The 72,089-nt window shown below is 36.9% G+C and overlaps 1 protein-coding gene across 2 annotated transcripts; it reads left to right on the top strand.

Annotated features, from left to right (window-relative positions):
* The first annotated feature begins 38,612 nt into the window (after nt 1-38,612).
* Nucleotides 38,613-64,660, top strand: RLIM (ring finger protein, LIM domain interacting). 2 transcript variants are annotated; one of them, XM_049644680.1, is made up of 5 exons: nt 38,613-38,819; nt 40,622-40,685; nt 54,785-54,977; nt 56,278-56,361; nt 57,652-64,660. In XM_049644680.1, exons 3-5 carry the CDS (start codon nt 54,809-54,811, stop codon nt 59,262-59,264), a joined length of 1,866 nt encoding a protein of 621 aa, XP_049500637.1. In that variant the 5' UTR covers nt 38,613-38,819; nt 40,622-40,685; nt 54,785-54,808; the 3' UTR covers nt 59,265-64,660. The 2 variants fall into 2 exon arrangements, with proteins under 2 accessions (XP_049500637.1, XP_049500636.1); XM_049644679.1 differs by lacking the exon at nt 40,622-40,685.
* Nucleotides 64,661-72,089: the final 7,429 nt, after the last annotated feature.

Raw genomic sequence — 72,089 nt, 5'->3', positions numbered from 1 at the left:
TTAAGTTTGAATGCATTCTCTTCCCTCCCAAGTTTTATGCTTTTAATGTCATATTTTTCATCTTTTTATTTTCTGTATCCCTTAACTAATTATCGTAGATATAATTGATTTTACTACTTTTATCTTTTAATTTTTATACTAGCTTTAGAGAAGTGGTTGATCCACTACCTTACTAACTGCTTACATTTACCACTGATATTTTTTCATATATTTTCTTACTTCTAGTTATGGAAATAACTTTTGCACTTAGAAAAGTCCTTCAATATATCTTATAAGGGCAGTTTGGTGGCGATGAACTATTTTAGTTTTTGCTTCTCTGGAAAACTCTTTATCTCCCTTTCAATTCTGAATGATAACCTTGATAAATAGCAAACCCTCAGTTGTAAGTTTTTCCCTTCAGCACTTTTTATATATCAAGCCACTCCCTTCTGGCCTGCAAAGTTTTGCTGAAACAATCAGCTGAATGTCTTATGTGGGTTCCCATATATGTAACTAATTTCTTTTGTTGCTTTTAAGATTCACTCTTTTCTAAATTTTAGACATTTCAATTATAATGTGTCTTAATGTGGATTTCCTGGGGTTCATCTTGCTTGGGACTCTCTGGGATTCCTGGACCTGGGTGCCTGTTTCTTTCCCCAAGATTAAGGAAATTTTCAGCTATTATTTCTTCAAATAAATTTTATGCCCCTTTTCTCTCTTCTACTTGGACCCCTTTCATGCATATGTTTTATGCTTGATATTGTCCTAGAGGTCCTTTAAACTATACTTTTTAATAAAAATTATTTTTTCTTTTTATTGTTCAGTTTGGGTGATTTTCACTACCCTGCCTCCTACATTGCTGATCTGTTCTGCATCATCTAATCTGCTATTTATGCCCTCTGGTGTATTTTTCATTTCTGTTGTATTCTTCAGCTCTGATTGGTACTTTTTTATATTTCTAATCTTTTTGTTAAAGTTCTCACTGTATTCATCCATTTTTCTCCTAAGTTTGATAAGTATCTTTATGAACATTGCTTTGAACTCTTTATTGGGTAGATTGTTTATCTCCATTTTCATTTAGCTCTTTTTCTGAGATTTTTCCTTGTTCTTTCATTTAGAACATATTTCTCTGTTTCCTCATTTTGTCTAACTCTCTATGTTTGTATCTATCTGTTAGGTAGTTCAACTACATCTCATGGTCTTTAAGGAATGAGCTTATATAGGAGATGTACTGTGAGTCCCAGAAGCACAATCTCCCTTGGTTCCCAGAGTCAGGTGTTCCAGGGTTGTCCCCTGTGTGGATTTGATGTGTCCTACTGCTGTGGTGGGTCCATGACTGCTGTGGGCACACTGATGGGTGGGAGTGACCCACAGTCTGTCTGGTTGCAAGGCCTGGTTGCAACTTCTGTGGATGCTTTGGTGGGCAGAGTTATCACCATGTTCACTGCAAGCAAGGCTCAGATGAGGTGCAGGATTGTGTGGGACTCTCACTGGTTCATATCAACTCATGTTAGCAGCCTAGAGGGAGAATTCCAAAATGTTGCCCACCAGCACCAAGATCTACATGGGAGAACAAGACAGCAAAGATGGCTGTCACCAGTCTCAATCCCTGAGGCAAGGCCCAGCTGCCTCCTGCTTTGGAGGTGCTCCAAGATTAGTAAGTGAGTCTCCTTCACCTATGCATGAGTCTATTTACTTTTTCATATGGTATTTTGGGGCTGGTTTCCAGGTTGAGTGAGCCTGCACATGAGCCTTTTAAGAGAATGTTTTCCTTTTCCTACAGCCAGAGTTTTCCTGAATGCCTTCCCTGTTGTTTTTCAAAGCCAGGTATCTCCTCCAGGGCTTGTCTCTCCTGTACGGGATATAAGGGTTGGGGTTACTAGAGAAAAATTTTTGCCGATTGGGGACATCTTAACCAAGGGTTCAAACATTGCAGTACTATTATTAGGACAAGCTGACATTATAATGTGCCTCCTGATGAGATACAACATAAAGTACACACTAGGACCTATGAAGTATTCTTGCCAAAAATGTTTATCCTAATCTATTTTCTATCTGAGAATTATCCCATGTAATAAAATACCACAATTTGTTTATCTGTTCCTCTATTAACAGTTAAACATTAACAGTTTCTAGTGTTTGATTGTTATGAATAAATATTCTTTTTTGGACATATCCTTTTTCTTTAATACAGTAGCATAATTTGGAAACCATAGCTTATTTCCTGATTTTTTCATTCTGCTCCTTTTATGGCTGAAGACTGAGCTTTGGTGGGTGAGGATTAAGTGTTAGTAGGTGGTACATTATGTTGTTCTTTACCTTATCCTGAATTATATTCAATGTAAAAGGTAGTGTAATGTGACTCACTTATAGATATATGTGGCTTGTGTGCCATGCTTCTAAGGCCTTCGTTCCCCTACAAGTTCCTGAATTTGTTCTGGTAATCCCTTAGGCAGACCCTAATCCTGGTTTTAGATTTCAAAGACCCGAAGGGTGATAGACTTTATTGTAAACCAGATCAAAAAGTGTGACAGCTATAAACTCATGGGGACTATGGCTACTTGTAAGATTGGGGTAGCAGAAAAAGACAATGAAATAAATTATCACAAATCCAAAAGAGAAAATATAACAAAAAAAAATAGTGTACTAAAAAAGGACTGTGGCAGTATTGCTTGGCCTTAAGAATCCACTTGGCACAGCAACAGCTTTAGGACTTTGGCAGCAGACAGAGAAACTACAGTATGTTTTAAATGAACACGGAACCACAGCCCAAGAGACCATTTTGACTTTAGAAATGTCATAAAGCAGGGGTGCCTGGGTGGCTAAGTCGGTTAGGCTTCCCACTTCAGTTCAGGTCATGATCTCATGGTTCGTGAGTTCGAGCCCCATGAGTTCGAGTCCCGTGAGCTTGAGCCCCGTGAGCTTGAGCCCCGTGAGCTTGAGCCCTGTGAGTTGGAGCCCCGTATTGGGTTCTGTACTGACAGCTCAGAGCCTGGAACCTGTTTTGGATTCTGTCTCCCTCTCTCTCTACCCCTCCCCTGCTCATGCTCTGTCTCTCTCTGTCTCTCAAAAATAAATAAATGTTAATTTTTTTAATTTAAAGAAATGTCAGAAGGAAAACCAGAGGATTATCAAGAAATAAAGGTAGAGAAGGCTTAATATCTTAGAGGTCAAATTCAGCTTACATTAAAAGGAAAAGAAGAAGGAGCCACCAAAAGATGTCCCTAGGCCTAAAAACTGTTTGATATGAGACTAGGAAAAGAAGGATATATTTTCCGTTATTAAGCCAAGGAAGATAACTCAGATCTAAGAGATTCAACAGAAAAGGAAAAATACGAGAGTAAACTAGAATGACCTCCCATCACCCCACCCCCTCCTGCCAGGGAACCCAGATCCAGAAAACTATTTAGGTGCCCTCTGAAAACTGCAAAGTGTAATCAACAAGAGCAGATTACAATCTTTTTGATGACTGATTATAAAATATTCAGAAAAAATTCAAGAGAACAAGATCATGATGAGCAGTGTAGGATACTTCAAGAATTATTTAGTGTGTTTCAGGTGACACAGTACTTGTCATTGGAGAATCAGGAATGGCCTGGACCTGGAGGGAAGATGCTCATGGCACTTAGGGAGTTAGGATTCCAAGGAAAGGGGAGAAAATATTAAATCACCAAAGTAGGATCTCAATATATATGGGTCTGGTCTGCATTAGATAATTGAATGATGCGAAGATACCTCCTGGAAGAAATTCCCTTATTCTTCACAGGGATGTAAAAGTGGGTAAGGAGGTTTTATTTGACCAGCAGATACTTTCTGTAGACCTATAACTTTTTTTTTTTACAGTTTTCACCATGGGAGGGATCCCATAAGGCAAAACCTAAAGAAGTATGTTTGGAAAACAAAGAGAAAGGAAAAAGGACAAAAGACACTATGATCCAACAAATAGTATGACCTTACACATGCTAGAGAGGACACAGGAACTTAAGAAATAAATAAGGGAAAAACAGAAGGAAATTGAAGAACTGGAGGGAAAGCAAGGTTTCAGGAAAGAAGACATGGCTGAAGACATACTGGTGCTCACTGAGGGGCACAACTTTTGGGAGCATCAACAGCAGCTTCAGTTCAGGGATTTGTTGAGGGTGCTTTACTTGTTGAGTCATTTGTGAGGACAAGGGGTGAACCTTTTCTAAAAGGCAGGTTTTTGTAGTCATAAGGAACCTAGAGTGGACAGCAACAACAGCATCAACTGTGGCACAAAACAAAACCCTTAAGAGTGGTTGTTAAGCCAAGTGAGAATGGAAAAAAAAAAAAAGATTACAACTGCCTCACCTCCACTCCCTCCCTCAAAGAGGACCTCGTAATATGATTGGCTCAGATCCTTTGAGCCATGTTTGCTAGTGTATTTGGGTTGGTCACTATGGGTTAAAAGATTATATACTGCAGATGGCTTTCTCTTTCGTGTTTTTCTGCCATTTGAGAAATTAAACCACTAAGCCAGAGTCTCCTGCATGACCAGCCATTTTGTTTTCTTGCCTCCTTCACTTGATATTTCAGGTACTTAATAGTTCTTACCAATTCAGTGGTCAATTACTAATAAGATTGGGGCTTGGCAGGAAAAGGTGAAGCCAATTTTGGACCTTCAGCCTAAGTTATATACTAAAAGCCAGCTTTTAATTTTTTTTTTAATTTTTAATTCCAGTAATCATAAAGTAGTGTTTTAATTCCTATCTATCCTTGTCCCTTACATGTATGACTCTTTTGTGGCTCTTATCATAGGAGAGGTAATGAGGTTAAGTCAAAATATGACTATTCCTGAGTCTCTGTCCATAACACCAAATTACTATGATCAAAAACCTTACCCCAGCTTTTAACAGTCAGGACTTGTGGGATCAGGGCTTACAGGACTAGCCATATCCATTAGGATATGATCAAGTAACAGACTATAAATGAGGCAAAATGTGGCTAGTCCCTGGAAACACTGTCACTGATAAACTATTTTCTGATTTCTAATTAAAACGTTCTGTAGAACCTATTTCATCCTTAGTGCATTCATTTTATGACCATTTAGTATCTACCTCGAAAAGTCCCCACATCAGTGAAATATCCCTGTGGAAATGAAGTTAGCTTCTTATTGCTAAGCTGATCAATAGGGGATGGAGGAACAGAGTTGATTTCTCAGTAATGAAATAGCCTCTCTTTGCTATGTCTACTGTTTCTTGTGTCCTCTTCCTGGGGATATGATAGGTGATTTATTTCTTTATATAGGCTTTCTGTATTCCCAAATATTCTATAATGTCTCAAGAATCAGGAAATTAAAAAAAAAAACAGAAAATCCTATAAATTGAAGGGATTTAATTAAGAGAGAAAAAGATCTTTACCCATAATTCCAGTCTGATCTTAGAAATCAAAGCCATAGCTCTTGAGGGAGAGTTGTCAATATTGAAATGCTATAATTAAGAATGATACCCATCATAATAAATGACAAATAATACACTATTTGCATATTTCACATTTTTAGATCACCGTATTCCTAAATTGTTTTTTTATTTTTTGTAAAACAGTCAGTTGCTATCTCAACTATCTCTGAAAGAAAAAACTAATTATTAGATTTTTATCTTAGTATCCCTCAGTCTTGGTTGCCCTTTCCACAGGTGATGGGATTTAAAAAAAAGTTATCTTCAATTATCCTGTGTGCTCCTAAGGCAAAACATGGTCGTTAAAAGGTTGATGAAAGATCCCAGATACTGGTAGGGTAGAAGGCCCTGATAATGTCAGGGTGTAAAATAGGAATAATATCTTCCCATAACAGAGCAAGACTAAGTCATACTCTAAAAAGAGTTTTGACATCCAGGAGTAAAAGTTGAATTTGTTATTATCTGTTCTTATGAACATGGAGCAGACTACATCTTTAGCTGATATCAGAAAGAACAATGCTTAATCTAAGTTTGGAGGTCCTCGTTAATGTGGATAAAGAATCTGTTAGCCTTCATTGCATCCCTAGAAGATAGAGTCTCTGGGTGTATTCAGAATTCTTACACTGAGCTTTTGTTTTTCACCAAGGAAAGATGAAGCAGCCCTCACTCTCATCATTGAAGGTAAGAAGATCTCTCTGGTTTGCATGAGGGCCTGTGATATGGTCTTCCCTGTTTTTTTTAATTAACTTAACCAAATTTTTATGTCTATAGTTCAATGAGAATTGAGAAATATATACATACATCCATGTAACTTTCACCCCAATCAAGAAATAGAATATTTCTATCACTCTAAAATATTCCTTCATGCTTCTTATCCAACTCCCAGCCCCAGGAAGCCACCAATCTGTTTTCAGTCATAATTGGTTAGTTTTTTCTTTTCTAGAATTCTGATAAGTGCAATCATGCAGTATTTACTGTTTTGTGTCTGGATTTTTAAACTAAGCATGATTGTTTCAGATTCATCCATGTGGTGTTGTTTTTTTTTTCCATCCAAGTTGTTATATGTATCAATATTTGTGCTTTGTAAGAAAAGGTTTGTTAGAGTATTATTTATATACGATGAAATAGATTAACTGTGATACATTCATTTGTTGGAATACCGTACAACAATAAAAAGGAATGAACTAGGAAGAGAGAGGATTTGCCAAGTTCCTCACTCCACCATTCTGAAATTCTAACTCTTTCCATTTCATTATTTTATATTGCTGTATATTTCATTTTTGTATGTGTATGGTGTGAGGTAGAGGTCATGGTTTGCTTTTTCCCCATACAGATATCCAGTTGTCCAGCACTATTTATTGAAAACACTATCAGCTCTCCATTAAATTTCCTTTGTATTTTTGTGAAAAATCAAATGAAAAAAAAATTTGCAAATCACATATTTAATAAAGAATATGTAGATAACTTTTAAAACTCAACAGTGAGAAAACAAAGAACCCTATATTCTAATGTACAAGAGATTTAAATAGATACTTCACCAAAAAAGATATACAGTTGGCAAACACAAATGTAATGCCCCCGATTTCAAATCCGAGAGACCACCAAGGAGCTGATACCGATGCAAACGCACGAGGGTTTATTTGCAAGCTCAAGCTTGGGCCCAAGTATACCCAACACAGCGGAGCAGGGACTTGGATCCCTAGGATAAGAGGCGTAGCAGTTTTATAGGGGGCAGTGGCCAATGAGATTGTAACACACACAGAAAGTTGCAGTCATGTCAGTCCACACGCAGGTGGCCAATTGAATTACAATTTACCTTATAGTAACTGTTTGAACTAGCCTAGCACTCTGGTCAGAATTGGCGCACAAGTTTGGCGGCCAAAAGGCGGGGTTTAAGAATTGGCAAGCAAGTTTGGCGGGCAAAAGGCAGGGTTTACATTCTTTGGCAGTTAGGGGTTCCGCATTCCTATATGAGCGGGTTTCCAGTAAGGGTGTGCTCAGCGGCTTGACTAGGGTGGGGGAGTGTCTTAAGCAATAAGTAGGTCATGTGGGGGTTATACATGAGATGGTGGGTGTAGCACAAAATGGAGTTAGTCTTGCTCTGCTTGTCCAGGGGTAGGGGATTTTTGTTAAATACCTTGGGTCCCACACAAGAAAAGATGTTCTACATTACAAGCCATTAGTAAAATCTAAATTAAGACCACAGAGGGGCACCTAGGTGGCTTAGACGGCTAAGTGTCCAACTCTTGATTTTGGCTCCAGTCATGATGTCACAGTTTGTGAGTTTGAGCCCCACATCGGGCTCTGGGCTGACAGTGCATGAAGCCTGCTTGGTATTCTGTCTCCCTCTCTCTCTCTGCCCCTCCCCAGCTTATTCTGTCTATCTCTGTCAAAATAAATAAAAATAAACTTAAAAATGATTACATAAAATGTACAAATGACTATAAGGCACATGTAAACATTAATCAGTTATCAGAGATACAAATAAAATTCACTACATATATACCAGGTGGCTAAAATAAAAAAAAAAATATTTATAATGTTGAATGTTGGTAAGAATGCAGAGAATATTGATAAATGTTAAATGCTGGTGAGGATGCATCAACTTAACATCTCTCCTATATTGGTGATGGGAATGTAAAATGGTACAGCCACTTTGGAAAATATTCTGAAAGTTTTGTAAAGTATTAAACAGAGATTACTTCCAGAATGGAAGCATGAAATTTTACATGATCCCTCTTCTCAGCAAAACAACCATAACTGGTGAAAATTACTTAAAAAAACCAACCATTTAAAGTCTCTGGAAATTTTTCTAAGGGTATAGCAAATGAAGAGAGATTTATTCGAGAAAACTTACTAAATCTTGGTAAAAGCAGTGAGAATCTAAGCTCAGTGACATAAACTCCATTGTGGGCAAGTAAATCCAAGAATATGGGTTTTCTTCCCAAGAGGGGAAGGTAACTAGCATTTCTCATTTCCCCCATATTCATATTGCAGCTCTATTACAACCAAACATGGTTGAGAGGATGGGGCTTCTTTCCCGCAACAAGACTTAACTAATAGTAGAAGCTCTAACCTAGGTGTGGCAGGCCAAAAACACTTGTCCCCTATCACCCTCACCCCAGCTGACTTATAGGATATTTTCCAAAGCAAGAGAGGCAAGGCACTCTCTACTTATAAAGCAAGTGTGCCACTCTGATACAGGCCACTGTTCCCAACCTTAGCTCTGGGGCAGTGACACAGAGAATTTGTTCAAGGAAAGCCATAAGAATAGCGAACTCTGAAACTCTCCCAAAGGGAACTGCCTTTATTTGGAACACAGTGTGGTTAAGTTCAAGCCAACGGGTGCTCTTGAAACACTTGAGATTTTTGTAGTAAGCAACTAAGAGGCTAGCAGCTTCATAAGAACATACTAAACTAACTATAGGCCAATTTATTAGAGAGACTGAGGGAAAGTGACAGCTAAGAAAAGCCCTCTTGGAGTCAGAGCAAAACTCAAAAGCTGGCCTCAAAAACTACCTCTGCAAAGGGGTCCAAGTTTAATTGGATCAGACTGAAGAGCAATTTATGCCACAGGGCATTGTTGAAAAGAGTAGAGCAATTAGCCAGCAATTATGGTGCCTAACAGTTCTCAGTGCTACCAACAAAGACAGACAGCTTAACAGAGAAATCAGGGAAAGAGACAAAAGGAGCTCTTCAAAAACCACTGTCATTTCAGAGTGAATGCTTACATGCCTAAAACTGTGCCTTCTGAGGAATGACATGAGGTCTGCACATTACAGGGGAAATAGACTTTACTAAAATATAGTGCATTTATATCACTAAACAAACAAAAAAAAACAGACAAAAAATACTAACAATAAACCCTGGGAGATGGAGGATCAGTAGAGTTGCTATACTATCTAAAATATCCAGCTTAAAATATAATTATATATTATAAATTTAAAAAGCAGGCAAGTTTAACTTATACACAAGAAAAGAAGCAGAAACCAAAACTGCCAGTGAGAGGGGCTTGGTGTTAGATTTGGGACACAAAGATTGCAGATTTACTATTATTTATTGTCAAATTTGTTTCTATACAACACCCAGTGCTCATCCCAACAGGTGCCCTCCTTAATACCCAACACCCACCCTCCCCTCCTTCCCACCCCCCATCAACCCTCAGATTGTTCTCAGTTTTTAAGAGTCTCTTATGTTTTGGCTCCCTCCCTAGCCTTTTTTTTTCCTTCCCCTCCCCCATGGGTTTCTGTTAAGTTTCTCAGGATCCACATAAGAATGAAAACATGGTATCTGTCTTTCTCTGTATGAGTTATTTCACTTAGCATAACACTCTCCAGTTCCATCCATGTTGCTACAAAAGGCCATATTTCATTCTTTCTCATTGCAAAGTAGTATTCCATTGTGTATATAAACCACAATTTCTTTATCCATTCATCAGTTGATGGACATTTAGGCTCTTTCTATTTAGGCTATTGTTGAAAGTGCTGCCATAAACATTGGGGTACAAGTGCCCCTATGCATCAGCACTCCTATATCCATTGGGTAAATTCCTAGCAGTGCTATTGCTGGGTCATAGGGTAGGTCTATTTTTAATTTTTTGAGGAATCTCCACACTGTTTTCCAGAGTGGCAGCACCAGTTTGCATCCCCACCAACAGTGCAAGAGGGTTCCTGTTTCTCCACATCCTCTCCAGCATCTATAGTCTCCTGATTTGTTCATTTTAGCCACTCTGACTGGCGTGAAGTGGTATCTGAGTGTGGTTGCAGATTTACTATTACAATAAATATGTTCCAAGAACTAGAGGAATTAGTATCCAAAATATATAAAGAACTTATAAAACTCGACACCCAAAAACTGAATAATCCAATTTAAAAATGGGCAGAGGACATGAATAAATATTTTTTCCAAAGAAGACATCCAGATGGCCAACAGACACAGGAAAAGATGTGCAATATCACTCATCATCAGGGAAATACAAATCAAAACTATAATGAGATATCACCTCACACCTGTCAGAATGGCTAAAATGTACAACACAAGAAACAACAGGTGTTTGTGAGGATGCAGAGAAAGGGGAACCCTTCTGCACTGTTGGTAGGAATGTAAACTTGTGTGTAGCCACTATGGAAAACAGTATGGAGAACAGTATGGAGGTTCCTCGAAAAGTTAAAAATAGAACTACCCTATGATCCAGTAATTGCACTAATAGGTATGTGCCCAAAGAATACAAAAATACTAATTTGAAGGAATACATGTGCCCTGATGTTTATGCAGCATTATCAACAATAGCCAAATTATGGAAAGATCCCAAATATCCATGGATTGCTATGTAGATAAAGATGTGTGTGTGTATATGTACATATATACATACATACATATATACATACATATACATACATGCATATATATGTATGTATATGTGTGTGTGTATGTATATATATATATATATATATATGTGTGTGTGTGTGTGTGTGTTACATACAGTGAAATATTACACAGCCATCAAAAGAATGAAACCTTGCCATTTGCAATGACATGGCTGGAGTTAGAAGAGTATTATGCTAAGTGAAATAAGTCAGTCAAAGAAAGACAAATATCATATGATTTCACTCATATGTGGAATTTAAGAAACAAAACAAATGAGCAAAGAGACAAAAAAAGAGATAGATGCAAATCAAGAAACAGACTCTTAAATATAGAGAGCAAACAGAGGGTTACAGGAAGGGAGGTGTGTGGGAGGATGAGCAAAATAGGTGATGGGGATTAAGGAGTGCACTTGTGATGAGCACCAGGTGCTGTATAGAAGTGTTGAATCACTAAATTGTACACCTAAAATTGATATTACCCTGTATGTGAACTAACTGGACTTCAAATAAAATTTTTTTTAAAAAGCTAGACAAAACCTCGCTTAATGAATTAAAGGAAAGAATGATGACAATGTCTCAATAAAAAGAAAAATCAATACAAAGAGAAATCATTTTTAAAAATCAAAATTCTGGATTTTAAAAGTACAATAATAAAAATGAAAAATTCACTAGAGAGGCTCTAGTAGATTTGAAAGAGAATATATTTAACTGGCAGAGGAAAGAATTTGTGAACTTGAAGATAGATTAATAGAGATTATGCAATCTTAAGAATAAAGAGAGAAAAGAATACAGAAATGTAAATACAGCTTCAGGGACGTGTACAACAACATTAAGTGTGCCAACATATGAATGAGAGAGAAAAGCAGCATAAAAAATATTCAAAAATAATGGAGAACAGAGGGATGATATATTCAAAATGCTGAAAGAAAAAAAATCCTGTCAATCAAAAATTGTATATCCAGCAAATCTATCTTGTAAGAATGAGGCAAAATGAAGACATTTCCAAATAAGCAGAAACAAAGAATAAGTAGTTAGCAGATCTGCTGTACAAGAAATATTAAAGGAAGATCTTCAGGTTGGCAGCAAGTGACCTCAGACAAAACTAACTGGTCTAAAATCTCCTGTGAATATATATACAGATATCCTCAACCAAAAACTAGCAATCTGAATCCAGCAATATATAGAAAGGGTTATATACCACAACCAAACAGGATTTAGCCCAAGAATGCAAGTTTGTTTTATTTACTTTTAAATAATTTACATTTATTTATTTTTGAGAGACAGAGAGAGAGCACAAGTGGGGGAGGGGTAGAGAGAGAATGAGATACAGAATTCGAAGCAGGCTCCAGGCTCTGAGCTGTCAGCACAGAACCTGATGCGGGGCTTGAACTCACAAACCATGAGATCTCGACCTGAGCTGAAGTTGGATGCTTAACTGACCGACCCACCCAGGTGCCCCAAGTTTGTTTTAAATATAAAAATTAGTTGGGGCACCTGGGTGTTTTGGTCAGTTGAGTATCTGACTCTTGATTTCAGCTCAGGTTATGATCCCAGGGTTGTTGGATTGAACCCCACACTGGGCTCTGTGATGAGTGTGGACCCTACTTGAGATTCATTCTCTCTCTCTCTCCCTCTCTCTCTCTCTCTCTCTGTCTCTCTCTCTCTCTCTCCCTCTGCCCCTCTCCACCACTCATGCTCTCTCTAAAAAAAATTGAAAATTATATATAAAAATTAGTCAATGTAATACACCATATTAATATATTAATTTATTAATAGAAAAAGGACAAAAACTACATGATCCATTCAAGGCATGTTGAAGGGTGCCCGGGTGGCTCAGTCGGTTGGGCATCTGACTTCGGCTCAGGTCATGACAGCTCAGAGCCTGGAGCTCAGGTCTATGCTGACAGCTTAGAGCCTGGAGCCTGCTTTGGATACTGTGCCTCCCTCTCTGCCCCTCCCCCGCTCGTTCCCTCTCTCTCTCTCTCTCTCAGAAATAAATTAACATTAAAAACTTTAAAAAGAGAGATGTTGAAAAGCATTTGACAAAATCTAATACCCTTTCATGATAAAAACACTCAACTCATTAAAAATGGAAGGGAGATTCCTCAGTATGATAGAGAATATCTACAAAAAAACCCCATAAGTATCATCATATGTAATAGTGAAAAAATGAAAGCTGTCCTCCTAAGGTCAAGAACAAGACAAGGATGTCCCTCTCATCACCTCTATACAGCACTACAAAGTTCTATCCAGGGCTATTTGGCAAGAAAATGAAATAAAAGACACGTAGATTTAAAAGGAAGAAGTAAAACTAATCCTGTTTGCAAATGACACAATTTGTATATAGTAAATACTAAAGAATTTTCAAAAAACTACTAGAGCTAATAAATGTGTTTAGCAGCATTATAGGATTCAAGATTAATATACAAAAACCATTGTACTTGTCTACATATAAAACAAACAATCTGAAAATGAAATTAAGAAAATTCCTATTACAATAGTATTAAAATGAATAAAATACTTAGGAATAAATTTATACAAAAAATGCAAGATTTATATAATGAAAACTACAAAATGTTGTGGAAAGAAATTAAAGAAGATCTAAATGTAGAAAGATGTCCAATGTTCCTGGATGAAAACACTTAAAAATATTAAGATGGCAATGCTTCCCAAGTTGAACTACATATTCAACACAATCCCCATCAAAATCCCAGACTGTTTCTTTGCAGAAATTTACAGCTTGATCCTAAAATGCATGTAGATAGTCAAGAGATTCAGAACACCCAAATTAATCTTGAAAAAAAGAACAAAACAGAAAGACTCACACTTCCTAATTTCAAAACTTGCTACAAAGCTACAGTAGTGTAATCAAGATAGTGTGGTCCTAGCATACAGGTAAACATATAGATCAATGGCATAGAATTGAATATCCACATAAAAACCTTCAAATTTATGGTCAGTTGATTTTTGACAAGAGGAGCGGTAGAATTCAATGGGGAAAATATGTCTTTTCAACAAATAAACTGGGACCATTAGATGTCCACATGCAAAAGAATAAAGTTACATCCTTTCCTCAGATCATACACAGAATAAACGCAAAATGTATGAAATACCTAGATTTAAGAACTAAAATCATAAAGCCCTTAGAAGAAAATATAGAAGTAAATCTTTATGGCCTTGAGTTTGACAAAAGTTTCTTAGGTATGATACCAAAAACACAGACAACAAAAGACAGAATAGATAAGTGGCACTTCAAAATGAAAAAGTTTTGTGCTTCAGGGATGCCTGGGTGGCTCAGTCAGTTGAGCAGCTGACTGTGGCTCAGGTCATGATCTCACGGTTCCCGAATTCAAGCCCCATATCAGTCTCTCTGCTGTCAGCACAGAGCCTGCTTCAGAACCTCTGCCCCCCTCCTCTACCCACCCCTGCTTGGGCTCTCTTCTCCCTCTGAAAAATAAATAAACATTTTTAAAAAACTTGTGCTTCCAAGGACACTTTTTAGAATATGAAAAAACAACCCAGGTAATGGGATAAAATATTTGCAAATCATATATCTGATGAGGAGCTGTACCCAGAATGTATAAAGGAACTCATAAATCAACAATAAAATGATAAGTAACTCAGTTAAAAAACAGGAAAATAATCTGAATAGATATTTCCTCAAAGAATATAAATACCTAATAAGCATGTGAAAAGATGTTCAACATCTTAGTTTTCAGGGAACTGCTAATGAAAACCACAAAGATACCACTTCCTACTGGAATGACTGTAATAAAAAAGATGAACAATTACATGTGTTGGTGAGGATGTATAGAAATGTGAAACCTCAGGGGTGCCTGGGTGGCTCAGTTGGTTAAGCATCTGACTTCAGCTCAGGTCATGATCTCACGGTCTGTGGGTTCGAGGCCCACGTCAGACTCTGTGCTGACAGCTCAGAGCCTGCTTCAGAGTCTGTGTGTCTCTCTCTCTGCCCTTCCCCTGCTCACGCTCTATCTCTGTCTCTGTCTCTGTCTCTCTCAAAAATAAATAAACATTTAAAAAATTTTTAATAAAAAAAAGAAATGTGAAACTTCACAACATTGCTGGTGGGAATGTAAAATGATGTGGCCACTTGGAAAAACAAGTTGTTAGTTCCTCAAAAAGTAAAACATAGAAGTACCATATGACCCAGCAATTCCAAGAGAAACTAAAACATATGCCTACACAAAAATCTGTAGACAATGTATCTGGCAGCATTATTGACAATTGCGAAAAAAGTGAAAACAAGTAAATTGTCTATCAGTTGATGCATGGATATAAAATATGTAGTATCGCTATACCATAGACTATTGTTCAGCCATAAAAATGAATAAAGTGCTGATATACACTACAAAATGGATGGACCTCCAAAACATTATGCTAAGTGAGAGAATTCAGTCACAAAAGACCACATTTGATTCCACTTATATTAAATGAAAGAGCAAATCCATGAAGACAGAAAGCAGATTAATGATTGCCTTGGGCCGGTGAAAGAGAATGGTGAACAAGTAGGATGGAACATGCTAATTAGTATGGTGTTTCTTATTAGGGTGAAGGAAAATGTTCTAAAATTAGTGTTGATGGCTCTACAACTTTGTGAATATACTAAAAACTAGTGAATATTTTAAAAGGGATTATTTTAGGGTATGTGAATTGTATTTTAAGCTGTTATAAACACCCATACACAATGAGATATCAATTATGGTAGGCTAAATAATGCACCCTGCCCCCAAGATGCCTACTTTCTAAACCTTGAAACTTGAGAATATATTACCTTACCTTGTAAAAGGGGCTTTTCAAATGTGATCAAGTTAAGGACCTTGAGTTCAGGAGATGATCCTGGATTATTTGTAAGGGTTCAACATAATCACCATGCTCTTTTAAAGAGAGATGCTTAAGTATTGGAGTTGAAAAAAAAATATGTGACAACAGAAGCAAAAGATGTGCTTTGAAGATGGAGGAAGAAGAGGCTATGCATGACTCAAGGAATGTAAGTGGCCTCCAGAAGATGGAAAAAGCAAGGGAATGGAGTTCCCTTGCAGCCTCCAGAAGGAATACAATCTTGCTGACACATTGATTTTAGTCCCATAAGACTCATTTCAACCTTCTGACTTCCAAAACTATAAGATAATAAATTTGTGTTGTTTCGATCTATTAAATTCATGGTAATTTGTACAGCAGCAATACAAAACTAATATACCATCTCACATCCAATAGATAAGTAAATGGCCAAACAAAATTGTTAACCATACTAAATGTTGGTGAGAATGTGGAACAACTAGAAATTTCATATGTTTCTGATGGGGATGTAAACTGGTATAATCACTTTGGAAACAGTGGTAATTTCTTATAAAACATAAAACACATCTACCATATGATCCAGCCATTTCACTCCTACGTGTTTTACCTAACAGAACTGAAAACATAATTCCATACAAAGAATATACATGAATATTCATAGCAGTGTTATTAACAACAGCTAAAAATTAAAGACAACCCAAATGTCCATTAACAGATATGTGGGTAAACAAAATGTGCTATATCTATACAATGGAATACTATTTAGGAATGAAAAGGAACAAACTATTTATAAACACTACCACATGGATAAATCTCAGAATAATTCTGCTAAGTAAACAAGCCAGGAAAAAGTGGCACTTGGTGTTTGATTACATAAAACTCTCAAAGAAAGAGAAATGCCATATGATTTCACTCATATGTTGAATTTAAGAAACAAAACAAATGAACAAAAAAGGAAAAAAAGACAAAAAAACACCCCAGACTCTTAAATGCAGAGAACAATCTGGTGGTTTCCAGAGGGGAGGTAGGTGGGTAGAGGGGCAAAATAAAGGGGATCAAGAGTACACTTATCTTGATGAGCACTGGATGATGTATGGAATTGTTAGATCATTATACTGTATATCTGAAACTAATAGACCACTGTATGTTAATTATACTTCAATATTAAAAAGTACTATAAAGAAACTCTTAAAAATATAAAATAATGTAAAATTGTGACAGTGGTTACCTATAGACAGGGGATGGGAGTGGGGTTTCAGAAGTGGTGAGGATTGGGAGGGAGGAATTAAAATGTGCAATGTGGAAATTTTGAGGGGATGGATATATTCATCATCTTGATTTTGGGACTTCACGGTGATATACATATGTCAAAACTTATAAAAATTTACATATGTGTACTAATCATTGGGTTCATCATTTCTCAACAAAGTACTTTTTCAAAAACTACATAAAGTAAAATGATAAATATAACATAGCTCTGTCTCTTAACCATTTCGGGTATTGTGAGAATAATCTGTTTTTTATCTTGTGCCCAATGAGCAATTAGACATATCACAGTAACTGCTTCTCTGTGTGTTACCTCTTTCTCTTCCTCTTAATATTTAGTTCTGTTTTAAGTTCAGCCTTATGTTTCTCATGTTGGGCTCCAGTTTCCCTAGGAAGAATTCTTTGTTTTTCTGAATTCAGTGTGGAAATGAGTGTTGCGAAAAGCTTCTCAGTAATACTCTATTGACTTAATAATTCATTACTTTAACGCCCCCCTTTTTATTTCTTTGTTTTAAACTTTTAATTTTGGTAAAATACACATAACATAAAATTTCCCATATTAACCATTTTAGAATGTAGAGGTCAGTGACATTAACTACATTTACATTGTCATGCAACCATCACCACCATCCACCTCCAGAACTTTTTCATCTTGCAAAACTGAAACACTATACCCATTTTTTTAACCATTATTTGAAAGGTTATATTTTTAAATTGTAAATAAGACATTTTTAAAATATAATTTATTGTCAAATTGAACACTATACCCATTGAACAGCAACTCCATTTCTCTTCCCCACAGCTCATTCTACTCTAGATATCTCAAATAAGTGGAATCATACAGGATTTGTCTTTTTGTGACTTAGCACAAGGTTTCACTTATCACAACGTTTTCAAAGTTCTTCTATGTTGTGATGTATATCAGAATTTCCTTCCTTTTTAAGGTTGAATAACATTCCATTGTACATATATACCACGTTTTGTAATGGCACTTTAAAAATTCCAATCATTTCAAATAATGGAGCTATGAATTTTTAGATGTTTTGACCCTGGACCCCAACACAGTGCCAAAAAATAAAGTAGTTCTATCTCACTTAGAGATGGTTGAAATCGAGCCCCAGTTTAGAGATGGCTAAAACATTAGTTAGACAAGGAGAAGGTGGGTTTCCAAATTGGTCTAGGAATCTTCCATTTTTCCTAAAAATTAGTGGAAAATACTATTTGATGAGACTAACTTGCCACTTGAACAGAAAGTACACAGTTAATCAGGCTTCTTCTTGGCTAGGAATGATACCAACAACTGACCAGAAAGTATGTTCTCCTTGGCAATGCACACAGCTCAAGAGGGATGCCCAAGGATGAAACACCTGCTAAGTCAGCTAGCTCAGCCAACTCAATCCTGGGGACAAATGGAGTGACTGATCATACAGCAAGATCATCCTCACTGCTATTTGGGTTCCAGTCATCGTGGAGTTATTTCTAGAGAGTGTATTGTAATCCCTGGGAAAGTGAATGGGTTAACTGCTGAAATGTCAGCAATGTTTTGGTCTCAAGGCAGTCGAACACGATAGCGCTATGAGATCCAGAGCCCCATGATCTCCCTGGAGCCAGTTAAGGAACAGATAGACCCACTGTAATTGCCTAGCAGTCCTTGAAACTGCACATCTTCCTGCATGCTTTCATGTAAACACTAGATGTGTGTTTGGTCTGTCTGGAGGCTCTTTGTGTATTCCTCACATGCTTTAACAATCTTTGATGCTTATACCTGGCGAACATGAAATAAAGACTATGTGCAGTTTGCTGCTGCTGCTGTTTCACTGGCAGACGCAGCCCTGCATGTCCACTCAGTCTAAGTGTCTGAGAACTTTTTCTTCAGTGCGTGGCTACAAGTCATAGTACACCTGTAGCATGGATAATACCATTACAAAGCTCATGTCCATTGCCACCGGGATCTTTAACTCCAGGTCTACTTGGAAGTTGCAGCCAGGAAACCATGGTAGGAGACATAATAGCAGACATTAGAGGATATAGGGAACATGGGTGCTAGAATTGAATGCAAGAGAAGCTTTAGTCTTTCTAGTTCATGCAGAGTCCTATCTCTTTTGCTTCTGCTTGGAAAAATTGTACTTTTAGGAGAAGCCTAGAACTCTGAATGTCATTAGTACCTGGGTTGATAGAGCCTAGTCCTGTCATGATTTAGGATTCACCAAACAAATGCTTTTCCTTTTTCATTTCCCCATAATTGCCATTGTCCCCAGGACATGCCTTTAATGCATATACAGCAGCCTAATGAATGCTTCTAAAATTGTTTTGTATCATATGAATAAAAATAAAACTAAGTCCCTAAATAAGGTTATATTAAAAAGTGGACAATAGATGGATTAGGGAACTAAAAGTGAATGGTAACACTACAGCTTTAATAGAGGAAAATATTTTCAAAATACATTTGTGACCTGGAGATAGAGGATGGAATGGGGAAAGAACTCCTTAAACAAAATTCTAGAAGTCAAACCATAAAGCAAATCTTTGATGAATTCAAATATTTTAATATTACAGACTTCTATTTGACATAAAACACCATGGGCAAAACTAATAGGAAGATGATAAAATTAGAGAAAATATTTTCAATGTCTGAAACCAACGAAGAATGCCTAAACTCTGGCAAATCAACAACAAAAAAATCAGCAACTCCAGTCGAAAAATAGGCAAATGCTATTTAAAAGCAATGTGCATACAAGCAAACCCAAAAGATTAATAAGCATATGTAGAGATGCTCAAACTGATCCATAATCAGAGAAATGTAAATTTGGAAAATCAATGAAATATCACTTTGTACTTATTAAACTAATAAAAATTAGGGAGCAGGGTCATGCCAAGTGCTGGTAGAATGTAGATTTATATATGCAGGTGAATGTAGATTTGTGGGGCACCTGGATGGCTCAGTTGGTTGAGCATTTGCCTTCAGCTTGGGTCATGATCTTGCAATTCGTGAGTTTGAGCCCCATGTCGTGCTCTGCGCTGACAGCTCAGAGCCTGCTTGGGGTTCTCTCTCTCTCTCTCTCTCTCTCTGCCCCTCCCTCACTCGTGCTCTCTCTCTCAAAAATAAAGAAACATTAAAAAAAGGAATGTAGATTTGTGCCATCATTCTGAACTAACTGGAAGCAATTAATTGCTCATACCTCAGCAATTTTTTCTTGAACCAATATCCCCTCAAAATTCCTACATGGGTTCAGGCAGGGCTACTTATAGCAGCATGATTTGTGGTGGGGGGAGTTGGAGATGCTAGGAGAGTAATGCAGCAGGAACAAAAACCAATGGGGTAGATATGCACATAACAACATGGATGGAGCTTTTAAATACAGTGCTGAGGGGGAAATGAGATATATGACATAATTCCATTTACATACAGGTAAAAATATGTATATAAGATAATAGATGTTTTACAAGAATACCTATAAGTTAAAAGATACACACAAATCATGTTAGCACAGTTACATATGGAGAATGGAGAAGTGAAATGGGAGTCCTATACAGGAATGAAAAACAATAAAACAAGAAATGGGCATTACCCAGGCCAATGATATAAAAATGAAACACCAGAATATAAAATTATTCAGTTAGGGGGCAATAAAAGCAGCCAGTGTGCAGATTTCAGGAACTACAAAGGCCATATTTCTGACTCTTCAAAAACTTGTAGGATAAGGAACAAAAAGAGGTGAAGTGAGTGGCTCAGCCTAGAAGCTGAGCTGCTAAAGAAAAATATCTAGAACTGATGCTTAGTGGTCACTTTTAGACAACCTCTCTTTTTCAAGGGTCCACTCTCTATAGTTCACCACACATTTTATGATGGACTGTATTTTGAGAGCTTACTTATACTCAATTTAACACTAGTAGACACTGAAAAATACCACCTCCTAGATTCATTTATCCATTTATCTACCAAATATGTATTTAAGGCCTAGTATGCAAGGGTGAGACTGAGTATAGTCACTAGATTAGAGGTTGTTAGTATATTCTATAAGGTACAGATTTTGCCAGTGGTATAGAAGGTTCACAGTACAAGGATGTAGGTGGAGCCATAGTCTTTTATACAAGGAAAATTATTTTTTAGTAAATGTATTGCTTAGAAACCCTGTAATTCTCATTGACTCTCATGTCAGTGCTGAAGTGTTCTCTTTATCATGAGGATACCCCCTCTGTCTCCCCAAAAAATGCATAGTATAGGTTTTTTAGCAGATATCACTTCCAATGTAAAATCTGATGTGGTTGAGGGGCCCCAAATGGGTTATGGTTTTAATTATTTACAAATAACACTTCCTGGTTAATTTGAAAAAAGAGTAAAACTGGATCACATGAGACCTCACTAGCACTTTCTTCTGTTAAATCTCTGCTGAGAGTAGGGATCCTGCTGTCAGGACTTCGGTATGGGAAACTTACAGGGTTCGCTGATGAGCAGAGGAAATAGTAAGCCAAGGTCTGCTACATAATACTTTGGATTTTAGTAGTGACACTTTATAACTTGACAGTCCAATAAATATGTAAGAAGACAGTGGCATTAGTGTATCCCCCAAATACATACACCAACAGGTTAACATAATGAGGCAGTATAAACTCACAATTAGTCAATCTGCCTAGATTTCCAAAATCCCACTTCTCCAATTCCTACCTCATTGTGTAAAAACATCCTATGGGAGATTTTAGAATTAGTAATTTTCTATCAGGGGCTTTGACAAAGCAGAAGCCCAGCCTAATTATCTAAGGTGTCTCTGAGGGTAAACCTGAGTCATGATTAGGCCCCAACCTTTGTCATCAGCTCAACTAAAGTTATAATTAAATATAAACCATTATCTGCCTTTAAAATGCCCTGCACTTTCTATGCCTTCTTTGCACAGTCATAACTATTATTAAAAAAATCAAATCATCAAGGGCTCAAATTGGGTCTTTATCCTGTCCTCCCATTTCTGATATCAAATGTATAAATTCTTGAGCTCTGCTGTCTGATTCTGAAGAGCGTGTTAGAAGTTTTTAAAATAATTTAATGGCTTGAGAGATTTTGATACTCATTCCCTCTTGGGCACCTGCTGATATCCTGAAGTACAAGTTTTTTACTCATACAAGTTTTGATGCGGAGAATGGAGATTTGGAGATGAGAAATGAAATATGACTAAAGACCTGCAAACCTGTCCTTCTGGCCAGCTTCCCAATAGAAAGAGGCCCTTGCCACTTCAGCTGATTTAACACTGGCTTGTAAGAAGGAACCCAGATTGGGTACAGGTAGCCCATTTACCAGTTGCAGTGGTATGTGGCTTTTTAGTTAAAATTTTCCAGTAAAGGTGGGGCACCTGGGTGGCCCAGTCAGTTAAGTGTCCAACTCTTGATTTCGGCTCAGGTCACAATCTCATGGTTTGTGAGTTTGAGCCCTGCATCAGGCTCCACACTTACAGCTCAGAGGCTGCTTGGATTCTTTCTTCCCCTTCCCCATTCTCTCTTTCTCTTTCTCTCTCTCTCTTTCTCAAAATAAATAAATAAACTTAAAAAAATTTCCAGTAAAGTACCCAGACAAGACAAGCTAATTAGTAGAACCACAAAAGATTTGGATGAGACTCAAGATTATCCAAACAGAGATAGTATAAGAAAATAATTGCTTGGACTGAAATTGACAAACTTGACTGGTATGACTCACAAATCTTTAATGGTCACTTTGTACTCTCAGCCTTGACAAGTGCTTTCCTTTCCCAATATATGGCAAAAGGCCTGTAGGCCTATAGCGCTTTTCAAAAAACTCTTTCACTTTTTTTCTCACTACTAGTGAGAAAGAGATTTGCATATTTAAATATGCATGCCCACATAGGTACATATGCACAAATTCAGTTAGTCAACATTTATTGAATGCAAAACACTATGTCCCAGGGAGTACCAGGAGAAATTTTTTTTAAACCTGATCTCTGCGCACATGATAGTTACAGTCTAATGGACAATTTGCAATGCATAAGAAGATGAGAAAACCTGATTACTCTAGAGATAAAAATCTCTTTTTCTTTCTTTAATATTTATTTTTCTTCTGAGTACAAAAGTAATGTGTGCATCTTTCAGACACTTTGGGAAATAATGACCTGTAAGGCCAGTACCCAGAAATATATATTAACATTTCAATACATATCCTTCCAGATTTATTTTTCCTATATTTATAAAATATATCTTTAAACTTTTCCAAAGAAGACATCCATATGGCTAACAGACACATGAAAAGATGCTCAACACCACTTTTCATCAGGGAAATACAAATCAAAACCATGATGAGATACCACCTCATTCTGGTCAGAATAGCTAAAATTAACAACACAAGAAACAACAGGTGTTGGTGAGGATGCAGAGAAAGGGTAACCCTCTTGCAATGCTGGTGGGAATGCACATGGGTGCAGCCACTGTGGAAAATAGTATGGAGTTTCCTCAAAAAGTTAAAAATAGAACTACCCTATGATCCAGCAATTGCACTTCTAGGTATGTACCCAAAGCATACAAAAACACAGAGTTGAAGGGGTACATGCACCCTGATGTTTATAGCAGCATTATCAACAATAGCCAAACTATGGAGAGAGCCCAAATGTCCATCGGCTGATGAATGGATAAAGAAGATGTGGTATATATATATATATATATATATATATATATATATATAAACACAGTAGAACATTACTCAGCTGTCAAAAAGAATGAAATCTTGCCATTTGTAATGACATGGATGGAGCTAGAGAGTATTATACTGAACAAAATAAGATAGTCAGAGAAAGACAAATACCATATGATTTCACTCATACATGAAATTTAAGAAACAAAACAGATGAATATATGGGAAAGGGGAAAAGGGGAGAGGGAAACAAACTATGAAAGATTCTTAAAGATAGAGAACAAACTGAGGGTTGATGGAGGAAGGTGGTTGGGAGATGAGCTATACGGGTGCTGGGTATTAAGGAGGCCACTTTTTGGAATGAGCATTGGGTGTTGTATGTAAGTGATGAGTCACTGAATTCTACTCCTGAAACCAATATTGTACTGTATTATAACTAACCGGAATTTAAAGAAAAATTTGAAAAAGAAAAAAGTTAACAGAAAACCATGAGGGAGGGGAAGGGGGAAAAAAGTTACAGAGAGGGAGCAAGGCAAACCATAAGAGACTTAAATACTGAGAACAAACTAAGGGTTGATGGTGGGGGTGGGGGAGAGGGGAAAGTGGGTGATGGGCATTGAGGAGGCCACCTGTTGGGATGAGCACTGGGTGTTGTATGGAAACCAATCCGACAATAAATTATATTTAATATAAAAAATAAAATAAAAAATAAAAGTACCAGCTAGAAAAAAAGAAAAAAGTTAACATATTTAAAAATATGTCTTTAACTTCTCTAAAGAAGACATCCGGATGGCCAACAGGCACATGAAAAGATGCTCAACGTTGCTCCTCATCAGGGAAATACAAATCAAATCCACACTCAGATATCACCTCACGCCAGTCAGAGTGGCTAAAATGAATAATCAGGAGACTATAGATGCTGGAGAGGATGTGGAGAAACAGGAACCCTCTTGCACTGTTGGTGGGAATGAAAATTGGTGCAGCCACTCTGGAAAACAGTTTGAAGGTTCCTCAAAAAATTAAAAATAGACCTACCCTATGACCCAGCAGTAGCACTGCTAGGAATTTGCCCAAGGGATACAGGAGTACTGATGCATAGGGGCACTTGTACCCCAGTGTTTATAGCAGCACTCTCAACAATAGCCAAATTATGGAAAGAGCCTAAATGTCCATCAACGGATGAATGGATAAAGAAATTGTGGTTTAGATACACAATGGAGTACTACGTGGCAATGAGAAAGAATGAAATATGGCCCTTTGTAGCAACGTGGACAGAACTGGAGAGTGTTATGCTAAGTGAAATAAGCCATACAGAGAAAGACAGATACCATACGTTTTCACTCTTATGTGGATCCTGAGAAACTTAACAGAAACCCATGGGGGAGGGGAAGGAAAAAAAAAAAAGAGGTTAGAGTGGGAGAGAGCCAAAGCATAAGAGACTCTTAAAAACTGAGAACAAACTGAGGGTTGATGGGGGGTGGGAGGGAGGGGAGGGTGGGTGATGGGCATTGAGGAGGGCACCTTTTGGGATAAGCACTGGGTGTTGTATGGAAACCAATTTGACAATAAATTTCATATATTGAAAAAAAATAAAATAAATAAATAAAAATATGTCTTTAAAACAAAATTAGAATCATACCATGCATATGTGATAAACTGATTTTTCTTACTTGACAATATGTCGTAAACATTTCCCATGTCATTAAACTAAAATAAACCATTTAATGGTGCTATAATATCCCTTCATAAAGTGTGCCATAATTTATTAACAAATACTCTAGTTCACTACAAAGCTATACGCTTAAAAATGGCTAAGATGATTTTAAACATTTTTAAAAACACCCTAATTATTGAAGAGAGGGCATTTTAATATTTTGCATTATAAATAATTTAATGATGAACAATCTTTGGGTGTTATTTTTGTGCATGTGTATATATCTCTGATTCTTTAGGAAAAATTCCTAGAATTAGATATGCTAAGCTAAAAGGTATCAGCAAAAATAGAAATATCTTTATTGCTTTTCCTTATTTTAAAAATAATTCGTGTTTATACATTTTTTTAAGAAAATGTCAAAAGATACAAACAACAAAATAAAAGCTACCTGGAAACCTACCATCTACTAGATAAACACCATTAATATTTTGGTGACTTATCCAGACTTTTTTTTCTTTGTATATATTATTATACATATTTGAAAAGGAGGATACTATATTTGGTAACCTGCATTTTCATATTATAACATAAGTATCTTTCCATACCAATAAATATGGAAAGACATAATTATATTTCATTCCTGAAATACATTTCACTGTACAAGTGTGCCATATGTTATGTAACGAATACTGTATTTCTGAATATTTTTACTGTATCTAGCTTTACATTATTAACAACATTTAATGAACAGTCTTATATATACAGCTTTGTGCACTTATGTGATTATTTCCTCAAGATAAATTCCTAAATGCAGAATTGCTAAGTAAAAGGCCATGCAGATTTTTAAGCCTTTTGGGATATAATGCCAAATCTTACTTAAAAAGAGTGGACCAATATACACTTTTTTTTAATTTTTTATATATATAAAATGGTTTTATCCAGATGGATGTTATTTTTTGTAACTTTTTTGTTCAAAGTTAATAAATTGTCTCAACATCATTGGTTAAAAAGTAATCTATCATACAGTTGATTTGAAATGCCATCTTTATCAGATATTTACATGGAATATTTGTGTATGATTTGAGCTTTTTATTCCCCCAAATCAATCAATACTGGCACTACTTCTTTGAAATTCTCTTAAAATAATAATAATTATAGGGGCGCCTGGGTGGCACAGGTGGTTAAGCATCCCAACTTCAGCTCAGGTCATGATCTCAAGGCTCCTGAGTTCACCCCGTGTTGGGTGCTGTGCTGACAGCTCAGAGCCTGGACCCTGCTTTGGATTCTGTGTCTCCCTTTCTCTCTGCCCCTCTCCTGCTCTCTCTCTCTCTCTCTCAAATAAATAGTAAACATTAAAAGAAAATTAAAAAATAAAAATATACCTCATTTGCTCCCAATTAAATTCTTCTTTAGGTAATCAAGTCTACAGAATTAACCTTGCCTGTAGTAACTGCCTAAGTGTGATTTGACCAGTGTCAACAAGCACTGTCACCTGAAAATATGTTCCCCAACAATCTGCTATGGCTCCCCCAAAAGACCTCTCCACATTCAAATTAGTTGGGGAGGTTTGTTTGTTTGCTTGTTTGTTTTAGTTTTTAAATTTCAATTCCAGTATATTTAATATATTCGTTTCAGGTGTACAACATAGTGGTTCAACAATTCCATACATCACCCAGTGCTCATCACAACAAGTGCACTCCTTGAATACAGATATGTGGACCCTACCTCAGTCTTACCAAATCGGAGTTACCAGGGTGAGCTCTGGCACCCGTGATTTGGAGGTTTGGAGATCACTGGTTTCATGAAAAAAGGCAGCAATTACCTCAAGAACGCAAAAGTTGAAACCCATATTTATTATGTGGAAAGAATCTCTTCCAATACCTTTTCCTAAGCTGGGAATTGGCTTATTCAATTTGAGCTAATTATCACTTTGAAATAGGCCACCAAGGAGGTTTGAGTCCTAAGAGGAAAAACTATAGAACTGGCTTAATTGGGAAGAGAGGGAAGCAATATAATGAGATATTCTGGACACTATTGGGTTTCATGCCAGGAAGACCAATCCATAAATAAGGTTTCCTTTGTTTATGTTAGTCAACATGTTAAATGTAATCAGCCTTATCACAAGTGACATTCAAACAAACATCCTGTATTTTACTAATTATGTATTAATTTTTCTGGTTATCTTCCATCTATGGCAAATGATATGGTTTTCCATTTATAATACTAATAAAATATCCTTTTAAATAAATATATTTACATTTTAAAAGGTGAGTCAATTTAGAGGAAAAAAATCACTAACAGTAAGGAATATAACAAAACTTCTGAATATGGTTAGAAATAACTGAAGTTGGCTAAGCACTGACAACTTGATGCTTGGAAGTCTAGTTGGGGGAGCAATGCTGAAGGGACAACCACAATAGCTTTGCTATTTGATAGCTCTGCTATCTGGCAGCTTTGCTCAGGATCAGAGATAACACCAATTACATTAGTGTCTTTTAGCTTCCTCACCTAATCTTGTTTTGGCTTTTACTGCATTTATTCAACTGGCATCATGAGTCAAACTGTAAAATTTCAACTTTACCCTAATGGAAAGTGACCAGTCCAGCTACACTGCTATCAAAGACTGATGCTCTATTTATGACTGAAGGCTTCTTGTTGAATCAAGTTCTGGACCAGAGAAGAGAGTAGGAAATCTAGTTTTGTGTGTTAGTATGATGATATCTGCATTACTCTATATCTTTTTGTAAAATATTTTCTTCAAAAATGGATGGTAATTCAAGACTCCGGCATTCAGGATCAGAGAAATGAAGGTTCCTTACTCTGCTCTTAAAGAAACAGGCTTGCCTCTGTCAAGAAGAGTTTACAGGCATTCATAATCAGGCAGATTTAAGCAATAATCCTTCCTTTGAAAGTTAATGCTTCTTTTCCAGTATGGGAATAACTGAGAGACCACGATGGAGAAGATAGTACACTGAGTGAAAAGAAACACGGGGTATTTTCTCTTCTCTGCTCAGTACTCAAACCAGTGCAAGTCAGCTACCACTCAACATGAAGGGGCTCTAAGGGGGATAGGCACTTCACATGTGAGAAATGGATGCATCTGTTGCTCCAGTGCTCCATGGAGAAAATAAAAGCATCCAAAATAAAAATACGCCCTTTCACTCCTTATTCTGAATTATGTGACCGCATCTTTAGTACCTGACATGGACTCTACAGTCTCACAGGCTTGGTTCGCATCCCTGGCTTCTCCACTTACTAGCTGTATTGCTTGATAGTTACTTCAAACTTTAATTTCCCCAGCTTTAATATAGGTATAATAAAACATACATCACAGGTTTCTGGTGAACCTTAAATAAAAGGACTGCTTAGTGTTAGTATAGAGCCTGACACTTTTTAACTACACAATAAATATTTTATTATTTATATGTGTAAGTAGTGTGGCATATTTTTAAACACCATTTTATTTCTCCTTGAAATATAGAGTTATGAAGATTGATAGCAATTTTCTCACAGCTGGATTACCTTGAGTGTTTAGACGCACATGAGCACTGACCAGGTTTTCCTGAAGTCAGAGATTTCAACCTTTTTCTAGGTATTTCCAAGTGCTTTTGTCCTGTCAAAAAGAAAAAAAAAAGAAATTAACCTAGCCAAAAAAATAAGTGACTTTAGCATATTTCTGCAATATATACATAGAGAAAGGTGGGTAAAACGGGAGGAGAGGGAACTTTTATTTGACACACACAAAAAAATACCCATTCAAGATCTTTAGTATTATAAGATATATAGAACTTTTTAAGAATAACATTTCTAGCAGAGCTGGGCAATACCTTTTAAATCACCTTTAATGAAAATACTTTTTAAGGGGTGTCTGCGTGGCTCAGTCAGTTAGGCAACAGACTCTTGATTTTGGCTCGGGTCATGATTTCACAGTGGTGAGATTGAGTCCTGTGTCAGGTCCCTGTGGAGCCTGCTTGGGATTCTTTCTCTTCCACTCTCTGCCCCTCTTCCACTTATTCATTCTCTCTCTCTCTCTCTCTCTCTCTCAAAAACAGAAAAACAAACATTTTTTTTTAAAATAAAATACTTTTTAAAATTTATTATTCACTTTAACCCTGGTTTAGGAGCTAGGAGATATGGGTTGTTAGAAGCAGCATGCACTTAGAGATGCAAACCTATCTCCATTATTTACAGTTGTATGATCTTATGCAAATTTCAGTTTTGCTTCTTTGAGCTTCATTTTCCTTAACTATTAAATGCTCATAACATCTTTCAAGGTTTTTTTGTGTGTATGAGAGAGTTAAATGAGGTAATATGCATAATGTTCTTGGCACATAGTAGGGACACAGTGAAGGATAACTATTATTGTTTTAAATAAGTCCATCTTCTAAGCACTTGTCTGCAGATAACCTGCATCTGAATCTTCTGGAAAGTCTATATGAAATGAGGAAGATTCCTGAGTTGCACCCTAAAACGTCTGAGTCAAAATCCTAGGGTGAGGCCTGGGAATCTACATTTTAATTAGGTGCCCCTCCCATCTCTCCTTCTGGATTTGAGATTTGAAGACTTTTCTAGGAAAAACAGTCTGCACTTGGGTTTTTTCTCAGTGAATCTTGGGGGAGGGGAGGTCTTTTGGAAACTGGTACTTCTCAGTCAAAGTGCTAAGGATAGACCTTTCTACAAAGAGACTGGGAAAACAGGGGTATCTGCTAGTATTGAATGCATGGTTTCAGAGGGTTCAGTGGAAAGTGTTGAGGGGGTGCAAAACGGTGGAGATGGAGATGGAAATGGATTTACAGCTGACCTCTATGGAGATGAAAGTTTGGGTGGGTGAGGGACCAGAGGGGCTTGAGGCTTTTATGGTGATTGAGGAGGATGGAGATAAGAAGCAGGGACAGAATCATCCTGTCTCCGCAGAGAAGTTGTTTGATGCTAAAGACAGTGCATAGTCAACCTAGTCTACTTTAAACAATTTATTCTTCACAGTTTAAATAATTAAACGACGATGCATTCATTAAAATAGATTACTAATTGGGAGACAAGATGGGTATTTCTTCTCTAATCCAAGCTTTCTTTTACCTGCTATATTGCACTTGATTTGTTAAAGAAAAATTGCATTCTGGTTGTTTTGGTATGATTTAGAAAACTGCTCTGGGGCGCCTGGGTGGCTCAGTCGGTTAAGCATCCGACTTTGGCTCAGGTCATGATCTCACAGTTCGTGGGTTCGAGCCCTGCGTCGGGCTCTGTGCTGACAACTCAGAGCCTGGAGCCTGCTTTGGATTCTGTGTCTTCCTCTCTCTCTGTCCCTCCCCCACTCGCTATCTCTCTCTCTCTCTCTCTCTCTCTCGAAAAATATGTAAACATTAAAAAAATTAAAAAAAAAAAGGAAAACTGCTCTGTGCTTTCTATATCAGAGCATCTGAAACCTTCATGCTTGATACATAAGGTGCTTGATATTGCTTCCTTAGGCAGGTTGTTTTTATATTCCCAGAAAGCATAAAATGTAGAAAGATCTTTTCACTGCTGCTGTATTAGATGGGGAAAAAAAGGCACTACAGTAAATTTACTGAATTCCCCTACTAGTAACGTAATAACCAGGCATCAGTACATATTTTATTTCTACTGTGTTTGAATATTTGCAATAATACTTCCTATTTCTAGAGTATATTTTGTTGGAGAACAACTCCAGTTAGTTCATTACAAAGCATTGTAGGAGAAACAATATCCATCACCTTTTTCAAAGAGAGAAACTGAGAGAGCAACTAGGTTTTCAATAGCAATACTAGTATAAACATGGCATTGTGCTGCTAGGAATGAAAACAATTGTAATCTTTCCTACTAGCCTAAGGTGAATATACAAGATGCCATTCTTAAGTCTTTCAGGTTAATAATAACTTCTACAGATGGCAAGGAATAAAAGGGCTTTACTCTTACACTTTCTGTGCTTCACTCCCTAATCTTTCATTTATTTTTAAGTCCTCTAACATTCTGTGAATACAAATTTGTGGGTGACTTTCTAGAAAGTGTTGTCTGGGCCGCTACAGTGAAACCAACACATCAGCTTTAATTTCTACATATTTTTACAAATTGACTGTAGATGAAACTAGATCCTGCCTCTTTTCTTCTGGACTGTAAATTTTCTCAGGACTGTGACTATATCTTTTTTTTAATTTTTAATTTTATTTATTTTTTAAATTTACATCCAAATTAGTTAGCATATAGTGCCACAATGGTTTCACGAGTAGATTCCTTAGTGCCCCTTACCCATTTGGCCCATCCCCCATCCCACAACCCCTCCAGTAACCCTCAGTTTGTTCTCCATATTTACGAGTCTCTTCTGTTTTGTCCCCCTCCCTGTTTTTATATTATATTTGTTTCCCTTCCCTTATGTTCATCTGCTTTGTCTCTTAAAGTCTTCATATAAGTGAAGTCATATAATATTTGTCTTTCTCTGACTGTCTAATTTCACTTAGGATAATACCCTCCAGTTCCATCCACATAGGTGCAAATGGCAAGATTTCATTCTTTTTGACTGCCGAGTGATACTCCATTGTATATATACACCACATCTTCTTTATCCATTCATCCACCAATGGACATATGGACTCTTTCCATACTTTGGCTATTGTTGATAGTGCTGCTATAAACATTGGGGTGCATGTGTCCCTTCGAAACAGCACACCTGTATCCTTGGATAAATACCTAGTAGTGCAATTGCTGGGTCGTACGATAGTTCTATTTTTAGTTTTTCAAGGAACCTCCATACTATTTTCCAGAGTGGCTGCACCAGCTTTCATTCCCACCAACAATGCAAAAGAGACCCTCTTTCTCCGCATCCTCGCCAACATCTGTTGTTGCCTGAGTTGTTAATGTTAGCCATTCTGACAGGTGTAAGGTGGTATCTCATTGTGGTTTTGATTTGTATTTCCCTGATGATGAGTGAAGTTGAGCATTTTATCATGTGTCAGTTGGCCATCTGGATGTCTTCTTTGGAGAAGGGTCTATTCATGTCTTTTGCCCATTTCTTCACTGGATTATTTGCTTTTTGGGTGTTGAGTTTGATATGTTCTTTATAGATTTTGGGTACTAACCCTTTATCTGATATGTCATTTGCAAATATCTTCTCCCATTCTGTCGGTTGCCTTTTAGTTTTGCTGATTGTTTCCTTTGCTGTATAGAAGCTTTTTATTTTGATGAGGTCCCAGTAATTCATTTTTGCTTTTGTTTCTCTTGCCTCTGGAGATGTGTTGAGGAAGAAGTTGCTGCGGCCAAGGTCAAAAAGGTTTTTGCCTGCTTTCTCCTCGAGGATTTTGATGGCTTCCTGTCTTACATTGAGGTGTTTTATCCATTTTGAGTTTGTTTTTGTGTACGGTGTAAGAAAGTGGTCCAGGTTCATTCTTTGGCACGTCGCTGTCCAGTTTTCCCAGCATCACTTGCTGAAGAGACTGTCTTTATTCCATTGGCTATTCTTTCCTGCTTTGTCGAAGCCGTACGTTTGTGGGTCCATTTCTGGGTTCTCTATTCTGTCCCATTGATCTGAGTGTCCATTCTTGTGCCAGTATCATACTGTCTTGATGATTACAGATTTGTAGTATAGCTTGAAGGCTGGGATTGTGATGCCTCCTGCTTTGGTTTTCTTTTTCAAGATCGCTTTGGCAATTTGGGGTCTTTTCTGGTTCCATACAAATTTTAGGATTATTTGTTCTAGCTCTGTGAAGAATGCTGGTGTTACTATGATAGGGATTGCATTGAATATGTAGATGGGTTTTGGTGGTATCACCATTTTAACAATATTTGTTCTTCCTATCCAGGAGCATGGAATCTTTTTCCATTTTTTTGTGTCTTCTTCAATTTCTTTCATAAGCTTTCTATAGTTTATATCTTTTATATCTATAGCCCCAAGGCGTAGGACAGTGCCACAGCACACAATAAATATTGTTGAATGAATGACTTAACTGAATGAATGGATAAATTACTAATTACCTGTCACTTATCCCTTCCCATCTTGTTATTCTCATCATCAGGGCAAATTGAAGAAAACATTTTGAATTCATTTATATCTTGAATATTATTGTGAACCCCTGGAATCACTAAGAAGCAGACATTGGTTTTCTGATTAAATTAATTTTGGCCAGTAGTTCTTATTCAAAAGATTTTTTTTACATTTTATTTACTTTTGAGGGAGAAAGAGAGACAGAGCACAAGTGGGGGAGAGGCAGAGAGAGAGGGAGACACAGAATCCGAAGCAGGCTCCAGGCTCCGAGCTGTCAGCACAGAGCCAGACGTAGGGCTTGAACCCACGAACTGTGAGACCATGACCTGAGCCAAAGTCAGTTGCTTAGCTGAGTGAGCCACCCAGGCTCCCCTTATTCCAAAGGTGTTTTAAAAAATCTCCTTAGACACTACAGGTAGTATGTAAACTAAATAAATAGATATTTTGTGGGTGTCATTTGCTTTTTAAAACAAAACCTGTCAAGTTTCTTAAAGGAGATTGGAATCTTCTTTTTTTTTTTTTTAATTTTTTTTTTTTAATATATGAAATTTACTGTCAAATTGGTTTCCATACAACACCCAGTGCTCATCCCAAAAGGTGCCCTCCTCAATACCCATCACCCACCCTGCCCTCCCTCCCACCCCCCATCAACCCTCAGTTTGTTCTCAGTTTTTAACAGTCTCTTATGCTTTGGCTCTCTCCCACTCTAACCTCTTTATTTATTTATTTTTTTTCCTTCCCCTCCCCCATGGGTTTCTGTTATGTTTCTCAGGATCCACATAAGAGTGAAACCATATGGTATCTGTCTTTCTCTGTATGGCTTATTTCACTTAGCATCACACTCTCCAGTTCCATCCATGTTGCTACAAAAGGCCATATTTCATTTTTTCTCATTGCCACGTAGTATTCCATTGTGTATATAAACCACAATTTCTTTATCCATTCATCAGTTGATGGACATTTAGGCTCTTTCCATAATTTGGCTATTGTTGAGAGTGCCGCTATAAACATTGGGGTACAGGTGCCCCTATGCATCAATACTCCTGTATCCCTTGGATAAATTCCCAGCAGTGCTATTGCTGGGTCATAGGGTAGGTCTATTTTTAATTTTCTGAGGAACCTCCACACTGCTTTCCAGAGCGGCTGCACCAATTTGCATTCCCACCAACAGTGCAAGAGGGTTCCTGTTTCTCCACATCCTCTCCAGCATCTATAGTCTCCTGATTTGTTCATTTTGGCCACTCTGACTGGCGTGAGGTGGTATCTGAGTGTGGTTTTGCTTTGTATTTCCCTGATAAGGAGCGACGTTGAACATCTTTTCATGTGCCTGTTGGCCATCCGGATGTCTTCTTTAGAGAACTGTCTATTCATGTTTTCTGCCCATTTCTTCACTGGGTTATTTGTTTTTCGGGTGTGGAGTTTGATGAGCTCTTTATAGATTTTGGATACTAGCCCTTTGTCCGATGTGTCATTTGCAAATATCTTTTCCCATTCCGTTGGTTGCCTTTTAGTTTTGTTGGTTGTTTCCTTTGCTGTGCAGAAGCTTTTTATCTTCATAAGGTCCCAGTAATTCACTTTTGCTTTTAATTCCCTTGCCTTTGGGGATGTGCCGAGTAAGAGATTGCTATGGCTGAGGTCAGAGAGGTCTTTTCCTGCTTAGGAGATTGGAATCTTAAAATAGTAAGTATACCCACTACAAAGAAAATTCAATCTTGAACATATGGCAGTCATAAAGCTCTTTAAAAATTTTTTAGATAATTTTTAAATGATCTCTTTTTAAAACTCTTTAACAACTTTCCCTTGCTTTTAAGAATCCAAAATCTCTAATATGAGCTACCAGCTAATTCTTTGATTCTTTCAAGAAATACTGATTGTCTACTACATATTTTAGGCTCAGAAAATACAGCAGTGTAGTAGTGGGACAAAGCCTCAGTCCCCATGGAATTTAACACTGGGGGCAGGCTAGTAGGAAGATTGACAGGCTAGAAACATAGACATACAAACAGTAAACAACATAAACAAATAGACAAGATAAATTCTGGCATGATGAATGGTAAGAAAAAAATCACATAGAGCTATTTTCTAAAGAAAATGAGCTATTCTTTCAGTTCTCCATTTACTCACCCCAGGAAATTTGTACAGATCATTCCCTCTTCCAGGGCTCCTCCTTAATCTTTTTCCCTCCTTAATTGTCATCCTTACTTCAGCTCAGGTCTTGGCTAAAAGTGGCAACTTCTCTAAATTAAACGTTCCTTTGTACCTACATGTCTCCTTTGTAACGTTCATTACATTTATAAGTATTTGTTCAGTGTGTCTTACCATAAGGTTAGGGTCTTCCTGTCCGTGGTCTACTGATCTATTCCCAGCGACCAGCATAGAGTGGATGATCAATACATTTTGTTAAATAAATGAGCACAAGAAAGTTTGGGAAATTATTTTTTTTTCCAGTTAAAGGACATCTTACCAGGAAGGGGTAAAAATCATTTGCACATCACTCATTATGTAAGAAGTGCATGGGAGAGAAATGCAATTAGACTGAGTGGGACCTGAATGAAAATTATTCAGTGGTTGTTTACTTGGGTTCTTGGGTGGCTCTGAATGCCATCATAGGATAAACTGTTTTGAGAAGTCACTTCCAAGATTTTGGAAGTAAGCAGCTCCTTGCTGATAAAGCAGCATGGAAGAATACATGGAAGAGAGGAAGAGAAAAAGGACAGAAGAAAGAAAGAGAGAAAGGGAATATTAAATGATACATATGGAAAAATAGGTGGATGGGAAGATACTCTTTTTTATTTTATTTTTTTTCAGATTCAGACTTGTCTTTCAAAATGAAAATGGCCCCTTCTCCTAATACCAAGTAATGCATGCACATTGCAAGATATTTAAGACAATGCAAAAAGAGGTAAAGAAGAAAGGTGACTAATAATCCCTTTACATTTTATTTGCATGTATACACATCTAGACTTTTTAATGCATATTTACACCTATTTTAATATAAAAATCAGGTTAATCATGCATGCTATTTTGTAAATTGCTTCTTTCATTAAAAATGCAACCTGAACATATTTCCAGATCTAGCTACTAATTTTTAATGGCTATGTAAGAGTACATTATGTACATGCACTGTAAAGTATTTCACTATTATTGGATTGTTGTTTCCCTGATTTTCCAGTATTTAAATATTATAAGCCTCACTATGATTAAAATCTTTGTACATTCATTACATACACCTCTGCAAATGTGTCCACTTCTTTTATTTATAATAAATTTCTGTATGTGGACTTGTTTGTCAAACAGTATCTTGAGGCTTTTGATATGTATTGCCAAGTTGCCTAAAACATGTTATATCAATTTGTACCAGTAGCATACAGGTGTGCCTATTTCATAGGATCTTCATCAACACTTAATATTATCAAATTTTTTATCTTTGACATTCTAAGAGGAAAAAAGAAACTACTGTTTTTGTTTTCATTTTTGGTTACTAGTGAGGTTGGATCTATTATCATATGCTTATCAGGCAAATATTTTCTCCTTGTTTGAACTGCTTATTTATTGTCCTTACCACATTTTTAAATTGGGGTGTTTATATTTTTAAAAAAATCAATTTATGATAGCTTTGTACAGACTAATGGTGTTTGTCATATGTTTATCATATATGTAGCATTTTTACCAATTTGTCATTTGTCTTTTAGTTTTACTAAAGACTAGTATTACCCCTTAGCTGTCATATGTCATGTTGAAATTATTTGTTTGTCATTTCTCTTTTAACTTGACTAACCTTGTGTTTTGACATTCAGAAGCTTTTATTTATGAAGTCTTACTTAACAGTAATTCCTTAAAAATTTGTCATGTCTAGAAAGTCCTTCCACATTCCCAAAGATATAAACATATTTTTCACTTACATTTTCTCTTATGATTGTAAATTTCACCTTAAGTCATGTTTGCCTCAAGAATATGTCGAGGAGTGGCTAATATTACCAGAAGCTCAATACTGGACTTAATGACAATCGTAAGCCACTGAAGAATTCATTTCACACATTCTAGGTAAAATTTCTGGTACATGATTATGTCATATAAGAAAAAAAATGCGTACAGCCACGGCACCTAAATTATGTACATATACCGTAAAAAATGACAATATCAAGCCCGCTGGGAAGGTGAGCAGGAAATATGAGAATATTATTGTAACTGTTTGGAGTGAAATACTTATATTCCAGGCTGATAAAATGGTCATCATGCTGAGGGGGGCATTCTTACAAAAAATATTTGATGGCCTACTATGAGCTTGCTCAGGTTATAACAATAAACACAGCAACAAGGTTTACTGCTCTTCAGGGGTGGGGCAAACAAATAAATAATATACTTTCAGATTAAGTACTTTAAATAAAATTAAGCAGGTAAGGGGATGGGGAAATTATTTTAGATAGCGTGGTTAGGGAAGTCTCTTCTGGGGAGATGACGACTGAGGAGTATTGGTCGTTAAGAGCTAAGATACAAAGGGAAAATATTCTAGCCTATGTAAAGTTGTAGAAGTGGGATCTTTTGGTTTGTTAGAAGAGCCAGTGTAGCTGGAGTGTTACCTGGAAACAGAGAAAACAGAAAAATGGAAAAAGGAACACAGAAACACCCTAAAAACTTGGGTAACGTTGTTGTTCTAAATTAACTGCGAAAACGGGAGTAGGATGTCGTGAGGCTGGTTCCCTAACTTCCTTCAGGCATCAGCATCCAAGAAAGGCCTTAACTGTCCTTTTACAAATACCAAGGTTATCAGATTTTCCCACCGTTTACAATCATCGCCTCTTTTCAAGTATTTCAGAAAATTACCATCTCAGAGAGGCCAACTCTGACCACTGTTGAAAACCACAATTGCCCCCACCGGGCACGGTCCCATTCCACCCCACCCCACCCCCTTTCCTCTGCTTTTTCTCACTAGCATTCATCACCAGATATATAGATATATAGTAATTATTGTCCCTCCTCTGAGTATAAAGAACTTTGAGAATGTAGAATATAAAGAACCATGAGAACTGGGATCTAGGGTCTGTTTTAATTTCCGCTGTATCCCCAGCATCTACAACAATGCTTGATAGATAGTTCGCACTCAATAGATGCTGAATAAAAGGTAAGATATTAAACTAGTCTGGACTAATTGTATTAACTGACGTCAGGTTGGACTAATACCGCATTTCTCGCTCTCTGAAAATGGCTTCAAGAGGTCAGAAGGTGACGTTCTTCAGTTTTCAGAACGGGAAAGCAAAGGTTCCCACAGTTCTCAGAACGCGCATTTCTCGCCACAATTCAAAATGGCGGAGGAGGGTGGGGCCTGTCACATGGTGGGCGTCACAGCAGCTCTCCTTTTCCAGACCAAGGCCCGCCTTGCCGCGTCGTCTGTTGCCCCCTTCTTCCTCCCGCCGAGGCTTTTCGAGGAATCGCCTGGGATTGGCTAATAGACTAGGAGTGGGGCTGCGGGGCCGGAACGCGGCATCATCACTTCCTGTTGTGGGCAGTCGTTTCCTGTCGCTGCTTGGTAACAATGGGGAAGATAATGGCTGCCTGAGCAACGTCTCCGAGCAGGCGCTGGGCTAGAGGCGGGTCTCAACCAGCGACTCATCGGAGGCGGGCTTGAGAGCAGGGCAGGGGAGGTGCACAGGAGCCTCGGCGGCGGCGGCCGAACCGACAGAGTCGGACCCGACACTAAAACCGAGTAAGTGAAGCCTTGGGAAACCTCTTGAGAAATGGATGGAGCGTGAGAGGAAGACAGCGGAGCTGCGGCCGCCGCGTTCTCTCAAAATGGCCTGAGTGTCGCGTCGTGGCGGACGCTCAGCGCCGCCTCCGGACCCCAAGGCGCTGATTGCTGCGGGGGGCTCCGTGGCGTAGTCGCCGCTGCCATTTTAGTTGGGCGTATAGTCACAGTCTCTTGAAGAAGGGGAAGGAGGTGGGTAGTACTTCCTCCCCGTGGCGGTGCAAGCTAAAGCCAAGGTCCTCTACAATCTTAAGAATTTGGGGGAGGCGATTTATGAGTGTTGTCCTCCGGCATGAGAATCTTTGATCGTCTTAGGGTTTTTTCTCTTTGGTTCTCTGGAGGCTTACCTCGCTTCCTTACCCCTCTTTTACATGGCGGGCTTGGGCTTGGGAAAAGGGAAAAAAATCAGGCTGCTCTAAGTCAGTTGCAGGGAACTCTTGGGCCTTTAGATTTCTCAGGATTTGAAGAACCCCACTTCGAGCCCTTCTGCTGGGCACTATCAATTAGACGCCCCCTGGGGCCACGATGACATCTTCCCTGAGGATCTGGGGCAACTGGTTTACCCCCTTACTCGATAACCCTGGCATAGTATTTGCCAGATACCACTGCAAGAATCCCCCGAAAAGGCAGGGAAAAGCTGTTGCGTGTTTGTTGTTTTCCCTGGGTAAGGGTGGGAATTGGGCCAAAACATTTTAAACTTAATTTCCTTCAATCCGGCAACAACCCAACCCCTCCCCCCTCAAAAAGAAAAGCCTAAGGGTCTCGGCTTCTGCGGGCGGTACCTGCCACGTACGCCATAGCTTTAGTAACTAGTATTAACCGGTTGGGCTTCTGCTTCCTGAATACTCAGTCCCTTTTTCCCTTATGCTGATTAATTTCAAGATGGAGGAGACAGCCACGTTCCTTCCCTAGACAGTTACCCTGTACTTATTCCACAGGTTAGTCCGGGAATTTGAGGTCTAGCAATCTTGTTATTTAGGTCATTCTTTTCGTTTAGGGGCAAGAGGAAGCATTTATATGAGGTTGTCATCCACCATTTGCAAGGTCTAACAGTAATTTTTTGCTGCAAATAAGGAGCCCCCATTTCCTGAATCAGAATTAACCGCTGTCGCTTTGGATCATTGAAGGGAGGAAGAAATAAATGTACTACTAGTCGTTTCTACTACTAGAATCATTTACTTGATTCTTCGTGATTAAAGACAAAATTACCCCAAGCACCCCCATCAGGTACCTTATGTCCCTACTGGATGACTTGAGACCAGGCAGCCCAATTATAGCCCCCCCCCCAAATCAGTTTTCTAAATTATAAAGTACCCAGGAAGACCAATCCAAATACTTTTTAAACTATGATTTCAAGAGACTGTTACACTGAACAATTTTCATTCTTTAGCCTAAATGTCCTGCTGAGCTTTCATACTTTAGTTTCTGCCATAGGCTCCTGTAATGTGCCAAATAAGTACTTGAAAGTAACCATCAGAATCTGAAAATATTACTGGTCTGAGGAAAGGCCTATTTTAAGCAAGCTTATATTAAAAGGTAGATTGGCTTTCAGCCTTTAAAGGAAATCTTATATCTAACACAAGATTGCTGGTTTTCTCTGACCTTCTCAATCTCCCCAAATAATCCTAATAGTAATACTAAATTAGGTTGGGTTATGGGGTAACTTAAAATATATAGGATGTGTTTTTTTTAGGATGTGTCTATTTCAAAGAAAATGTCTATCTTATGAAAGAGGAAGAATAATGGATTCTTTTTTTTTCTAGAGCAGAGAGTGAAGAAAACTAAAATCCAGTTTATTGTATTACAATACTATGTCATAACAGTCAGGTAATTTATTTTTTGTTGCGTCTCCTGATGATTTATGTGTAGAATGCATGTTTAAAAATATTTATTCTGTTTTGCAGGCCCTGTAATTGGATGGGCTCATTTGATATATGTTTATTGGTGCTGGGCATTCTTCATGATGAAAATGGGTTTTTCATTGGGAATTCAAAGGGTAGTGTGTCTGAGTAGCTAGAACTCACTAGTGTTTTGTCTGTGAATTTTCTTCTTTTAAAATAATATCTGAAGTTTACCAATACCTATATAGAACAGAAAGAACAAAGTAGAAATTTGCTGCCTTAAATCATTGTTGGAATGGGATGGGTCTAAATAAATAGTGTTTCAGTGTTCATTGAATAACTAAATGAAACATCAGTTGAGTGTCTTACAGGAATATAATCTTACATTGGTTTGGGTGGTGGTCAACTTTTTTCCTTCAAGGTCCAAAAAATCATAATTGATATATGATACTATGATATTAACTCCTTTCATTACCATCATTGTTAAGGTAACCACATAATTTATTGCCCTAGCCAGGTTGCTTTTAAGAGCAAAAGGGACATTATTAGTAATTATGCCTGGACAACAGGTGCAAGCCTGGATTGCCCTAGGCAAACTGGGATGGAATTAGCTTAAATTCATAACTAATTTGTATTGAATGTGTATGTTCTGTGTCCTTTGTTTTTACATGCATGACTTTGTAATCCTCATAGCAAAGCCTCATGAGGATATTAACTATTTTACAGAGGTAATCGAAACTGAAAAGAGGTTAAGCAATTTGTCCTCAATTAAATATCTAATAAATGGTAGAGCCCCCATTTTAACCCAGGTCTCTTTGAACCTGGAGTCACTAAAGTTTTATACCTCTAGACTTAATTGCTCTCTAATTAGTTTGGAGATGGAAATAAAATGAAAGCTTGTTATAAAAGAAATCTATAGGTTAGATCATTTCAAAAACTTTTGTTCCCACTTAAAGGGAATCTGCTTTATGAAGTAGGTGAGACTTTTAGCAATTATCCCATCCCCCTTTTTTTATGTCCTGGTTCCTGTTTCAGCTATTACTGCTTGTGATATAATTTGATAACAATTTAAAATCAGAAATGGTTTTAAGAAATAGCTTAATGAAATGATCTGGAAATGTTAGGCTGGTTGTATATGTTCTTTCAGGTTAGTGAAGATGTTGTGAGGCCTTAAATAATATAGTAGGTCAGATGGGACATCTGCATCTGTGGAATTATAATGTGTGTATTACTTTTTCCATAGACCTAGTAGATTGTGAAATAGAGCAAATCACTCACCAGCCTCTTGTCCCTTGATTTACCATAGGGTGGATAACAAATTAGAAAGTGAAAATTCCTCTCTCAAATCCAGATTGATGAGGTGCTAGAATTTTGGGCCACTGCGTAGGACATGTTTTTCTTTTGTAAGTTTACTTCCTTAACACCTCTGTATAACACAAAGATTTCCAAAACCTTATGGGCCATCGACTTCAGAAAGTATTCGTTTATATAATCCCTTGACATTTTGATAACCAGTGTAAGAAGGCAATAATGCTTGTGTCTATTTTTTCCTTCATTATTTTTTCCCAACCTTGAAAATGGAAATTTCCTAGATAATCAGTTTATTTTTCCTGTCATCAATTGAGATGTTTTTTAAATATGAAAATATTGGCAATTTTGAACAATTCAGGAATATATGAACTTATGGTTTTATTTCTGAAATATATAGTTGATCTTCTTGTTGTAGATTTTCTGACCCAAGATTTTTGTTCATTAGTACACTACTACATATGTGTGAGACAAATATCTATAGACAGTTTGTGGTATGTATATCAATTTGTGCACCTTTTGCAATGATTTCATGACTCCAGGTTGGGCTGCCATTATAACATTTGCATGGTGATGAACATGATACTTTGTTGGGGGGCGGGTATTTGTGTTGGGTGTTTTTAACTTTATAATGAAAAATGGTCTCTTTCCTCTCACTCTCCACTTAATTAAAAGCTGTAGGGAGAAGGAAGTTAACTCTTAATTATAATTTTAATTTTCTTACTGGCCAAATTTCCCATTAGTGTCAATTATATCCAAGGTGACTAACTATATTAATTTATCCAAGCTGGAACAGTTTTGAGAGTGAAAGAGGGCCATATTAATAATTACTGTGGGACAACAGGTGTAGATTGCTACTCTTCTGGATAAACTGGGGATATATGGTCACTATGGTCATCGTTTGTATGTCAGAACACTGGTTCAGGAAGCACAGTTGTCAGCATGTTTCATTCGGTAACACAAAATTGTTTCCCTCAAATGATATAACCGTCATTTGTGTACATAATATTTTCTTTTTTGGTCAAGGGATTTTTAATTTTAAAAACTTTCTCCACTTTTTAAAAAGTTAGATGTAAAACTTATGTTTTTAAAGATAGTATCTTAAAGATAGTTCTTAAAGATAGTTATCGATTAACACCAAAACTGTCAGTAGTCAATGATTTTACATTACTTTTTTATGAACACTTGAACATTTTGGTGTTTTGAGTCATTTTTTGACTTGTTGGGGATAATAAGGCAGAATTGAGTTTGTGTGGATAAGACCAAATTCCAATTTAGTGATGTAGCTCAATAATAACATGGAATGAGTAATCGAAGATTAAATTTACTGTCTAAAGTACTTGAGTGAATAGAAATGTCATCATGATGGTTTATTAACTAACTTGTTCCTGTGAACTGGCAGCATTTGGTTTGATCTCTGTCCTCTGATTTGTTGTCATTCTTATTAATACTCTTTCAATTTAACTGTTGTAGAGGGTTGTAATAGAACTGTTTGTGAGCTGCACATCAGTAGACTTCCTGCCAAGAGATTTAGACCCATGAGGGACACTTCTGAATCCTTTTTTTTTTTTCTGCTGTCCTTTTCAAGTGGTAAAGATAAAAGAATATAAATGAGGCTGAAGTAACATTGCCATGCAGATAATATTTTGTAATCTTGTATTGCTATAATAGTATCAATAGTGGTAGAGTCCTTGGTAGCATCCTCTGATAGGCCAGTATTGGAAATAATCAACAAATTGTGTGGGTGATGACAGGTATTATGTATTAGGTAAAGGCAGTGAAACATCAATCCTGTCCTGTTTTTCAAAGAGGGGTGCTTTATATTTCTGTTGAAAAAAGTAAGATAGTCACAAAAAGGAGATAGAAGTGCCTGAGTGAAGTGGTAGGGAGAAAAGCACAGCGTTTTAGGCTGATAGCCTAGTTACTCATGTTGTTTCTTAAGCCTTATTTTTCTGACTTATTACTGTAATGTGACCTGGGTTATATTTTATTCATAGTCACAGATTCATAGAACTGGCAGGTACCTTATGGATGGTTTTAATCCAGCTCTCTTAATATTGATGAAGATCCTGAGGCACAAGAGGTTAAGTGAATTGGCCAAATTAACATAACTGGTTAATATTACAGCTGAGACTAGAACCCACTATCTCCTACTTTCTCCTTTTCACAGAACGGAATTCCACCCTTCCACTGATAGAATAAAAAAGCTGTTTGATTGTTAATCATCTTTTGTCTATTACAAATGCTATAAAATTTTAATTACACATTCTGTATATGTAAATTCTCAATACTTTTGGTGACTACATATACAATAGTACTTTATATCCTGACCTCAAATTCAGTGGTTCTTTGTGATTTAACTTTAAAAAAAAAAAAACTGCGTTAAATATTTTTCATTTTGGTGATGGTATTATTGAACTATTTTCTTTATTGATGAGGATTGCATGTCATCACGTTTCATTTATTTCTGAGGTTCTTAATGAAGCTCTGTTGCAAACAGAATGATGCTTGTTCTTTTTCAGTATGACACATTTTTATGTTGATACTATGATTTTTTTTAATTGGCATGTTCTGCTTTAGAACACTATTGAGTCTGGAGCTTGTATGAACACAAAAGATGAAATGCTCAAGGTGCTCTGGTAATTAGTTGATATTAGGTTACCTTGATTACTCCCTCCCACTGTACCTTTTTGTTTTTAAGAAGAGATTATATCTCACAGACTTAATAGATGTGGCTTCTTTTTAAATTGATATTCACACAAGCATTTGGATTTCAGGATTCAGTTTTGTAAAGTCTTTTGTTTAACAGTATATTTTTGGTGCCTAAAGTCTCCTTCATTGGGTACTGTGATGCAGTATATCTATTGAATATAATATGTATGTATTTAGCACCAGGAGTAACCCATTAGTATGAACAATATGTTTTAAGTGACTTTTCACCCTGACATAAGAAAATTACATTCTTTAAAGATTGGAGAACATAGGAAAATTAAATGAAAAACTTTTAACAGTGGTCAGAAACATAGTGATCTGCATACTTGTATTAATATATAAGAAATGGAAATCACTAAGATAGTGCTTTAAAATACTCAAGGTGAATAAAATCTGCTTTAAATTCTCTAATTACAGAATAAACCTCAGGTTTAGTTTTCTTGCTGGCTTTTCTTTCCTGGAATTGAATTTACCTGACACAAACATTCATTGACCAAACGAATAGTTTTGGAAATGACTGGGCAAAATTTATAATTCGGCTGCTCATTTCCAGGAATGGATTTGGATATATTGGCACACAGTACTCTGGAAGAAATAAGGTTAATAAAATATGCTACTTTTTGTTTTTAAAACAAAAGTACTAAAAGTTGGCTTACTTAAATTAAATAAGTCCTACTTGCTTCATACTGCTTATAAAAGGTGTTTTGTTGCTTTGGAAGTTTTCATACCAAGAGTGAACATGGTATAAAAAGCTCATAGTGAGGTTGAATACTTTAGACATGCCTGTTGGGATTGAAGGAATGTGTTTTAAAGTATATAGTTTTGCAACATTATTGGGAGTCAGTTGTTGATGTAGTGAAAACTTGACTGGATTTGGAATTAGGAGGCTTGTATTTAATTACTGACTCTTTCCACTTACCAGCTACATGGCATTTGGTAAATCACTTTCTCACTCTATACCTGTTGTCTGTAAAGTAGAGGTGATTATTCCTACTTCATAGGATTGTTGTGAGGATTAAGTCAAATATAAGTGAAAGGGTTGTGTCAATACATGGTAGTGGGTATTGCTTATAATAAGGGAGAGACCTAAGTGACTTAACAATTACATATTTGTTCTCTTAAATTGTTTTATTGGTAAGCTTTTCAAAAAATATTTAAGTTTAAAAGTGGGTGATGCTAATCATATATTTACTCCAAAATTTCTGACTTATGCACATGAATATTGTAACTGAGAATAAGATAACTAAATAGATTTAAGATGTTCTCTTTTATGTTGATAGAAGGAGCCCAAGAGTGTGGGAGGATTCTTCTTTCCTCTTACTAGTTAAACTGGAAGTGTACCACAGTGTTCACTATAGAGTAGAATCTAGAGACCCATTTTGGCAACATAATTCTTTATTAAAATTTGACACCAAAATGGAGAGAGATCTGTATTTGATCATTTGAATTGTGGTGTCTGGCATCTTTAGTGTGCTTTAACCTTTAAAATGTTCATTTTCACTTACGAGTGGTAATGTTACATCTACCAGGGTCTGAACCTGTGGTTTAGATTTACTATATTTTCTCACTTTATTCCGCTTGGGTAATAAAGGGACTGCTTAAAATAAGATCAGGTTCATGGATGTGTGTGTGTGTGTGTGTGTGTGTGTGTGTGTGTGTGTGTGTTTAAGATCATTTTACAAGGCATTTGGGAGCATTGCTTATATTCAGGATTTCCTTTTTTCTCCAGAATGTAATTACCTCTTGTCCAGGGGAACTCTGCAGGTGTAACGGTCATAACTCACCCATTAAATGTCCCTAAAGTGTAGAAGTGTCTTGTCAGTGCTGAAATCTCTTGACCCCCATGCCCAGCCTAGGGGAAATGCAGAGTAAATCAGAAAGAAGGCAGAAGTAGGGAAAGAAGTCAGAGTTTTCTCTCCCTGTCCCCTAATCAACTACAAGAAATAAACTTCTCCTTCAGTGGACACCTGTACCTTAGCAAAAACATTGTGTGTTCTGTTTAATGAAGCCTTGCTGGTTTGGTCGCAGTTTTGAAATAAAAATAAGTGTGTTACAAGGGATGTCATGTGGGGAAATTATTTTCCTTGATTTTCTCTGGTGTATATTGGGAGGAGGGAAAAGGAGAGCAGGATATGATTATGGAAGTAAGAGTAATTTGGATGATCATGTGTTGCTTTGTGAGTGTGTCCCATTGTTAAAGTGTTAAATTTAAAGATAAAATTAAACCAAGATAAAGATTCTTGCATGGAATAAACTAACCTCTAAGCTCACCAGGAAAGAGCTGTTTAGGATTCAACAGTCCCTAAAATCACAGTGTCAGTAGGGTTTTGAATAGAGGTGTAATGTTTTGTCTCTAGTTTCCATGTAGGAAATGATAGAAATTCTAAAAAGGTCAAGAATGAAATCTTGATGATTGGTGAGCATAGGAAAGAATTCTCTATTCCATGTATATTGGTAGAATATTAACATTACTATTTTATTTTAGAAAAACATAAAGAGGATGTATAAATAGTGGGTGTGTAGAGCACGAACAATATATTGGGAACACTTTGAAATTCGTCGCATATGTGGGATTTCTCTACCTTACAAGCAAATTCTTTCAAATTGCACTGTCCAGTGTGGTAGCCACTCAGCACATGTGGCTACCTGACACTCAAAATGTCACTGGTGTAAGTGTATTACTGAACTTTCAATTTTCTTTAATTTTAACTAAGTTAAATTAAAACTGAAGCAGTGTAAAATATTTTCTCATTAAACACAACTTCGTTGTTTTGGTAGGACTGCATTTTACTTTAACCATTGAAAATTTAGTATCTAGCTTGAGATGTGCTGTGAATGCAAAATACCAGATTTCAAACACTTGGTATTAACAAAAAAGAATGTGAAACATCTCACTAATTTTTTATAGTGATAACATGTTGAAATGGTATTTTGGTTATGTTGGGTAAGTAAGATTATGAAGAATATTTCAAACTATAAAAGACCACGTAAGGCATGAAGTGCCACTCTAGTGGCACAAACGCTGTGTGCAGCAATGGATGAAAAAATTGCTAGCTGAGATAGTAATAGTTTCTTAGGAGGTAAGATTTCATTTCATTTCATCTTAAAGGATGAGTGAAATGGGGAGAGACTAAGAAGCGGCTGAGGGAACAGTGTTAGTGGAAGTGTGAAGGTAGTAAAGTACAAGGTATGTTGCAGGGCAGGGATGCAGCAACTTAAATGGATTTGTCTTATCAAAGTGTTATAACAAAATTGTGGCAGTGGAATACGTAGCTTAATAGGACCCTAAGCCCAGAATAGAAAACTAAGAGATTTCCCCATCCTTAATGACATGTTAATCCAAAGGGTCTTTTGAAGTCCATCTGTTCAAACTCCTACCTAGTAAGCAATCTCCTCTTAATATCCACCAGAATTCTGCTTGAATATTTTGAGAGAATGGGTAGTTTGCTTGCTTCAAGAGGCTGGTTACATCTCCACTTTAGAATAGTTTCATTGTTAGACCATTGTATCAAAAGAAAGAAATATCTGCTCCCATAGTTCTTCAACTGTTAGCCCTAGTTTGATTCTGTGGTTCTCCCTTTCATGTTATAACTCTAAATATTTGAAAATGTAAATCACGCCCGTTTTTAGTTTTGTCTTCATGCAAGTCTTCGTCTTCTCCGGGTAATTCAGCCATTTTCTTTATGGTGTTCCCTGACTTGTCATTTTGGTCATTCTAGATCTGAACAACAGGTTGCCTTGGGTCTGTTACCTCTTTTATTTGAACACTGTGGTCTATGAACACAGTATGAGACTATCTTAGGTGTCTTAGCTAGGTCAAACAGGTTTTTTATTGAGCTTTTTGTTAACTGAAAACTTGAGGTCTTCATGTGAACTACTCTTTTCACAAGAGTAGGTTTCCTCCCCACTCTGTACTCTTCGTATAGGTTATTTTAATTTGATAATCCTTCATAAAGTGTTCAGGGTAGCACATATACCATCACTTTTGTTGATTTCAGCTCATCCTCACAAGCCACTGAAAATTCAAAATATTACTTATCATATACATACATCTTCATTACTAACTCCCAACTCTGAATTGGTTAGATTTGGTTGGCATGTCTTTGACATGGTTCTTATTTAAATACTGAAGACAGGATTCTTTGCAGGTTGACATTGCTCTGTAACCTTTGAGGGTGAATCTGTTAAGCTGTATTCTGTGAATCTGTTAAGCTGTATTGTCATCAAGCTCTTTGCTACTCAGACTGTGATTCTAGGATCAGCAGCAGCAGCATTTGGAGGCTTATTTAAAATGCAGGTTCTCCAGCCCCACCCCAAATCCACTGAATCAGAATCTGTATTTTAACAGGATTTCCAGGTGATCTGTTTGTATGCTGAAGTTTGAGAAGCGCTAATCTAGGCTACATTTCTCCATGATGATAAATAAGGATGTAAAACCTTCTCAGACTCTGTACAGAAATCAACCCAGACTAGTCAGCAGTGTAATTCTGACGTTCCTATTAAAGAGGTTCTCAAACCTAACTGTTCAATAGAATTACCTGTGGAATTTTTAAAATATTGCTATCTGGCCAACCCCAGAGAAAGCTTCCCAGGTGATTCTAATGTACAAGCCTAGGTTGAGAACCATCCCTATGGAAAGCAAATAAGGTTAATTTGGCAGTGAACCCCACTGCTGGTAAACATATTTTTCTTCTCCGTGTTTGCAATATACCTGATAGTCTATTCCAAAATTTCCCTCTAGGTTTCTGGTCAGATTCTGCTGTGCTACAGTTTATAGACTTCACTTTTTATTTGAAGGTTAGATAATTTCTAAATCTAGTGTTTTTATCATCTCTCCTATTCTCTGCGATTTCTCAGAGATTATCATTAGAAGTTTTGCAGTTCGGTCTCTTGATTCTCTCTTTGAGAAGTTTGTTTTTTCCACTGCTTCCAGTTGGAAGGTGGTTCTCCTTGTTGAATAAAATAGGAACAAAACAGAAGTTGAGTGCCTCTACCTTCCGTCCTCTGTTAATATACCAACTCCCCCACCACTCAGTATAAGACTCCTTTCTTGTTTCAGATTCCGTTTTTCAAAGCCATTTTAAAAATCTTCCATATTTTTGCAAGTTTCTGTTCCATATGGGCTTTAACCTCCCCGATGCTGTTCTTAAGACTTTGTGACATTCCCTCCCTGATGCTGTTCTTAAGACTTTGTGACATTCTTAGAACAGTCCTTGGTATGTGAGTTTTCTGTTATCTTTGGTTCATATCCTTCAAATGTCAGAACTTACCAGACATTTTTGTCTTTGAAGATTTATGTTTTAAAAGCCTTTCAACCATACTGAGTTACACTTTTTTTATAAATTATTTTTAGAACTATTTACTGATCCTCCACAAGTGGACTTTGTCCTAACTTTCATGTTAACTTTCAGAATATTAGGTGCTTAAGTACATTAACAAATATCACTGGTGGTTTTCTTTGGTTTGAAGAGTTATGGCTGAAGTGTCTTTTTCCTTTGTGCTTTCCTGTATTTTTTTAAGTTAGCTGCTTAACTATTACCAACACCAAATTGTGTTCCTTAGCTACATATGGAAAATTTTGACTTCCTTTTGTTTTTTGTTTGTTTTTTTTTCCATTTCCTGGCCTATATGACTTTAAGCTGTTGATTTCCAGTCTTAAAGTTTAAAGTTATAAAAACCAGACAGGTAGAGAAGCTGCTTCTTTTATTATTATTATTATCTGAAAGAGAGTTTGGTTTTATTTTCCTCTTTAGTACTGAATTGTGAATATCCAGATATTTCATGTATTGTATTTGGGATTGAATCTTAGTACTGATATAGATTACCTCTTCCACAAGTCAGGTTTTCATATTTTTGTGGAATTAACTTTTATATTTTCAGTGTGAACTTAAGGTCAATCTGGTGTTAGAAGGAAAAAAGTTAGAGGATGACTTTTTTTTTTTTGTTTGGAGTCTTATTTTAGATTGCTTACTTACTACTGTTGTTTTTCATTAGAGTGGTTAATTGAAAGTAGTAGAAAAGCCAGGTAGTAATGTGTTTTTTGGCTTTGCTGATCAAAAAGCAAAATTGAGCATATTTCGTAGTTATTTATATAAAAAGAGAGAAGCCCAAATTTCCACAAAGTTTTTCTTGGTAAAACTCAAAATATAATAATAATGGAGTAGTATTCTGTAATATGGGTCTGATAACAGGAAGAGTGGCATTCTTTTTTGGAGGGACATTTTGCTTAATCAGAGCTAAACATATTACTTATCAAAATTATTTGCAGATGTTCATCTAGTGTTACTGACTTTAAATGAGATTTTCCTTATTTAATTTTTGAAAATGTCTTTTCACACATACAGGTACAAGAAAACCTAGGAGATACTGCAGGTTCAATTCCAGACTAACATAACAAAGCAAATATCACAAATATAACAAAGCAAATAAACCAGGTCAAATGAATTTTTTGGTTTCCCAGTGCATATAAAGGTTATATTTACAGTGTAGTCAGTTAAGTTTGCAATAAATAGCATTATGTCTAAAAAATGATGTGCATACCTTAATTTCAAATGCTTTGTTGCTTAAAAATGCTATCCATCATCTGAGCGTTTCAGTGAGTCGTAATCTTTTTGCTGGTGGAGAGAGGGTCTTGCCTCCTTGATGTTGCTGCAGCTTCTACATCAGCATTTGCTGCTTCACCTTGCAGTTTTATATTAGGAAACCTCATGAACTACCTTTCAAACTTTTCTCATGCAGCTTCCTTACCTCTCTCAGCCTTCATAGAATGAAAAGTTTTAGGGCCTTATTCTTGATTAGGCTTTGGCTTGAGGGAATATTGGGGCTGGTTTGATCTTCTATCCAGACCACTGAAACTTTCCATACCAGCAATAAGGCTGTTACCCTTTCTTATCATTCGTGCATTCACTGGAATAGCACTTTTAGTTTCCTTCAAGAACTCTTCCTTTGCATCCACAATTTGGCTGTTTGGCACAAGAGGGCTAGCTTTTGGCTTATTGTGGCTTTTGACATGCCTTCCTCACTAAGCTTAATCATTTTGCTAGCTTTTGATTTAAAGTGAGAGATGTGTGATTCTTCCTTTCATTTGTATACATAGAGGTCATTGTAGGGTTTAATTAATTGGCCTAATTTCAGTATTGTGTCTCAGGGAATAGGGAAGCCCAGGAGAAGGGGGAGAGATGGGGAACAGGTGGTTGGAGCAGTTAGAACACACACATTTATCTCTTTAGTTTGCTATCTTACATGGGCATGGTGCATGGCACCCCACAGCAAATGTAATAATACAGATCACCACAGCAAATGTAATAATAAGGAAAAGTTTGAAATATTGCAAGAATCACCAAAATGTGAGACAGAGACACAAACTTAGCTAATGCTGCTAGAAAAATTAGCACCAATAGACTTGCTCCACTCAGGATTGCCAGAAACCTTTCAATTTATTTAAAAAAAAAACCAGTATCTGTGAAGTTCAATAAAACACGGTATGCCTATATTGCTATCTAATCAGTACACAAGCATAGAATTTTAATGAAGCATATTTATCCCTTACAGAAGGCATTTATAGAATTCATTTGATATTTACCTTTCAGCATATCATTACACGGCAGAATTATCACTTTCAGTTGAAGGTTAGGTGGAAGCTCCTCAGATGCAGTTAAAGGGATTTTGAAATAAGGAAATTTTCTTTGTACTTGCAATGAGGTCCAAAAAATGCTTCCGGTACTGTAATTTGTGCTCAGAAAATAAATCTGTTACAAATATGTAGGGGAATGGAACTGTTGTTTCTTTGATAGTGTGTGTAAAGCAGCTTAACATTGTGATTCCAGTGTTAGTTGTTGTTGAAATGATCTTACTGCATTATAAGTTTTGCATATAAGTGCTGTTCTGCCTTATAATTTTAGGTTGAATTCCTTAAAACACATTAGGAAGTCTACAGCAATAGCTAATTTCTCAAGCCATTCATCATTTGGTAATAGTGATTGAAGTTGGTTCTTCTCATTCAGAAAAAAAATTCAGTCTTGGACTTGAGTACAATGAATTACACTATAACTTTACCAAGGCTAAGCCATCAAATTAACAAGGAGTAGGGCAAGTTAGGAAATTCAGCTTCTATTTCTGACAAAAGTTAAAGAGAACTGGTGATGTTTAAGTCCACAGTAATGAAGTTCACTGGTAACAATACTGGTTCAGTAATACGTTAGATTCACATAGTTTCTGCAAACTACCTGCTGATGAATAATATAATGAATAACCATAGACTTTAAATACCTTACATTTTCACAAGCTTTATAAATTTGTCCAACTTGTCTTTAGCTGCTGTACATATATATTTACCACCATTTCAGTTGTAACACATCTTAGCAGATTTCACTTTAAGCTGTGCTCAATTAATGTTTTCTCAACTTTTTTGAAATAGTTGGGGCACCTCGGTGGCACAGTCAGTTAAGCCTCTGACTCTTGATCACAGCTCAGGTCATGATCTCATGGGTTAGTGAGTTTGAGCCCTGCATCGAGCTCTGCGTTGATGCTGTGGAGCCTGCTTGGGATTCTGTCTCTCCTTCTCTCTGCCCCTCCCCCACTTGTGCACATGCTCTTTCTCTCTCAAAATAAAATAAACTTAAAAAAAATAGGATCACCTGTAGTTGCTCCATGCAGACTATTCATAGAGGCTACTTCTGTAGTTACTTCAAACTTCTTGAGTAATCAATACTTGACTCCTTGAATAAACAACTGAATAGTATCAATTACATTTGTCGACTCATCAAGAGCCAAGAAAACTCACTCAGAATCATTTGCTGTCTCATTTTTCAATTGATTATGACATGTCCCAATATCCTTGAATTTTTGAGCAGCTACTCTCACAAAAAGCCAATCATCTTGGGGTGCCTGGGTGGCTCAGTCAGTTAAGCATCCAACTTCGACTCAGATCATGATCTCACGGTCGGTGAGTTTGAGCCCCACATCAGGCTCTGTGCTGACCACTCAGAGCCTGGAGCCTGCTTTGGATTCTGTGTCCCCTCTTTCTCTGCCCCTCCCCCACTCACATGCATGCTCTCAAAAATAAATAAACATTAAAAAATAAAAAAACAAAGCTAATCATCTTAAACAGGTTTATTTTCTCTGACACATTTCTTTAGCTTCTGCAATGAAGCACAGTTTAATTAACTCCCCATTATAAACAGCTTTTCTTGATTTAGCCAACAAACCACTTGGAAACTTACTTTGGTTGAAGTTTCATTTTTTTATTGTGAGAAAATATTTTGTGATGAGAGTGTTCTTTTTAAATTTTCCAATTTTTTGGACTGTAGCTCTTCTGTGAATTGGGAATATCGTGATGGTTGCTTAGTCTGATAGTATGAACGTGTATTTTATTTTAGCACAGTTAAAGAGTGCCATTGCATAATAAACTCAGTCTTTTCCATCTCACAACAAAATCCATATTCCACTATGCCTTTGAGGTTGACAAAGTGCACTTTTACTTCATTTGACATGATAAGTATGAACTGGTAATTTTTTAAAATGTCACAGTTCTGGTGATATGTATGACACTTGAAATTCTGTCAGGTTACATCACTGCAGTTTATAAGGTGCAGATCATCACCAATGCAAAGTGATGAGAGTGCCACATCAGGTCGCTCATCTCTATTCAGCTCTGCCATTACAGCACAAAAGCAGCCACAAACAATACGTAAATGAATGTGTATGACTGTATTCCAACGAAACTTGATGAACACTGAAATTTGAATTGCATATACTTTTTGTGTATCACAAAACATTATCTCCCTTTTGTAAAAACAGTCTTTAAAAGTGTAAAAAAAAATCATTCTTTGATCTCAAGGAAAAAAATAGGCGCCAGGGCTGGTTTTCATAGTTTGCTTACTCCTGACCTACTTTTTTCCTAGTATAACAGTCCTTTTTGGGAGTTTTTCTTTGATGAAATTTTATTCATATGATGTCTGAAAATTCACATCTTGACCTGCATTCTGGATTTTCACATAATTTAAAGTGTTCTGCAGAACACATGGTAACTTTTGTTTTCAAGATTGATCTCCTTTCTCCTTGTAGATAATTTTCCACTTGTTCATCAAGATGGAAAGCTCAGATTCTAACGATAAAGGAAGTGGTGATCAGTCTGCAGCACAGCGCAGAAGTCAGATGGACCGATTGGATCGGGAAGAAGCTTTCTATCAATTTGTAAATAACCTGAGTGAAGAAGATTATAGACTTATGAGAGATAACAATTTGCTAGGCACCCCAGGTATGCGATGTGTGAAGATTACTGGTCTTTTAAAAAAAAAATCTTATTATAAAAATCTGTTTCTGCAGCCATTATGATGTATGATTTAAAAAATTTTTTTAATGTTTGTTTATTTTTGAGAGAGACAAAGTGCAAGTGGGAGAGAATTGAAAGCAGGCTTCATGCTCTGAGCTGTCAGCACAGAGCCTAATGTGGGGCTCGAACTCACGATCTGTGAGATCATGACCTGAGCCAAGGTCGGACCCTTAACCGACTGAGCCACCCAGGTGCCCCATGAAGTGTGACTTTAATACAAGGGATACAGAATGACATTTATTGCTGTACTTATTGCCTAATTCTGTTCACTTGTATTTGGAATTATCCTCTATCACATCTTTTAATTATGAATTATACTATGAATTTATAGCAAGCTGAATTGAAAAGACTGGAACTGAACAATATTTTTGTTTTTAGTTAGCTTTATTTAACCTACAAGACATAAGTCTGAGTGTGGAAGAGCTAATGGGAATGTTAGTTCCTAGGACAGACTTCCTTTTTTGTCATCTCCGATTCCCAGATTATTTTCTAATCTTAATCCTCCAAAGCTGGCCTTGGGTAAAATTGTTAATTCAGAACTTTGTGCTTGGTTATTCTCTTTTGCCCAATTAGGTCCCATTTGATCCTAATTAAAACTCATTATCTCTAGTCCTCCTCATATCTATTTAATTCTTTTTAAAAATTTTTTTAATGTTTTTACTTTTGAGAGAAAGAGTGCAAGCAGGGGAGGGGCAGAGAGGGAGACACAGAATTAGAAGCAGGCTCCAGGCTCCGAGCTGTCAGCACAGAGCCCATTGTGGGGCTCGTACTCAAGAACTATGAGATCGTGACCTGAGCCAAAGTCGGACGCTTAACCGACTGAGCCACCCAGGCGCCCCTCTATTTAATTCTACTAACTTTTGAGTTAGTGTTTAAATTTTAAAAGGTAAGGTGTTAGTTAGCATGCCTCTTATGAGAAGGAGTGTGTTTTGAGCCAACAGAACCAGACTTGAATCAGAATGCCTAAGTTGGTATTCTGGCCCTGCCATTTATTGATACATCAGTCTCTCACTTAGTCTCAGTTTCCTTGTTTTAAAATGCAGATAATAATGTCTACTTCCCAGAGTTACAGTTTTAAAGAATGAGCTGTTATATGCCAAAGCATTTAGTAAACTGGAAAGAAACTTATATAAGTTTTAATGTCATGCTCCCATACCCAGGTTCCTACTCCTTGGTTTTCATCTCAGTTTTTGTAATTTGGCAAACATTTTTAAACTATTTTCAGGTGAAAGTACTGAGGAAGAGTTGCTGAGAAGACTACAACAAATTAAAGAGGGTCCACCACCACAAAACTCAGATGAAAATAGAGGTATATTTTGCTTTGGAGGGTGGGTAGAGGATTAAATAGATAAGGAACTTCAGTAAATGTCAGCCAGAGATTACCCAGAAATGGAACAAATTAATTTAGTGCTAAGTAATTGTTAATAAAAAGAGAATTGGCAATTTCTTGATATTTGGTGAGAATGTCAACATGTTTTTTTCTGCTTCACCTTTAGGTTGTTTGTATTAATTGAGACATAGTGAGAAATGGCTTATTTAAATGTGATATTTTTTTCTTGATTTTTTTACCTCCATCGAAATTTCTTCCCTCCTACTGAATTATTTTTTCCTTATAAACATGTGAGTTATCCACCAGCAGAAAGAAGTGGCTATATTCTCTAACCTAGTAGCTATCAACAGGTTATAATTCCCACCCCCACCCCCCCCCACCTCCCAGGGGACATTGGCAATACCTGGAGACGTTTTTTGGTTGTTGTCACAACAAGCTGGGGATTTCTACTAGTAGCTAGTGGGTAGAGGCCAGGGATGCTTCTAAACATCTTTACATCCTAAAATTCACGACAACACAGCCCCCAGAACAAAGAATTATCTGGCTCAAAATGGAAATAGTGCCAGTGTTGAGAAATCCTGCTTTTATGTTTTAAATAGGATTGTAGGGAATTTGGCTATCTAACATAAGAGGCTATGATAACAGTTTGGTTCTTGAGCATGCCATTACATGTACTATGCCAGATTCAGACTATTCATTTGTTCTGGTCTCCAGTTTCATGTTAATTTAAGCTCTTGGTAATATGAAGAAGTACTCAATACTTTTAAACCAGTAAACACCATTTATATTTTTGCAACGGCTGCAGCAGTCTTGTGTTTTAAAAGACCTATATATCAAAAGCATTTAAGTCAGTATCCTAGAAGAAATACTGTAAACTAATGAAAATTTGAGAGAAATGTACTTTGCACTAAAGCAGTAGCCCTGTACCTTAACTGGCATTTGTCTTGTTTGATTACATTAGTGTTTTGACAGTGGACTGAAAAAATGTCTTCTATATATGAAGTATTGAAAATAGACTTCCTACAGATTCCCTTTAAAAAACATTCTCTAAATTTCTCTAGGATTAGCTTGTTCTCTTGAAACGAAGTTAAAACATTCCTGTCTTTACTTTGCAAATCTACACAGTATAGCTTACAAATGTCTGTAAATGTGACATCCATTGGGAATCTTTCTTTTTTCTCTAACGCAGAGTTTCAGAGCATTATTATATGATTGTCCTAATTTTAGTAGTTCCTTTTTCTCCCTCACCCCTCCCTTTTTTAAAAACAGGTGGAGACTCTTCAGATGATGTGTCTAATGGTGACTCTATAATAGACTGGCTTAACTCTGTCAGACAAACTGGAAATACAACAAGAAGTGGGCAAAGAGGAAACCAATCTTGGAGAGCAGTGAGCCGGACTAATCCAAACAGTGGTGATTTCAGATTCAGTTTAGAGATCAATGTTAACCGTAATAATGGGAGCCAAAATCCAGAGAATGAAAATGAGCCATCTGCAAGACGTTCTGGTGGAGAAAATACAGACAACAACAGCCAAAGGCAAGTGGAAAATCCACGATCTGAATCAACATCTGCAAGGCCTTCCAGATCAGAACGAAATTCAACTGAAGCATTAACGGGAGAAGTCGCACCTACCAGAGGTCAGAGAAGGGCAAGAAGCAGGAGCCCAGACCATCGGAGAACCCGAGCAAGAGCTGAACGAAGTAGGTCGCCTCTGCATCCAATGAGTGAAATTCCGCGAAGATCTCATCATAGTATCTCATCTCAGACTTTTGAGCATCCTTTGGTAAATGAGACTGAGGGAAGTTCTAGAACCCGGCACCATGTGACATTGAGACAACAAATAAGTGGACCTGACTTGCTAAGTAGAGGTCTTTTTGCAGCTTCAGGAACCAGAAATGCTTCACAAGGAGCAGGTTCTTCAGACACAACCAGCAGTGGTGAATCTACAGGATCAGGACAGAGACCTCCAACCATAGTCCTTGATCTTCAAGTAAGAAGAGTTCGTCCTGGAGAGTATCGGCAGAGAGATAGCATAGCTAGCAGAACTCGGTCAAGGTCTCAGACTCCAAACAACACTGTCACTTATGAAAGTGAACGAGGAGGTTTTAGGCGTACGTTTTCACGTTCCGAACGGGCAGGTGTGAGAACCTATGTCAGTACCATCAGAATTCCGATTCGTAGAATCTTAAATACTGGTTTAAGTGAAACTACATCTGTTGCAATTCAGACCATGTTAAGGCAGATAATGACAGGTTTTGGTGAGTTAAGCTACTTTATGTATAGTGATAGTGATTCAGAGCCTAGTGGCTCAGTCTCGAGTCGAAATGTGGAAAGGGCAGAGTCACGGAATGGAAGAGGGGGTTCTGGTGGTAGTAGCAGTTCTGGTTCCAGTTCCAGTTCTAGTTCCAGTTCTAGTTCCAGTTCTAGTTCCAGTCCTAGTTCCAGTTCCAGTGGTGAAAGTTCAGAGACTAGCTCAGAGGTGTTTGAAGGCAGTAATGAAGGAAGCTCATCATCAGGCTCATCAGGTGCCAGGCGAGAGGGTCGACACAGGGCCCCAGTAACATTTGATGAAAGTGGCTCTTTGCCCTTCCTTAGTCTGGCTCAGTTTTTCCTCTTAAATGAGGATGATGATGACCAACCTAGAGGACTCACCAAAGAACAGATTGACAACTTGGCAATGAGAAGTTTTGGTGAAAACGATGCATTAAAAACCTGTAGTGTTTGCATTACAGAATATACAGAAGGCAACAAACTTCGTAAACTACCTTGTTCCCATGAGTACCATGTCCACTGCATCGATCGCTGGTTATCTGAGAATTCTACTTGTCCTATTTGTCGCAGAGCAGTCTTAGCTTCTGGTAACAGAGAAAGTGTTGTGTAATTAAGGTCTGAACTCTCAGCTATGTAGCTGGTATAGTGATGGGCAAACAGGAATCACTTGCTTTATGCCCACTTTTTGGGTGGTGCTTAAATGTAAAGTAGCAACCTGAATTGAGTCATTGCTTTCTGAATGCATCATTGTCCTTTTTCCAATTTCTGTTCCAGAATAAAAGGAAATATTTAAAAAGCAATGTTTTAGGACATAAAAATCTGATTTCAGTACCAGTAATTGCTATTACTGGTGATTCATCATCTACATTTATCAGTTTTGCCTTTGTTATCTTAAAAGATCAGCCTTAGCAATGACTCTTTATCTGTTTCTCATTGATCTTTGATCTTTAACGTTTCCCATGCCATAGGAGAGAGGGGCAAAGGAAATTCCCAGTTTAGACTAAGTTACAGTACATGTATAATAAGTGATTGCTTAAAGCTTTGCCATTCCCAGTTATTAGTTGGCACAAATTCAGCTACATGCTGAATGTCATTTGTTCACCTTTCAGATGAGGTGATATTGGACGTCAGTGTAAATAACACTAAGGTTAGGATCTTCTAAATGTATAACTGTCTCCTAAGCCCATCACTGTGGCACACTGTAGAGTGAGCTTATAGTTTAATTGAGATATTTATCTTGTGGAAATATTAAAAAAAGCCTATGCTTGTGTAAGTGAAAAAATCACATTCATTTGTTTAAAAATGTAAAGCTATTTTGTAGAGGCTCAGTACTTTTCCAATGCACTGTTGTATTAATGCATTAAAAATTGTAAAGTACCATGCTTAGAAATGAAAAAACTGCTTTTTGTGAGCCAACATAGTAAAAAACACACCAAACAAAGTACAAAGCTGCTTTTGTAAGTGTGTAGATGTCAAGAGCAGAACATATCTATAGTATTTATAATGTATGTGAACAGCTACTGTGACATGCAGAGGAAAGGACGGAGTGCAGAATTGTACTGCGTTGAAGATAACCAATGGAAATTTTGTACTTTAACTTGGATTTAGGCAGGAAATGAAAGATAGGAGGAGTAAAGAAAACTGCTCTGAAGAATTTAAAATTTTTATGAAGACAGTAACCATATAGATGTGAACTGGTTTCACATGGTGAGATCCTTGACACAGTATTTTAATTGAGCTGATGAAATAGATTTAACAACTTTGGTAGAGTTTTGGTTTAAAGAAAACAAACTACTACCACCTAGCACAAGTTTACATTGATGTTTCTACAAGTCTGCTCCTCAAAAAAAAAAAAAGGTGGAGGAAAGAGACTATAAACCACTTTTAGCATAAGAATTAAAGTTGGTACAGAGGTGTGTACTCTGTAAGAAAGTCTCCAATTTGCATTATTTTCGAGATTTGTCTTTTAAGGTACCAGGCCACACTTTCTAATATTTCATTACTATCTAACACACACTTAACATCTCATATTTAAAGACCAATTGAAGAATTAAGGGATATTTGTCCTTTGTTGAAAGTTGGGTTATTTGAAATTCAAATTTTTCATTGTACTGCTCATATTTGAAGATGAGGCTGCCAACTCAAAATCAATGGCACATGCATTTTTGTGTTGTTTCCTTAGTAATAAGATTAGGTTTATGAAAAACCCCAGTACTTTTGCCAAATTTCTCTTTTGAGACCAGTTTTGGTTAGGTTTAGTCTGACTGTGGAGGACTTGTTTGTTTATCTGGGAAAAGATAGTGGACCCAAAGAGGAATTGAACACATCCTTGGTCTTTAAAGTGACAACTATCCACGCATAGTCAGATACTCTACAAAATAAACAAGTCTGCTTCAGGAATTATCTGGCTACCTTATCTGTTATCAACTTGTCTGTAAAGGTTATTTCAAAGCTCATTCTTTTATATTTTCCTCCAGCCTTCAATCCTACCTAAGTATCAAGGTAATTAACTTGTAAATATGGTAGTTGTTTACTAAGGATATGTACTGCTCTTGCAAGGAAATAATGTCCAAACAAAGCTTCACTTATTTTTTTTAATATAAGCAGATTTCACTGTTTATGGCGCTTATGTAATACATTTTATCTTTTTAAAAAAAATGTCCATGTAAAAGTCAGGATTCCTTTATATTTGTGAGCCTCCTTGTCTCTTTTCCCAAGGGTGTAATCTACGGTTTTCATATCTGCAGGGTAGTCCCAATTGGCTAAAAACAAACCCATTTTCCTCTTGGTTTGAAATGTCCCATTATAAGGGTGTTTATTTTAAATAGTTTAAAAACAACTACAGCACATTCTAAGCATAAAAGTTATTGACAACAGGTACCTCCCTAACCTCCCAAGATGTATTACTCATTTGTGACATATTAAAGTAAGAGGTAACTCATGCAGAATGCTGGTTATGAATGTAGATATTGAAGCTATTCATAAACACTGGAAATAGGATTTTAAGTTTTTAGCCTTCAGTAGAATGCACATATTGGACATGTGCATGTGGACACCTTTTTCAGTAGCACTCATTAATTTCCATTGGATTGTGTAGAATGGATACAAATATTTTAGTGAAATTTGCTACCTTTTTTTTTTTTTTAAAAGGCCCATGACTATACTTATTGGTGTTGTGGACCTTGGAAGACAAGGTCATTTGTAGGTGTCAGATGTACAATGGAGAACAAGAGTCTTTTTTCCCCACCAGCATCCAAAACACCTATTCTCTTGAGGGAACATTTTCTTGCTAAAGACTGCATTTCATTTTGTATCTTTGCACTTTTTCTTTATTACAAAAGGTTCTGTGTTGAAGACCTAGTTTGAACTTCATGCAGTAATAGGAACAAGAAAAAACAATGTTGGGAAATAACGTTCAGAGCATAGGGAAAAATACTAAAAACTGAGTTTTCTTGAGTATTTCAGATATTTTTAAAAATTCACTTACTGGTATGAAGTGTTTGAGGTGTTATGTTGTTTAACTCCAAGCAGCTGACAAGGTTGAGATTTATTATTACTAAAACCAAAATTGAGCAAGTTAGGTTTTGAAGTGTGCAGACTTTATCTATAGCAACACTAGAAGATGAGCCATATTGTTAATTTGGAATATTTGCTCTAAAAAGAACACATTAGTTACACCTCAGTGGTGTTAATGGTTAATGGAGGTGGGGATTGAGAGAAGTGTTCACATTAGTGTTGGGAGTATAGGAAATAATTAATTGTAAAGTTAACAAAAAAAGTTTAGTACCAGGATTGTGTGTGTGTGTGTATGTGTGTGTGTGTGTGTGTGTGTGTGATGTACACACACACACACAATCCCTATAAACATGATTGTTGAGTTTATCCAAACTTTAAGATTAGGAAACTGCTTAGCTATAAGTGTTACCTCAAGTAATTTTTTTTCCTTTGGGAAAACATGTCCTTTCTGTGCCAAGTGTTCTCTCCTAGTGTCAGTGTCTCAAATTGTATTTATGAAGGGTTATCACTCAATATGCTTTTTTATTTAACCACCTGCTTCTCAAGTGTCTATGACCTGAAATGGGTCAAGCATCAGTCGTGACTTTCAGTCATTTCCCAAAATACCCATGCGATAGGGAGGTTAATGTTGCAAAATGATTCTCACAAGGCCATTTTTACAGCTTGCTAGAATACAGTGGCACCTTGTGGTGGTTGTTGATACTTTCCTTTTAAAAACGGAGGGTATTCCCCTCCACCCCTTTTTATTCTCCTTTGTTCTTTTGTGAACAAAAAATATAATCTTCCTTGAGTTTTTAAGTTTTACTTTACTGGCTTCCCTATCAAATGTATGGTCAATATTAAGTACACAGAAGCCATGTTTGCAGGGCACTTTTTTCTTTTCTTGTCTTATGAGACTGTTGATTGCTATTTTCTAAAGTATTCTGTACCTTAGTGATGAAAGAGGTGGATAAGGCACATATGAAAGTGTTGGGCGTTGTTTCCCCCCCTTATCTATAGTATAATTGTTCACTATGTTTAATATTCAATAACAGTGTTGTAATTCAATGAGTTAACTGGTAAATTGTACACTTTTGAAAAACACTTGAAGACGTAAATCAAAAATAACATGCTTCATTTGGAAAGTTAAAAGTGCAAGGTCCGAGGAATGAGTGTTTCACTTATTTTTAAATTGGATTTTTAATTAGCAACTAAGAAACAGCTACGAGTTAAGTACTTACCCTTTAAAATTTTTAGCATCTTGAAATTGAGTTCTTAACTGGAACACTTCTAAAATACTGTAATATTCCCAATAGGTGAGTGATTTCGCTTTAGTAACTCCATCTTGTACTTACAATAACAGTGTAGGATAGAGCTGGTACTCAAGTGTTGGAACTCTCGAGATAAAAACAGTTTTTATCAGTTTCCATTTCTGTATAGGTGTTTTAATTCAAATTTGAAGCAAATGAACACACTCTCCAACACTCTCAAATACAATTACAGTGAGATATTTGGCTTTGATTAGGATTTGTTTACTACTAAAGAGCGACAAGCTGCTTTATAGTCACTTGGATTGAACCATACCTTAAATACATGCAATGAAAGTGAACCCCACCATACCACTGTGCCTGGTTATTTCAGGGTTCCTCTCAGTTCCTCATCTTGCAGATTTATTCCAATACCAACGTATGGTTGAACCAGTTGCCCAGCCTTAAACTCTATTTAGTGGCCCTCTGCTAACATTCTTTGAACTGATTAATTTGTGTTTGAACTGTCAGATGTTTGGATTTTACCTCTTGTTAGCTCCATTTGTCCCTGGTGCTGCTTTTAAAGATATAGGGCCATGTGATCAGGTATCAGGTTGAGTAGGTACGCAGTTGGCCTGGTTATGTATCTGTGCCTGTTTTATCTTCTCCCATGAAGAGCTGCTTTGGTATAGATGTTTACTTGGATTCATATATAAAGAACTAACTGGGCAGCAGTCTTAGAAAGCTTTCTGAAGCCAAAAGAACCTGAAGGGATTTGGAGGGGGAATAGTAACAAAAGCTGCCTTTATGTCTTTGAACATGAAGCACATAAATGTATGTTCTGTAAAGACTAAAGTGATTGTTATACCAGGGCTTCCTGACCTCTGGGAGAGATTTTGAAAAAAGCAGAAAGGAGCACAAAGTGAAGTGAATTTGGTTGGCTTGCTTTATCGGTTTCTCATTTTCTTTCAATTTTAAATCTTAACATAACACCCTTCTCCAATATCTATCCAGAAGACTCCTGGTTGGGAAGCCCTGTATTAAATTTTGAGAATGTACCCAGTTTCCTTTTTTTTTTTTTTTTGTACAGTGCTTTACACCTGCTAAAAAATAACTTGTTTAATGCAAAACAAGACCTTGAAAGGTCAGTCATATTAAAGCTGGTTTGATTAATAGTTATCTTTTAGGAAGAAGCTTTTTCCCTATGTAAGATGTCATACTGCAGATTTAAAATATAGACTATCAATAAAATGCATGAAGTGATCATTTGTGCTTGATCATCTCTTGGGTTTTTCTTTAAAAAGGGGAATCTGATAAATCTAATAAAGGTTTTGTTGCATCAAACCAATGTCACATAGACTTGATTTTTAGAATCAAGTGAAATTCCTTAGCACAACCTTGATTTTAATTTTCCTCACTTCCATGAGTTTGAGTAGGTACTGGTTTATGGGATATGACCTCCATTTTATGTTGTGTAGTTTAATGGCTTTATCCTTTATCTTCAAGTGGTAAAATAGAAGATTAAAGTGTATTCCGATGCAAGAATCCTGAAAAGGTTTATGTAAATAAGACATCTTAAGTAGGTGCATTTTTGCTGTTAACTTGTATTCTCACCATTACCCTGCCTACTCTCTTGCTTGACCTCTATAAATGCAAAAACCCATCTAGGTGTGCACATGTGTTCATGTAGGTTTTGTTTTCCATCCCTATTTCCAACCTCTTAACACATGTTCCTTAAGCCACTAAGATGTCATGTCCTTGTTTCTTAAGTAGGTTGTCACATTCTGATACCTGGATGAGACTTCCCCTTGGTACTGATAATCATTTAGCTGATGGTGGTTTTTATTATAGTTTCATTTCCTCTGGTGCCCACTGAGCCCTGTTATTGGCATGGGAACTCAGTTCCTCGGAATAACTTTGGTGTGGTCAGCTCTTTGCCTTATGACCTTCCCAGGGTTTTTAAGTGTTGTTCATGATTCTGCTCTTTGAAACTCAAGAACACCACTGAAAAGTTGACTGTAGACAACAAAATAAGCCAATGCACAAGCATCTTGAGGGAAATTTGGTGGAAGAGACCATTACCCAAAACAGAGGATCTGGTTCATCAGAGTGGTATATAAGCTATACTTTTAATGGTCTTTTAAAAAAATAGGAAATCTAGGGTCCAAGTTCTTTGAGGTCTTTGAATTCAGGCAAGATTTAAATTTAAGACATTCCAAATGGATTACTAATAGCTATATTAAAAATAGCTAAATTTTTCTGATTGCTGTTAGGCATTGTATCAGGCACTCTATAAATTATGTAATCCCCATAGTGACTCAGATGTATTGTTATCACCCTGTTTTATAGGTGATGCAGAAGAGAAACAGGCATTTTGTAATTTTCCCAAGGTCACATGGTAAGTGGCCAAGTATTTCCAGTCATCTCTGATTCCAGGCCTTATTTCCATTGTACTCTTAGCCCTGCTCCTATATGGCTCCTAATTATTATTTTTTTTTTTAGAGCACACATGCTGGGGAGATGGGCAGAAAGAGAATCTTAAGCAGGTTCCATGCTCAGCACAGAGCTTGACTCAGGGGTCTATCTCATGATCCTGGGATCATGACCTGAGCCAAAATCAAGAGTTGGACGTTCAACCAACTGAGCCACCCAGGCGCCCCTGATTTTCTAAGTATTTATCCCAAGCCCTAGATTAGATTGTTTATAAGGTATTATTTCTTAAAATAAACATAGGTTTTGGCTAGTTTGCCAAGGAAAACTTTATGAGGAGGATTAAAGTTTATATATTGCAAATTCAGTAAATCACTTTGGGCATTACCAAGTAAACCTTAGTACTATGTATATCAAGGTGTCTCAAATTCTGGAGGGGGGATGGAATACATTTTAGGAATCTTACTGGTCATCTCAGCACCTTATTACATGTGCTCTTTGCCCCAGTTTTCACTTGATTTGAAATATGAAATGATTAGAAAAGATTGCAGCCTTTTAAAAGTATGTCAGCTAGCTTATTGGCATCCAAGTAAATGTCCTTTAAAGTTGCCTTGGGCAGCCATAGGCATTCTAAGAATGTTGTCATTGCTCAGAAGATACTTGAAGCTTGTTTGAAATTGCTTTCAGAAACAATTTTATGAACTGAGAGAAGCAGCCCTACTGAGTTTCTTCACATTATTTGCCACTCTGAGACAAGTCTTGGCTATTTCCAAGAATTATATTTACCTCAGGGAATGGAGATTTGCCACCTTTAAGCACATTCAGAATAATCTATGTGGTCTAAATGCAATCACAAACAAGGCAGTCCAAAGAATAGGTGCAGTAAGTAGTATTTAGAAAAAATAAGTGGCTGCCAAGGTAAGTACTTTGAAATGATTATTGCTCCTCATCAAACGTCAAGTATAGGCAAAATATATAATCCCTACTCACAAGGAGCAGGCGTTTCAGTGGGGAGATGTGTAAATATTTAATAAAGTATTACAAAAACCTTTATTTAATATTTAAATATTAAATATTATATATTTTTAATATTTAATATAATATTTATTTATTTGTTTAATATATTTAATATAAATATTAATATAATATAATAAATATAAATATAAAGTATAAATATAAATTATAAATTATAAATATAAATATATTTTATTTATATATTTTTATATATTTATATATATTATATATATATTATATATATTTATATATAATATATATTATATATATTTATATATATTACAAAAAACTTTTTGTATATTTTTTATATATATATATTTTTTTATTTTTTATATATATATTTTTTATATATATTTATATAACTTTTTATATATATTTATATATATATTACAAAAAAACTTTTTAATACAAAGTATTAAAAAAAAATTATCCAAATGATAATTGAGAGGAGCAATGAAGAATAATGAAGTGAAAATGGGCTAATCTGAAGTTAGAGTTTCCTCTGCTAATAGATAATGTGTACTGTGCTCCCACTACGTTCTAAGCATTGTGCTGGTCTGAGATTTCTTGGTTTTGGCAAGATTGGGACCTAAAGCCTCTGAAATACTGTTGAGCTTATTAGCAGACAGTATTGGTGACTGATACATCTACTTTTTAAAATGTTTTTATTTTTGAGAGAGAACAAGTCGGGGAGAGGTAGAGGGAGACACAGAATCCAAAGCAGATTCCAGGCTCTGAGCTGTCAGCACAGAGCCCGACCGCAGGGCTCAAACTCATGGACTCTGAGATCATGACCTGAGCTGAAGTCAGGCGCTTAACCAACTGAGCCACCCAGGTGCTCCCTTTATACCTACTTTTAAAATAAATACACACTTGGTCCCCTGTCTGCACCAAATGTTCCAGAATAGCACTGTTCAGTAGGAGTATAGCACAAGTGATATAATTTTAAGTTTTCTAGCAGCTACAGCACAAAAGGTAAAAAGATATAGGTTAAATTAATAATTTTATTTAACCCAATAAGGTCAAAATATTTTAACATGTTGAAATAATATAAAAAATAATATTTAATTTTTTTCAAATTGAGTCTTCAAAATCTGGTATCTTATACTTGCAGTATGTCTCATTTGAATAAAGCACATTTCTAAATGCTCCATAGCAACAAGTGGCTAGCAGCTTCCATATTGGACAGTGCAGTTCTAGAATATGAGAGTGGTTAAAGTAGGTAGGATGCAACTGGAGATGAATTTTAAAAGTTCACCTGTAGATACACACATCTTACGTGCTCCCCTACACCACCCTAAAACTAAATGGGCATGATTTTTTTGTGTGTCAAAGTTGTAGCTTAAGAGCATCTATCCAAGCTTACAAAAATACCATCATTCTCCCCTTTTGAGGTTAAAATGCTCCCTACCAAAGCTTGAAATCTAACCACTAAGAATTAGCAAAAGACCTTAGCTGGTTGAGGGCCCAATGATTAAAAATTAGGGAAGCCCATCACCACTTCAGCATTATGAAGCAAACAAATACTGGTTGTCACATTTATTTATTGCAGGAATAAGCACCCAAAGCTTTATGTGGATTCCCTTAGTTCAGTTATGTTAAAATAATACAAATGATTTCCAAGCAGTTGCCCTGTCATCTGAAATCACTGCATTTGAATATTCTTGGCATTTGTTAGAAATGGCTAACCTGGATTTATGTTTCTACTTTGTGGTTAGGTAGTAAGTGACATATTATGTTTAAATTATTGAGTGTAAGGGGGAAAGCTGACCTGAGAATCTAGACTACCAAACCAGACTTCAGCCCAGGTAAAAGCAAGTTATTTCCTAACGCTAAATCTTTCTGGTGCCATTACTGAAAGTTTGTTTTGTTCGGCAACACAGAGTGAAATATTAACTCCTATGAAAAAAAGAGCCTTTGGAATTGAGGTTTGGGGAAAAGCTGATTCATCCAGGTTGGCTTTACTTGTATTTTCTGTGTGAATATAAGAACATTTTCTGTGGCCTTTTTATTGAAGAATCTGAAAATCTATCTAGTAGTAGAGGATGGATATAGGTTTCTATCATGTGTGACTCAAACCTATCTCCAGCGTGTGAATCTGACTGCTTGTTTGGAAGAGGCCACAGAAACACATCACCGGGATTTTTTCAATATTTTGGGTGTAGCTCCTCTAGATTAAAGGTGAAAATTCAGGAAGAGTCCTGTTTTGTCTTTGCCCTGCACTTTCCTGGATAAGGAAAAGAACGGAACAGTGTCTGGAGCTCTGTTAGCACAAAGCTACAGGATTATTCCTAAGAAGGAGACCAACTCAACAACTAAGCCCAAATTCTTCCCTATTGCTTTAGTGAGAAGGAAACTCCCCTGATAATGCTATCTTCTCCAGCATCTGAGTTAATCCCTTTTCTCCACATTTGGGGGACAAGTAGCATCTACATTTTTAAACAGGAAAATCATTCAGCCTAATCTGATAAATAAAAATACATTCCAAGCTTCACTTTAGTATAGAACTTATCTAACAGCACTTGTACAAACATGGGCACTGACTGGGCCCTTTCCGTGTTACTTTTTAAAAAAACTTTTTTAATGTTTATTTTTGAGAGAGCATGAGTGAGGGAGGGGCAGAGAGAGAGAGAGGGAGACACAGACTGACAATTTGGTGGATGACAAATATCTACACATAACTGTTCTGAAGAGGTACTGTGGGACCCACTAGAAAGCATATTGTGATTTACAGCATCCACCCTTCAATCACCAGCACTGTGTATACATGTTAATTCTACTGAAAGGTTAACGTGTATTGCCAGCATGGCCCTGAAAAGGAAGGGGATGTGGAGAGATGATTATGGATTTGTGAACAGATCAATAGATGTGTTGTACCTGTTTATCAGCTACCAGGCTAGACCTTTTCACATTTGTCCTCTTGTTTGATATTCATAACAGCTGGTAGGAAATTGGATATTTTCACTTTGTAACTGAAATAGAATCAGAGTATAAGTGACATCTTCTGGGACCCATACTAGTATAATCATCCAAAAATAATTTTTTTTTGGAATTTACATCTCAAACACCATTCCAGGTTTAGGGGATACTGTGGTGAATAAGACAAAGGTCCTTGTGTTCATGGAGCTTACATTCTAGGAGGGAGAGGCAGATAATACCTTTGTAAATACAAATTAAAACTGTGTTTAAATGCTGTAGAGAAAATAAAATTATCTGATGTGATTGTGACTGAGATGAAATAGCGTGATTAGTAGAAGACCTTTCTGAGGAGGTGACACAAACTGAGACCTGAATGAATAGGGAAGCAGAACTTTCCAGCCCCAGGAAATGAGCTCAGATCATTATAGGTTAGGTTAGGTTAGGTTAGGGCCCCATACCTAGGATTTTATTCTGAGATGAGAAGCTGTTGGAGACTTAATCATGGAAGTGAAATGTTCGAACTTAAAGTGGCAGAATCAGAGCTACAAAACAGATCTGACTCTAGAGCTGCTGCATATTCCATAACATCGCAGGAGGCTCTTGCTTCCCTGTCCCTTTCTTTCTACAAGTGGAAGTGCAGGGAAGCTGGATCCACAGAACCCAGTGAAGATGGCTCTGCAGTGCTCTAAGCTTTTGACTTCTTTTGTAGGTTTCCTAAGAAACTTGGTTTGTGAGATTCATATAAACAGCAAGGTGGCTCTTTATGTATTTTACACTCTAATCCAATTTGAATGACTTTTCTGTCATCACTGAGAAATCCTCAGATAACAGGGACCCAGTGCAACAAATACAATGGAACTAACTTCTCACTGGTAATTGGGCCAGCATTGCTCTGTTTTTCTTTGCTAATACCTGTAGGGGGCAGGGTTGCCCATATAATGAACCAAAGGGACAGCTGTTTTTAATTTTTTTTAAAGAGGTGATTACTAAAATCCTTTTCATTGGATGCCTCTAGGTGAGTTCTTGTCAGTGATTTTACTGATGGGTAGACTAAATTCAACAAACTCAGACGAATCTGGCAAATTCAACATACATTTGTGGATTAGCTAATATGTCCTATCATTTTATGATTGACAGTCACCTAGTTCAGTTGCCTGCATCTAAGCAGGTCTATATTTAAACCAGCCTGAGAGAGAATTGGTAGATGAAAAAATGGAAACTCCAGATTGAATACTTCCAGTTATTTAGGGGGTATGGGGCCCTAACCTAACCATGGAGTACGGGTCCTAACCTTGGTGTTGAAGTTCCTAGGAAGTTCATCTTCTGGGTTTCAGGTATAAGAGCAAAGGGCCAAAGGAAAGGCAGTTCCAGGTACAGCATAAGAATCAGGACAGCAACATGCATGTTGGCTCCTTTTCTGCTTATCATGGTGGCATATATTGCTTCCTTAGTCTAGTAGGTAGGTTCATGTTGCAGTCTTAACCTCATCTCTCTGCCATGCCACCACTAACTGTTGGGATGGGTCTGGTGGTGATTTCATAACCACATTCCCTCTGGATCCCCAGCCCTGGGATTTCTAGGGCTTCAGGTGAGTGCACCTGGAGCCTGACTCATTTGCAGAGATCTCTCAGGCTAAGCAACAAATTTTGGGAAGAGGCCCTAGTTCAGTGGGTGTGGAAACTAAGTTACTATATTACTAAGTTATTATGACAAAGAGCTCTGCAAATAGCATATCTGATACAGATGCTATTCCTGTGTAAGACAGTTGGCTTCCCCCTCCCCAAAACTTCCATCTTTCTTCCTTCAGAAGAATCTATTCACCTGGAAATCCAATATTCACCTGGAGAGGCAATATAACCCTAACAATAATGAGCAACAATTATTCTATTGGGCAAATGGCCCATTGGAGAGGTTGTTTAGAGACCTAAAAATGCAGTGAGAAGAATATAGGTTTAAGAGCCAATCAGACTCAGATTCATAATGCCTCTGACAAGCTGTGTAGTTTTAAATGACACTTCTCTGAGTCGTAGTTTTCGTTTTTGCAAAGCAGGAATAATGATGGCTACTTTGTTGGGAAGAGTAGAGATCACATAGGTAAATTCCCTAGCACTTTCATGGGAGAGATAGTCTATTAAGATATTAGTAAAATAGGAAAGCAGTATTGCCCAATGTGGGAAAGGTGGCTGAAACAACCTCTAATGGCTGTGAAATCTGCACATCTGATTTTGAGACATTTAAAGGACACTGAGCATGTAGTCTGGGAAACAAGCTTCAATAAATATGAATGCATCTGAACAATATTCTGTGGATGCCCAAGGAAGCCTAGTAGG

This window comes from Panthera uncia, chromosome X (genome assembly GCF_023721935.1).
Source record: "Panthera uncia isolate 11264 chromosome X, Puncia_PCG_1.0, whole genome shotgun sequence".
NCBI lineage: Eukaryota > Metazoa > Chordata > Mammalia > Carnivora > Felidae > Panthera > Panthera uncia.
The sequence above is the reverse complement of the archived record's forward strand: the minus strand, read 5'-3'. Positions and strand labels throughout refer to the sequence as shown.

What these genes read in the sequence shown, in the direction of transcription:
- RLIM (XM_049644679.1), top strand. Translation starts at nt 54,809, where the DNA reads ATGGAAAGCTCAGATTCTAACGATAAAGGAAGTGGTGATCAGTCTGCA. An exon ending in CAATTTGCTAGGCACCCCAG is followed by an intron (nt 54,978 to 56,277) that starts GTATGCGATGTG and finishes AACTATTTTCAG; the next exon opens with GTGAAAGTACTGAGGAAGAG. An exon ending in AAACTCAGATGAAAATAGAG is followed by an intron (nt 56,362 to 57,651) that starts GTATATTTTGCT and finishes TTTTAAAAACAG; the next exon opens with GTGGAGACTCTTCAGATGAT.